At 36.1% G+C, this 72,089-nt stretch overlaps 2 protein-coding genes and 2 long non-coding RNA genes across 24 annotated transcripts; all 4 read left to right on the top strand.

Annotated features, from left to right (window-relative positions):
* Positions 1 to 17,314: 17,314 nt before the first annotated feature.
* LOC130714713 (uncharacterized) lies at positions 17,315 to 22,766 on the top strand. 20 transcript variants are annotated; one of them, XR_009011406.1, is made up of 7 exons: positions 17,327 to 18,722; positions 19,136 to 19,215; positions 19,473 to 19,610; positions 19,887 to 20,161; positions 20,482 to 20,691; positions 20,853 to 21,525; positions 22,379 to 22,766. It is a non-coding gene; the product is annotated as an uncharacterized LOC130714713 (long non-coding RNA). The 20 variants fall into 20 exon arrangements; XR_009011402.1 differs by having other exon boundaries at positions 19,442 to 19,610; XR_009011388.1 differs by having other exon boundaries at positions 17,315 to 17,821; positions 18,529 to 19,610.
* A 14,580-nt stretch (positions 22,767 to 37,346) lies between these two features.
* Positions 37,347 to 47,659, top strand: LOC130714678 (protein HESO1-like). Its single transcript, XM_057564604.1, has 9 exons — positions 37,347 to 37,712; positions 38,858 to 39,046; positions 40,279 to 40,452; positions 41,254 to 41,438; positions 42,045 to 42,140; positions 43,251 to 43,296; positions 45,850 to 45,956; positions 46,575 to 46,673; positions 46,758 to 47,659. Exons 1-9 carry the CDS (start codon positions 37,634 to 37,636, stop codon positions 47,445 to 47,447), a joined length of 1,665 nt encoding a protein of 554 aa, XP_057420587.1. The 5' UTR covers positions 37,347 to 37,633; the 3' UTR covers positions 47,448 to 47,659.
* A 1,135-nt stretch (positions 47,660 to 48,794) lies between these two features.
* Positions 48,795 to 59,441, top strand: LOC130714653 (protein HESO1-like). 2 transcript variants are annotated; one of them, XM_057564578.1, is made up of 12 exons: positions 48,795 to 49,291; positions 49,579 to 49,771; positions 50,153 to 50,340; positions 50,467 to 50,559; positions 50,672 to 50,842; positions 52,002 to 52,175; positions 53,169 to 53,353; positions 53,962 to 54,057; positions 54,954 to 54,999; positions 57,141 to 57,247; positions 58,268 to 58,366; positions 58,451 to 59,441. In XM_057564578.1, the coding sequence occupies exons 3-12, from the start codon at positions 50,313 to 50,315 to the stop codon at positions 59,216 to 59,218; spliced, it is 1,767 nt and encodes a 588-aa protein (XP_057420561.1). In that variant the 5' UTR covers positions 48,795 to 49,291; positions 49,579 to 49,771; positions 50,153 to 50,312; the 3' UTR covers positions 59,219 to 59,441. The 2 variants fall into 2 exon arrangements, with proteins under 2 accessions (XP_057420561.1, XP_057420567.1); XM_057564584.1 differs by having other exon boundaries at positions 49,579 to 50,340.
* Positions 59,442 to 60,596: 1,155 nt separating this feature from the next.
* On the top strand, positions 60,597 to 62,663 carry LOC130732072 (uncharacterized). The gene is made up of 3 exons (XR_009016937.1): positions 60,597 to 61,526; positions 61,692 to 61,777; positions 62,221 to 62,663. It is a non-coding gene; the product is annotated as an uncharacterized LOC130732072 (long non-coding RNA).
* Positions 62,664 to 72,089: the final 9,426 nt, after the last annotated feature.

Here is a 72,089-nt window from a genome sequence, read left to right as displayed (position 1 = left end):
TGATAGCTCTAAGTATAATCAACCTTTTTTTCCAAACAAAAGGGTATAACCTAACTTTTTTTTTTGGTAAAAAAGGTATATATAACCTACCTTGAACAGCTAAGGAGTTACTTTCTTCCATTCATAAGTGGATGGTGCTAGGAGAAAACTGCTTGGCACAAATAATGTGGACCAAAAGCTAAAGGTAAGCTTATATGGACATGTGCTGAACAAATAAAGATAGCCCACGGATCAAACTATCAATAAAAGCAAGTTGACCCATTATACAACCCTTTTTTTATCTGCTCTATTCTTAAAGCCTACTATGATCAACAGCAAAAAATTCTTAAAGCCTATTTTGCCAAAAAGAGCTATAGATGTCTGGATCAGATGAAAAAAATTGGACCCTCGTAAACACCTCTTTACATAAAACAAATCCGTCGTGACTAAAAAGTATTTGGATATTAGTTCCTTAAAAAAAAGGATATTAGTTAAGATTAATTAATACATTAATACAAACTTTTTGGATATTTTTTAGGCTTTAGCATGAATGCAAGCAAATGTTTGGAACAGTCGTGAAAACCAATAGTTTTGTTCACAAATCATTTCCACCTTCACTAAAGAAAAATATAAAGAAAAGAGAGTGAAATGAGATATATGATGATGAGTGATGCAATTACAAAAAAAAAAAGTGAGAAATAGAAAAAAAAAATGAAAACATGTCATTAGAGAATAGTACAAATTTAAGGATAAAAAATCCAATGTGAGACTCTAACTTTGCACTTGAATTCTCAACAATTGGTTAAGTTTGGGTGAGGAGAAGAGTTTATAAGAGATGTGACCCATAAACCTAATGCCTTAAGGTTTTGGGTTAAGATGTAGCGTCGATATCTCTTGGTGTCTTGCTCCTCGGCCCATGGGCTCCCCTGTCTCCCCCAACAAGTGGTATCAGAGCCGATGGTTGGTGTAGCCATGGTTACGGCTCCTTGTGTCGAAAGTCTTCCTAGCGGTGTGGCTAGACAGCGGGTTTCGTTGATGCGGTGAAGCGAACGGCGGTACAAGAGTGGATAAGCTTCCGCTGAGGGGAGCCATGATAATGTGGAGGTGACTCGCACTTGAGGGGGAGATTGTTGAGAATTCAAGTGCGGAGTTGGAGTCCCACATTGGTTAAGTTTGGGTGAGGAGAAGAGTTTATAAGAGATGTGACCCATAAACCTAATGCCTTAAGGTTTTGGGTTAAGATGTGGCGTCGATATCTCTTGATGTCTTGCTCCTCGGCCCATGGGCTCCACTGTCTCCCCCAACACAGGTCCAACTGAGTGACTTGACTGGCTTGGTCCAGGTATTATGCCCATGCTGGTTCTAGAGTAATTCCGGACGGACATGTCCTCTTGAGTAATCTGACCGGCCCAGCAACAATATCATGTCTACTTGGCCCAAGTCTTGGGACGGTCCATCAACTTTGCTCATCATTTCAGACTCTTCTATTTCGTTTGTTGTTTATTATATTTTTAATAATCAAGGTATTGATGTATTAAATACAATAGACATATTCCTCGTGTAACGCACGAGTTAAAAACACTAGCAAATTAAAAAACTGATGAATTTCTTAGCAATCTTCTCACCATCACATGAGTATGGAAGGTGGATTATAAGGACAATTACTACCTGTATTATAGAGAAACCCTTATAAAAAGCATAAAATAATAATGGGTGAGATAAACTAAAATTTAATTACAATAAATTTAGAAAAATTAATTAATTTCACAAATTACTTTAGAATTCACTTAAAATTTAAGTTGCATTTAAAATGAGATTAATTATTTATATAGGTTTATTTAAAAGAGGGTAAAATAGTAGTTAAAATACACTCATTTTTATTTCTTTCACTTTGTCATTCATTCTCTTTTTTCCCCTATCAATCCAAGCAATTTAAAAATCACATGACTTTTCTTATATTTATCCTTTTACATTTTTAAATTCAATCCTGTCCATTCATAGAACGACAATATTTTACATTTTTTATCTCATTTTCACCTCTACATTCAAAAGTAACATAAATATCAACATTATTAATTCACAGTTCTCACTACCAACTTTTAAAATAACGGTATCTATTTAACTCCAATTCCAAGGACTTATAGTAGAGCTATATATAGTTGGGAATAAAATTAAGCAATAATGAAAGTTCTAACACGACATCTATCAAAAACTTGAAAAAAATTAAACAAAACCAATCAAATGAAAAATAAAGAAAGTACATTAATAAGCTTACTTATTTGTACAAGATAGGCAGTGGAGTGGGTGGTCATATATATGGTCGGTCACATATAATGGTTCCAATGCCTTTGGACATTCCATCACAAATATTTCTTCCTTTGATAAAAAGCAGATTAAGAAGGATCACAATCATAACTCATTCTCTCTGCCATTGCTATCTTTAGCCGAAACTCTGAACTGTCGTTTGCTTTGTTGTCCCTACTATAATTGAATCATAGCCTTATCTCCTAGACTTCCACTAATATCATCACTATAATCGGTTTCTTTAAAAAGGTTGATCCTAACCAACCATTTGGTAAGATTATGATCAAACAACATTTGACCTTGGCACTTACCTTACAAGCAAATCACTTATGTGTGTGTGTTTATTATAGAAAGTCTCGTGATCATGCACCATTGTTTGTGTTTGAGCATGTGCCTGCTTTTGACTTTTTTAGCAGAATATTTATTTTGTGAAGGTGTTATAATCGTACCCTGTACATGGCAAATAATAGATCTAAATTTACAGCAATCATCATTAATTACTTCCTACAGTCAGACTTTCGGCTAAATGCAGTTAAATTAAGTTTTGCATTTAGCTATAAATGAAAGTATTTTCTGAAAGTTGAACATTTAAAGATGCTATTGCCCAGGCAATGGTTGGAACCAAAACCAAATTAAGTGGTAAGATCAAGAAATCCTACTAGGAACAAGAAAAAAAAAATTGCTAACTGATGAGGGAAAAAACATAGTCTTTTTTCCATATATTTGGGTTGGTCCTTGAAGCCATGCATGGGCCCATATATGGCTTTGGCACCGACCCATAATCCATGATACCCCTGACTACAATGACAGATCACCATCAATAGACGCTGTGCTCCTTTCCATATTATACGACACGTACAAAAAAATATTCCATTCATTTTGAGGGCTTTCACTTCAAGAAACTTCAAAATTCAAGCACACATCTGCAATAAATAAGGTAATTAACATCAAATCTAGTATTCATAAAATAAGTTTATTCCTATCCTACCTATCAATCAATCTATATATTTATGATGAGAAGAGTTCTAATTCATGTACATTGTTTTTGTGATATGCATTAGGCATCGTCCTAAACCGACTATCACAAGCTACATGTGTCTAAATGCGTTACTACAAAAATATGGTGTGCACGATCATTATTGTAATGCGAATCTTCAGATTTTTTAAAAACTCTATGCACACAGTGTTAATGGAGCAGTCTTGTGAAAACAAAAATGCAAATGATGTTCAAAAAATGGTTGACTTAACAGTGAGTCAATTGACTCAATTCAACGTACGTTAATGATAGAGATATAGATATATAATGATGGGGATATGTCAACGAGGAAGAATTCAAAGAAAATAGCAACTCCTAAGTCCTAATAGAATACACAAATTAATAATATTGTTGGCATGACAATAGTGCGCCGGCCAATGATAGAGAATCACTCCTTCCTCTTCAATTATATTATCACAAACAGTAACGACATCATTACAGGGTAGGGGATATGGTCCCCGTATTTCATATATATGCCCTGAAATTGATCTTCTCATATCAAATTTTTTAATTTGTTGATAGAGACACTCCCATTTTTGCATGCCAGGGAAGTTCTAATTGCATAAAAATGAACACATACATATCAGACCTGGAGATTGATACATATTTATCATATCCTGCTTAATTTCTATGAAATTAATTGTATTTTTTATTTAGTTACGTTATTTGTAATAATGTATGAAAATTTTGAAATTAACTACACCAATTTGTAATACTGATATGTCACAACAGGCATGTCGGCATTGGGTCGATGTTGTTTGCGTGTGTGAAATAAACAAAGCCTATATCAAGTTATCAACATATTTTACACCTTTTTTATATGAGTGACTTTCTCTAGTAGAGTGCTGTTTTTTCTTTTTCTTTTTCGTAACAAAAAGAAAAATTTCAAGTAGAGTGCATTCTAAAGTTGGTATCAAATTGAAGCCTAATTAATTAAATTATCCCTTTATTTATTTAACTTTGTTTATGGGGTGATTTAGATACTGATGATATGAGCTAAAAGTTGTTTACTTGGACGACCGAATATCAATGGACTAATGGAGACAACTTCCTACAGCGGGTAATGTGTCAAGGATTGAGTCAGGCTTAGGCAATCTAAGTCTAAGAACGCGAGTAGCCACATGAGATGCATAGTCTCCATTATACATTTCGGATATTTTGTTGATTAGGTCAAACACACCTAACCCTTAAAACCAAAGCAAGATGTTAGATGGTTATGAGACAATCGCGCATTAGCCTAAGGTTTCTAATATAAATATGAGCAAATCACGTACATTGAGTAATGCACTTTTTAAATTCAATGACTGAGTTCAGAATTGAGTCTTTTTTTAATTCTTACCTTAATTACAAAGTTCACTTAGTGGTAATTTTCAACAGTTTGTTAAACTTACCCTATAAAATGAATTATGATTCTTAGCTAGGTGTGTTTCTTAATTTGTGAATATTAGTCATTTTAAAATCAATTTCTATTTTGTAATATAAATCCAAGATATGAGGAGAAAAGAAAGTGGGCAAAGATTTTTGCGGCTAAGGGATGGATGAAAAGAAAGGATCGAGTAGTACAAATGGTACAAATTAAGCATATCTCCACCGACTTCACCATATATGTCCAGCTTCCCAGCACGCCTGGACATTAATACACCCTCCTCATCAAGTGCATTTGAAAATTGCAAATGACTCATCCTTCTTTTCTTTTTCTTATTCTAATACTATATTCCACGATATCAGATTACAAAAGATTTGGAATACTCAATTCGAACATTCTATTCTTCTACCTTTCCATATGAAATCTTTCAATTACACATGTATATACGAATATTTATCAATACAAATAAATAAATTTCATTAAATTCCTCAACTTTGGATCACTTCATCGATCGATGGTAGCTAAGAGATTATAGCTAATGAAGGGTTAGAGTATATTAATTGAGTAGTACGTAAGAGCTTGATTAAAAAGTTTTTTCCATTCACAAATTAAATCACTTACTTTAAAGATAAAGTGTTAAACTACTATATCAACTCAATGCAAAGTTAATTATCATCTTATAAGAAGTAGTAATGATGAATTCATACACAAAATAAAACATGGTTAAGCCCTACAAGTTATAAAAATGTATTGTACATCACTACAAAAAAAACGCTATTTAGTGGGGGTTATTTAGCGGGGGTTTTGATAACCTCCGTAAATGTGGGTAATTTTTAATAGTTAAGGGGGGTTTTAATAACCCCCGCAATTTTTTTATTCATTAACCCTCTCACTCTCGCACTCTCACTCTCAGAACTCTCACTTCTCAGTCTCGTTCTCGTTCTCGTTCTTGTTCTCGTTCGCCATGGAAGCTCACGATTTCAAGCGATTTCAAGCGATTTGTTCTCGTTTTGAACCTATTGATCTCGTTTTCCACCGATTTCCACCGATTGCAACTTGATTTCCACCGATTTCAACCTCCACAGATTTCAACCACCGCACACCGCCGTAGCAACAGTCTCCTCCACCGTCGGTATGACCTTGTTTTCCACCGATTTGATCTCTTTTTCACCTTTGCTTTTCTTTGCTTCAAAAGCTGACTAACGGTTTCTTCTTCTTCATTCGCAGTTCTCTCTGCCATTTTCTCATGGATCCATCGCTCAGAGACTCAACAACTTCTACTCCGTCGCATGTTGCATTCTCTGGTACCGATTTTTTCTTAATTAACCTATTCAGATTTCTAAATTAGGTTTTCATTAGTTGATTTGGGAAATTGGGTCTGGTTTGCAAGTCAGATTAAGTGGGTAGTTGTTACTGGTTTGAGGAGTTTGTTCCTCTTGGGTTTGTTGATTAAGTGTGCACTTGAACAGGTTTTTGTGTATAGTAGAATTGATCGTTATGCAGATGTGAAACTCCAGATATTCTATATGTAGTTGAGGGATGCTCTTGGAAGGATACTTATGAGATATACAGGATCTGTTTCTCTGATTTCTTGTCATGTCAAGGCGTAGAAGGTTAACAAGGGTCATGCGAGGAGTTAATACGATGTGTTGCAGAACCATTGCCTTCATTTTGTTGTCAAAGAATCAATTAAAAGAACAGGAGGGTGGAAAGTGCTTATCTAGCTATTTTTTTGTACTGTTGATCAATTTAAGGTTGTTGATACTTTGTTTAGAAGTAATTCTCCCTTTGCCCAATTGGATATCCTTTAATTGGCCAAGTGAGGAAGAAGCTTTGACTTATTTCTTTATTGTTATTTTTTTCATGTTGATCCTCTAGGATAGGTAGAGAATTTTGAGGTCTTAGTGATCATAATTATGGCCACATTGGTAATATTTTTTCATGAATGTTTACTATCTCAGTTTGTGACTTGACCGTGACTGCAATTCGAATGTTATATGGTGGATGCTATTGCTGAGAGTGAATTTTTGTTGTTGTGTTGAATGTGTTTTGAATATGATGATGTGCAGAGTTGTATCTTTGGATAGCTTCTTAGATAAAATTCAGATTTGGCGTTGAACAAGTGATTTGAATCATTGATCTTAAGTGTAAAAGCATAAACTAATGTTACATTGTGGTTGCTGAGAGTGAATTTTGTTGTTTTGTTGAATGTGCTTTGAATGTGCTGATGTGCAGAGTTTTATATATTGGTCATTGTTTGTTTGACAGCATTGCTGATGGCTGTTTCTTTATCTTCCTGTGCTTTGAATCATTGGTGCTTTTTATATTTTCTTGCTTTTTATAATCCAACATATCATGATTTTGTTTGAGTAACTTGTCCTTTAATTGTGTTGTTCGCTTCACTATTACATATCATTAAAAGCATATCATGAATGAAAATACATATTGAGATATGCAAGATCAGATAGCAAGGGGAATAAGAGAATATAATGCAACAAAAGTCAAAGAGAAAACAAATGATATTGAATCTTCTAGCTATCTTCTCCTGCCTTGTTGGCTCCAAGGCATCTTAAACTTGTTGATCCTCCCAACCCCCAACACAAATACCCCCAAATGAAAAAAGTTATATTTCATGTCTCTTTCATTCTACATTAATTTCCAGCAGTCATAAGGATTCTTCCAAGACTTTAGAGGAGAGCTCATAGAAATTAATTTCACCCAAGGATCTGAGTCACTCCTATTATTTTAACAGAAATGCATCGCATTCAAGTCTGTGTGTTTAAAGAAAAGTCCTGCTCCTATGTTTGTCTTGTCTCCCTTACTGTTCATCTTAGTGTCCTATATGTTTGTAGCTTTTGGTTTCCCCATTTTACACTGTGAGAATGTAACATGCTGTTTGATTATCTCCTTTTTATGCTGTTTAACAACAATGTATATCTTGGATGAATCAAAATGACAGTTTTTGTATGAGAAGTTTCACTTTCTTCATACAATATAAATCCCACATTTTATATCAGCTATTTTAAGATCCCTGAAGAAATGGCTCAATTCTTTGCTCCTGAATCACATGTATGTGATTTTAAATTCTTAAGCTTTATTTATGATTTTAGTTTGGCATGCTTGTTTGAATGGATTTGCACTGAGAAGTCTGTCAAAATTACAACTAGTAATACATATCAGAAGTCTGTCAAAATTCCCTTTTGTGCATGAAACTAACTTCTTTTCATCTAATGTCCTATCCCTTTCTCCCTCCCTCCCTCCCTCCCTCTCTCTCTCTCTCTCTCTCTCTCTCTCTCTCTCTCTCTCTCTCTCGTGACGCCTTATCTTTTTCTCTACTTCTGTTTTGACACAACAGGGTGGGGTCCAGTCCAGAGCCAATTCTGAATTTCCAAACAACCACTAATTTGCGGTTGTTCAGGATAGTGAGTGACTTTTGGCATTTAAATGCTTCTTTTTTCTCAAAATTAACATTAATCTGCATGTTTAATCAACTTATCTTTCTTCATAATCAATTGTAGAAACTAGAAACATTGTGCTATAAGTAAGTACATTTAAGGAGTTTTTCATTAGTTAGAATAGAAATCAATAACTGATTTTTTGTTGTTGGTTTGTGTCTGAATGGTAACTGTCAGTGATTGGTTCCATCATTTTATTTTGCTGAATTTAAATTAACCCAAAAGATCAATCAAATCATGTAGAGACAGATTAAGCATGTTATGATTTAGATATTGTAGAGGACCAATGGTAACTGTGTATTAAGACTTTAGCTAATGAGTGGAACAATCAAGTCTTTGTTGCCTGAGGACCTGGAAAACCTTAGAAGGGACTGTGACATATTTCAGAAGGACCAATATCAAAGGTTAAGAAACTGAAGCTGGTTTATGTAAGCTTGTTGTTCTTGTGAATTAGCAGCAAAATTGAAAATGAGATGTATGCTCACACAGCCTCATATGCCTAGGAACACAACATATTTATGCAGGTTAAGTATAAGCAGTTAAGCATGAACTTTTGTAAAACTTGTTAGAGTGTCTTGTTGTCTTATATGTAATGCTAATTAGTGTATTTCTTTTTATCACTCTTCTTATAAGTATTTTTATCATCTACTAAATATTTGAATTTATTATTTCAGGTAAATGATATTGAAAGTACATCTGACATACATTCGGATGAAAGCGGATCATACAATGCTAGAAACATGTAGTGCTATTTTATTTAGTGTTTTGTATTTTGGATATTGCAACTTAAGTTTCTCACTATGGATGTTTGTTTGGATTTGAATCTTTAAACTATATCACATTACATTAGTTATTTGCAATAGAGCTTTATTAATTCATATTATGTGCATTTAAATATTCAATAACTGTGTATTCAACAATTAAATGAGGTTAAAAATGTTCCTAGAATAACCTCTAGTAGCCAAGGAAGGTTTAAGGGAGGTTTAAAACTATAAATAATCTCTTGCAACTAAGGGAGGTTGAAAACCCCCGTTAAAAAAAAGCTTGCGGATAAGGGAGGTTTAAAACCCCCGCTAAATCCATATGCAGGTACCAGGGTTTGCTAAAAAATCCCGCTAATAATTTGTGGGGAGTGTAACTTCGGGATTTTTCAAAACCCCCGCTAAGTAACTCGCGGGGGTTGAAAACCCCCGCTAAATGCAAAAAAAAACCCCACTAAATAGCGTTTTTTTTGTAGTGCATCTGTACACGATGGAAATAGCTAGAAGAGAAAATTAAAGTTTTAGTTTTGGATAAATGACTCAAGCCATTCCTAATTCTGTAATGAGTTACTTCAAGGTAGCAATTGGAATTTGCAACAAAATTGAGATTTTTGTGGCCAACTTTTGGTAGCTAGGGACAAAAACAAAATAAGAGGAAGAAGATTTATTGGATTAGCTGAAAATCTTTATCCAAACCAAAAGTAAAGGGGTTCGGGCTTTAGGGATATGGAGGATTTTAATCAAGCTTTGTTAGCAAAACAAGTGTGGCGGCTGATGTTTGTTGAGAATTATATTCCTTATTGTTCAGAGTTTGGAAGGCCAAATATTTCCAAGACAATCTTTACTAGAGGCGGGAGTTGGCTATCAACTGAGTTATGCGTGGAAGAGTGTCAGGGAGGAAGTTAAGGGATTAGGAAGCTAAGGGATTAGGAAGCTATAGACATCTAGCACGACGCATGGCTCCCATGTATGGGAAATGGTTTGGTTGTTACTCCATATACCCCAGATTTTTTTCTATCCTCCACGCTTTTATGGGCATTAATGATGATTATTAGCCGTCACAAAATTCACAATATAGACTTACTTCACCTATTACATTAAAATTGGTGACTAAAATAATTTGATTTTTTTTTTATAAAAGAATATAGTCAAAAAAAATAGCTATATAGTAAGAAAAAAATAGTTATACCACCGAATGTACAGGGCTTGACTACTCCCTTCAAATATTATTGAATAATGACGTAGGCAGGGTTTACTTAAATCACTATACTTCTATATAAATATATTATTAATATTTAAGATAAGTGAGTTAAAAATTTCATATTATATTTATTTATTTATAGATAATCCTATTAATTCATTAGGTAGAGTTAAATTACCTCCTCGGGTAATTTACGCTATCCATTTTTCCAGGTTTTATACTGGGCTTCCTGGAGAAATTGTAGATTTGATTCATGGGCGTGATTATTGTTTGCTTAATGTGAAGGTGCTTGATTGTATGGTTTGGAACTCAGATTCGTCTGAGATTTATTCCGCTACTTTTGGTTACCGCTGGCTGCTCCAGGCGAGACACGACGAGTTGCACCTTCCTCCCAATGCTGATTGGGGTTGGATTTGGCGGCTTAAGGGGCCTTTTAAGATTCTCTTTCTTATCTGGTTGGGGTGTCATAACGCGTTGCCTGTGTATCACCTCCGTTTCCATCGGCAAATGGCAGCTTCGCCAGTGTGTTCGCGCTGTAACCTGTATCCGGAGACAGTGCTGCATTGCCTCCGTGATTGTTGGTTTGCGTTTGCTCGTAGAATCTGGTTCAGGATTGGGCTCTCTCCTCGGCATGCTTCCTTCAGCGTGGTGGAGACTTGGGATTGGTTTAGGCATGTGCTCCGTGAAGAGCCGGACACGGCCATGGCTACCATTTGGGCGCTCTGGACAGCGAGGAATAGAGCTTTGTTTGATCAGTCTATTGTTCCTGATGATCAGCTTGTGCGTGCCATCCTTGATCATAAAGCGTTGATGTTGCAAGCTTGGACGTCAACGCCGCGTGTTTCCTATCCTAGATTGGTGTCTTGGACACCGTCGGGGCCTTCGGAGATTGCTATTAACTGTGATGGTAGCTCCCTTGGTGATCCGGTGCGCTCTGGCTTTGGGGGTTGCCTGTGTGATCCTAGCGGGACTTGGCTTTCAGGCTTCCTGGGCTTTTGAGGTCAAGAACCAGTACAACATATGGAGTTACTGGCCATGTTTCATGGGCTCACGCTTGCTTGGTCCTTGGGGCATCGCTGAGTCGTGTGTTTTTCTGACTCCTTGTTGGCTGTTTCTTTGGTGCGTTCTCCGCCTTCTCATCACCATGTGTATGCAGTTCTGATTGGCATCATTGTTGAGTTGCTGAAGCGTGATTGGGTCTCGCGGGTTGAGCATGTTTTGCGTGAGGGCAATTCGTGTGTTGATTTTTTGGCGAAAGCGGGTGCGCGCCAGGACTCGAACGTCACTCTACTCCAGGACCCCCTCCCTGGGATGGATGAGCTGCTGCTGCTAGATGCCATAGGCCATGTGGTGATTAGGCCGGAGGGGTTTTTGCTTTCTGTTCTGTTTTCTTTGTTTCTTTGTTCTGTAGCATCAAAAAAAAATTTACCTCCTCGGGTAATTTACGCTATCCATTTTTAAAATATGAAAGGAATCCTATTTTGATTTTGAAAAGGAGTCCTAACGTGATGATTGACCATATCGGATGAAAAGATATTCTACGGAGAAAAATCAGCATTACCAAACGATAAAGTAAAAATTGTATTCTTAGTTGAAATATGGACAGAGGAATGGCCGGACACCCGGACTTATGTAATGTACATGTTGAGTACGAGCAAGAAAATGACAATATTTGACTACGACCCTGACTTTGAACTTTCAAGTGTCGTACTCGTACATTAGTGCTGTAATTTTTTAGTGGGATGGTGATGGAGTGTTAATTATTGAAAATTAAATTGTTAATGCTACTAGCTAGTATCTAGTGGTATTACTTTTATTATGTACGTAGAACTTGGTCATACAAGCATGGCTCATATTACTATTATAGTATCAAAATAATGTTTGATAAATATGTGGTCTCAAATCACGTTTATATATACGAGCTATTAAAATTGAAGTGGAGATTATAAAAAGGAATTTAACTAGTGTAGTGTATTTACACATAAGTCTAATTATATTTGTCTATTTTCCGTTTTAAGTATGTTTTAATTTTATTTTAATTTTCATGTGTGCTAATTAAATTGTAATTAAATAATAGAAAAACTATATGAATAAGAAACTTTATACTATATCACTTACATAATAAGTTAAGTTAGATTAAACTAGTTCATTTCAAAAAAAAAGATTAAACTAGTTTGTTAAATTGCTGGCATTGAATAATAAATTAAACTATATTTTTATTTTAAACATTATATAGTTTAATCATACTACGCTAATTACAAAGTTAACTAGTTGAGAAAATTTTACTATTTTTTAGTCTTAAAATTTCCCAATTTTATTTTTTATTCTAATAAATATTAATTATAATTTCAAAACACTATCATATAGGTAATCCTGTCACTATCATATAGTATTCATCTCTAATGGATGATAAATAAAGCATGTGTATTCTTTTTTATCTCTCAAAAATTTCATAAAGTGGACTTCCTATGGACCCCCAATGACCAATCCTCGCATGAATTATGAGGGATCCAATAAGTCCAAGGGTAAGAAGGGGTAGGGAAAATGCCCCGAGCCAATGTTCGAGTACTAGGCGCCACGACGCTGAAGTAACTCATGTCATACTCCCAGGAAAAGCTCGAACGACCTTCAACAAAAAGGGCACCTGTACCCGAAACCGACACAAGTGGGTAGGTAGAGAATACCTAGAGGCGCGAGACAACTCTCTCTAAGGAAATCGGCAAAAAAGCCACGTAACTTCGGGAGAAGGGGTGCTTCCTCACAAAGGGGGTCGCAATGACCAGGCCCAGGCGACTGTTTACCAAAAACACAGGTCTCCGCAAAGTCGTAAGACTATGTATGGGGGCTGACGCCTGCCCAGTGCCGGAAGGTCAAGGAAGTTAGTGACCTGATGACAGGGGAGCCGGCGCCCGAAGCCCCGGTGAACGGCGGTCGTAACTATAATGGCCCTAAGGTACGATCGAACTACCAAATAAAAAAGGAATGAGCTGAAAATAAAAAAACTAAATGTTAAATTTTACTTTCTATTGAAAAAGCTAATTAGTTAGTTCTTGTGAAACAAATTCATAGAAATTCCGTCAAGTAAAATAGAAGAATTATAAATTTCCAATCATACATGATTGAGTTGTGAAAACTTCTGGATAGATATCCTACATCTGAACATAATTCTTTATGTTTAAAGAATCTCTTTCTAGTTACTCTAGAACAATTAGGAAATTCTCTAGAAAAAATATGAAGTTTTGCTTTTGGCGGCAACATGATATGGGGTGGTGGTTCTGCTTATGGGGTCAAATCTATACGTCCTAAGAAGAAATATTTGAATCACATCGATCTCATAAGTATCATACCAAATCTCATCAATTGATCATTTACCCACTATTACCATTATCCTCTTGTCTGGTTATGAGTGAGCTTTGTTTCAATAATGCTATTAAAGTAAATCACTAAATCCTACCAAAGTGAAAAGAGATAATGCTGCACTGCCATGTTGAAAAAGAGAAAGTGAAAGTGTCAAAATGATGAAGTGCAAGCATAATCAATAACCAGGACTAATTCACCATTGGTAATGATAAAATTAATATGGCACTTTTAATAATTGAAAAGCGCAAAAGATGGAAAGGTATATATTATAGTAAGATACTTAGATTAGATGTAGATTGTGTTAATATAGGATCCTAGCATGTCACACACCACAAGCACTTTGTTTCTTATTCAGGAGTTCATTCGTAATCGTGTGGTAAGCTTTTGAATTCATCAAACGAGCCATAAGTGAAAAAGTGTGTAATAGTACAAAATGAAATTCTATTGGTTATAGCCAATTATGACTGTTATTTAAATGGGTAGGGTAGTGATCCACTTAAGAGTAACTTTTAGACTTTTAGTTACTTTACTTAATAAATATATTAGGGAAAGTAATAATGTTGGTTTGGTTGTTTTCGACATTTTTTATTTTTATCAAATGATAGCTCATGTGATAATAGTTAATGAACATATAAGTTGAGGAGAGAGATGTCCAAGAATCAATCCAGAAAAGTTATAGTTTATCTTTCCGATGTAAAATAAAAAACATCCAAATTCAATTTGGAAAACTAAAAGAGATGAATTTTTAAGTAGCGTTTGGTAGACAGGTGGGAAGAGAACGGAACAGGACATATGGGTTCCGTTCTGTGTTTGTCATGTTTCTAAGGTGGAACAGAACATGACAAAAGACTCCAGAACGGAATATTTTGGTTCCCTGAAAAATGGTGGAACGGAAGGAAATGTAACATAACACTCTTTTAAAACTTTTACACGGTCAACAATACTCCTAATTTATATTTGAAATCTTTTGTATCTAACCAATTTAAAATCACTTCTAAAAGTGAAAAACACTTATTATATTTATAGACAAAGTTAAATGAAATTCTGCTTTTTTTTAATCACTTACTAAAATCAATTAGTTTTTAACAATGACAAACGAGTTAATTAGAGTGTGTTTGACTCAACTTATTATAGAAAAATCACTTTTTTTAATCAAATCAGTTTATGTTTGTTTCATCCTTAAAGCGAAAACAAATTGCTTGAAAAAGCTACTTTAGCTCATCATAAAAACTATTATGATAGATGAGAGGAGATAAAAACAAGTGATTTTAATCAGAATAGTCAAACATGAATCAACTTATGCTTTTCTCAAAATCTCTAAAAATTAATTTTTTATATAGAGTTCAAAATCATTATTTTTTAATCTAAATAAACGCACTTAAAATAGCTTAAAGAAATAATCAAATTTCTACTTTTTTCAAAAGCATACTGAAGCAACTTAATTAGATAATATATAAGTGATTATTTTAAAGAAATAAGTCATTATTTAATGAAATAAGCAATAACAAACGATTTCAATGTATAATGTTCAATTGAGTTCAATTTTTTATCCTCAATAAAATAATAAACATGTAGGGTTATATATGTAATTAAAATAAAAGTTATGTTTTAATGACTTGAAGTTATCAAACACAACACACATAACAATATTGTCTTGTTCCATTCTGTTCTATCTCGTTCCGTTCTGTTATGTCCTATTTTGTTCCGTCACCAAATACTATCTTAGTTTCAAGCAAAACTTGGGTAGTCGAAACCTCCATTTGATCATCCTAACAATTGTAAAAGAAGCTCATTTAAAACTAACTTCTTCAACTTTCTTTTTCAGTATAGGGAAAAATAATGAAAATATAAGATATGTGATGTATAATACGCTATAAGCTCTTTGTTCTTCTGTTTTGTTTCCTGTACTGTTTCTGTATTTGTTTCTTGTTCTCTTTTCCTCATTAATAAAATCTTCTGTTTTCCAAAAAAATAAATAGAAATAAGTTGATTTGAGATTTAGCAGCAGTTGTAATGTCGTTAAATACCTTTTTGGTGGTTGCTCCGGCCAGCACCACAAAATCGGCAATGTTCGTAGAAATTGTTGTCCAAAAGAAATCACAGTTTTAAAGTTGGACCAGATCAGTTGATCATTCCATTTGAAGAAAGAAAATCAATAAATTTCATAATTAATGAATATTGATTAAAGACTGGTCGAACCGAATCAAAATTGATGCCATTGAGCTAGCCAACCGGATTGAACCGGTCACATTTTAAAGAATTCCCGAAAAAAAATTCTCCCAACGTACAACTACAATCCAAAACGTTTTTATTTTAAATTTAATAATAGAGCAAATTACACTCAACTACCCTAAATTTTACTCATATTCATGTTTATTCTTCTATAAAATTTATACTTCACCCCAACTCTTTCAACCCTTGGACAAAATATTAGAATATGTCACAAGATATCTAGCTAAAACGGTTTCATGAATAACATGGACAAATTTTGTGATAATGCAAATTTCGTCACTAATTTAGAAATTGACAATAAAGAGGTCAATACTAGTGACAAAATTGTAATTCCATCTATGAAATCTGTCGCTAAATTTAAAATATTAGTTACAAATTTCATATATTACTGACAAATTTTACAAATAGAAAAAAATTGTCACTAAAAGATGCAAATTTAAATTAGTGACGATATTTGAGACGAAAACGTTCCTCTGCAAAATGAGTAGGGTGAAGTGAAAATTTTAGAGATAAAATTTAGTGCCATATGGTAAAGTTGAAGGTAGTGGGAGTGTAATTTCCTTTTACTGGTAAGATACCTTATTTGTCTAGTATAAAGATAGATTACCCACATACATGAATTGTCAGTGTTTGCTTTATCGAACAAAGCATTGTTTTTTTAGGGAGTTGAGCTACATGAAACAGATTCTCGGAAGTCCATTGTGAGTTTCGGGAGTATCCCATTCATAGATCCAAGATCGGCTTTTATCACTAAGATATGATCCCATGTGATGAACGAGAAGGAAGTTCAGGCCATCAGAGAGCGGGAGCCTCCTACCGACGGTATCTGAGTGACGGCCATTCCGTCGGTTTGGAATGACTATCAGTGGTTCATCAAGGGATCCTCTGCAACGGGGTCAAGTACCAGTAGTGACATTGTCGGTAAAACTCAAATCAGTGCTCCTTTTGAGATCGCTCTGCTTCCTCTTTTGTCGCGTTCTTGGTTGGGAGGTTCCCCTCATTCTCCTTCTTTGTCTGGTTTTGTTCTTGGGGGTATACATTGCACACGGAGGTTCCTGCAGGAGGTTAGAACAGTTGATTACAAAGTGGATGATTCGGACTTTCAATTCATAGATGTGGATCTCGGACCTATGAATGGGGTTCGCTCCCATAAATATAACCCTCCCCCGCCTCACGTTCATAAAATATGTGCTACAATAGTTTATGTCAAATTAAAATTGAGTTTGATTTAAATTTTTTATGTTAATAAATTATAAATATATATTTAATTATTATCAAACTCAACCTTAATTCAACCACATTTGTAATTTTAAAAAAAAAACAATCACAGTTGAATGAAATAAGAACAATTATTTGCTCACCCCTCAAAATGAGGTGAAAAGAGATGAAAGAAGAGAGAGAGAGGAAGAAAAGAAAAAGTAAGAAAGAAAAAGTATAAGATTTGATAAATGATAAGAGAAGAGAGATAGAAATAAAAATAGATGGAAATTAAGGGATCGTGTATAAAAAATAAGGGGTGTATATAGTATATACTATATATCATTGTTGATGAAATCTATAACTAACTCAAGCTAGAGGGTTTTGGGTACTGTTCATCAGAAGAAACCCGCAAGAGCCGGGTCAAGGGTCGGGTCTTGGAGCGGTTTTTCCGGTGCCTATTCAGAAGACCCATTACTGCAAACAATCTTCTGCAATCTTCTCTTGTAGATTTTGAAGTACAAGTACAATCTTCTGGAATCTTTCCTGTACCGCAATTTCCCTCTATCTCATTTTGGTTTTCTCTAAATTGTTCATCATCTCTGCTATAAAAACTGAAACTCGTGATCAGTCATTGGCACCGCTTGATAGTTCAACTACTCCATCTGGTAGTCTTTTTCAATTACTTATATTTTGTTGAGGTCTGGGTCTGATGGCTTCGTTGGGTGGCAGTTTGAATTCCGCCGCCACCAGCTACGCCTCCATACTCGCCGACGTGGAGAAGCTCCAGACCCTCTTTTCTGACCCCAAGGTGTTCGACTATTTCTCCAACCCAATCGTCCGCGTCGAAGACAAAGCAGGTGCAGAAGCTCACTGGTCCAAGAATGTGAGGATTAAGACCCAGCTTGACCCGAGTTTAGTGGCTGTGAGGTATGGGAATTCTGGGTCTAAGTGATTGACATGAGTGTCAAGAAGCATTTAGAGGAAATTGCAGCTCAGCTTGAAGTGGCTGATATCTCACTGGTTGTATGAGCTTGCTCTGTTTTCTCTCTTGCATCCTTATATACTATTTTTTTGGGGTTAAAGTATATGTATGAATATGAATCCTCAACTGTGTAGTGCAACCTTCTTATAGTGCCTTATGTGATTCTTAATTTTGAAAAAGTGGGTTTTTTCTGTTCTATATTATATTTGGAAACTCTTCTATAATTCTAGATTTAATATCAATTTTGAGGAGAAGCTTATATGAGTAGCTTCTGTGTATTAAGAATTGAATCAGGAGAAAGAGAAATAGTAGCTGATTGTTCATTTCAATTATTTGTCACTACTTGATTCTTCATTGCAACAGGATGGAAAATCATGGATTATATATTGTGGTTCACATGTACACTACAACTGGTATATGTAGGAGTGTGATTTCTCTAACGTGATTTTCATCTTAGAAGAGAAAAAATAGGCACTAAGACTTTGATTGTTGATTGGCCTAAATATTTTGAGATTTAGCTATGTGATGAATCAACAAACCAGTTGTATTATATAAGCCCACATGGTTTTAAGGATCATGCGTGCATTATGCAGAAGTAAAACATGATACCTTAATCGTGCACTGAATACCTTATTTTTCATCAAACTTGCAGGAGTTGTGGGTTATCTTGGTTTGAATTTGTTTGTGAAGAAGATCTACAGAAACATCAAGTGTGACTAAGGCAAATGTTCGAGTCAAGTCGAAACCAGAGCAATTTCATATGATGGTTACGGGAGAAAATAAATTGTTAGAGGAAGCCTCTGGTCATATGTGGAGGACCAAACCAGCCTCTTTCAGCATTAAAAGGTTCAAATGGCAACTCAATGCCTTCTCTGTTGCTTTCCATCTTGAATTCAATCTTTTATTACTTTTTCAAGGGATCTAGCTCAGTATTAATTTTGTTCCTATTGGACTTTGAGTTTCTCTCTCACCCATCATAGCTGTGCTCTCACTTCCCAAATAAAAAGTCATGCTTTTTCCTGCCATGAACTTCATTCCCCTCTTTTTTTTTCTGATCAATTATGCTAATTAGCAAAACAAACTCTTTTTCTTCATCCATTTATGTACAGCTTCGAAAGTAGTTTCTTATTTAGTGATTTAGGCCATTTTTTAAGACCTACCACCAGGTGATATTTGAGATGTTGTTTGACTTTGTGTGTGTGCTCTATGATCTTTATTCTTTAATATGGGGGTTGTGGTCTTCTATTTCCCTCTTCTAGAAATTTCTCCACAGCATCTCAAATTGTCAGGATCGGGTCGAACTATCCAGAACCAACTCAAAGACCTGCCAAATAGAGAGGTAAGGACATTACATCTGCAATCTACTCCTGCATATTTTGAAGTACAAGTGCAATCTTCTCCAATCCTCTCCTTTACCGCAATTTCCCCTCTATCTCATGTTGATTTTCTCTAAATTCTTCATTATGTCTGCTATAAAAACCCAAACTGTGATCTGTCATTGGCACCGCTTGATAGATCGACTACTCCATCTGATATTCATCTTCAATTACTTACATTTTTTTGAGGTCTGGGTCAAATGGCTTTGTTGGGTGGCAGTTTGAATTCTGTTGCTAGCCTTTGTCATGGAAGAGACACATGGAGGATTAGGGTCTGTGTTCTTAGGATGTGGGAGATGAGCCCAATTGTTGAGCCAGAAAAGCCCTTTGCAGTCCAGCTGGTCCTGATGATGCTGAGGTTTGTTCTAATCATTTTTCTTATTCACTCTCTATGACGTGTGGTTATCTCAAAGGTGTTTACAGATTATCGAAATGTGAATGCTTTGATGAAGAAATAAGGTTATTCAAAAATTGTGTTGTAGTATGAGAGTTACAATCTTAAGTTGGCAGATGTGATAAGCTGAATGCCCTTTATGAAAATAATTCATCCCTCCATTCGTGGAATGGTACAATCCCTGTCTTAATTCTATGACTTAGAATTTTAAGAATGACCCTGTTTTTAATTCTATGACAGAGAATAGGATGATTCTAATCAAGGAAAAGAGTCTGGAGGAGAACAGGATCATAAAAGTGATGTTGGAAACCGATTTGCGGATCGGTGTGTATCTGAAGTTGTTATTATAGCAATGGGGTTCTACTTCTTTTAGCATAGACCCATGAGCTGATTTTGCTTTGTCTCCTGCATCCTGTTTTGTGGTTGAGCTTTGTTTTGCTGGTTTTAACTGGAGCAGGATTGGTATTTTACTATGATAGAGAAAAGAAACGACAAATTGAAGGTAGATTACTATGGTGAGTTGAGCATTTTGTGATTATGCATGTGGAAGTTACCTGGAGTCAGGTTGTTTTTTTTTGGATTCTAGGTCAGGCATGGTTTGCTTATATTATGATATGTTTATTTTTAAGGGATTCTAACACATTTGATTTTATAAAACATTAGCAGGATGAAGTTAGGATGTAGGATATATCATGCCACATCTTTGTTTCTTAGGAGTAATATGAAAACAAATCAGATCAATCATCAAATAGCTCCATTTCCTGTTGCGTTTGATTCTGATTATGAGTATCATGGATATTTTCTTCATTTACTTATTAGAGTTTTATTGCTGTAGACATACATAATGCTTTGAAGGCAGTGAAGCATGGACCTTATGCGGGAAAAGCTGCAATTGGGGTCCATTTCACCTTACCAACCATCATGAGAAGCACGTTACTGAAAAGGACTTCTTGGGGAAGTGGACAGTGATGCATTGGATTTACTCACTGCCCAAATATCTGCCCTGATGAACTACAGAAGTTAGCAGATGCAGTTGATAAAATAAGTAAGCTTTTATTGGTGATTTTCTTTGTGTATCAAACTGAGTTTATACATTTCAGAGCAAGATATTATCTATTTGTCTTAGTTGTTTGCTGTACTCATAGTTGCATCCTTATACTAATCAGTTATATTTACGTTAACTTTATACTCAATACTTTAATGTAGTACCTATATTTTCTTGCAAGGAGGGAGTGGTGTGTGGGAGTTGATTGGCGGAGGCTGTGTTCGCTGAGATGATTGATGCAGGTTGTAATCCTAATGCAGTACTTTAAATAGTTTTATACTTGATGACCAGGTTCAATTTCTTTATCTATGGAAGTTATTTTCATACTTAATTTTCACTAATGTATGATGCTAAGGGTAGCAATCCAGTGAGTTTTTATTTAGGTAGGCTAATAACTTAGTCATGAGTGGCCTCTTACTCCAACTTGATCTTCTGGTATGAATCTTTGATGTCGCTAAATCTTTTGTGAACTGCTTTGGTTTCTACTTGATACATTATTTTTGTATTACTGCCTTAAATCATAAATGCTAAAATTCCCTTTTGCAAGTAATAGGGAGTTAACTTTCATCATGCTATTTTTAGGATGAACCAAGAAAGATGAGCATATATCTTGAAGAGGCGGCGATAGATACTCTTATTTAATGCCTGAGAAACACAGATTTCCCTGCTACACAATTAGCAGCTGCAGAGACAATAATGTCACTGCAAAGGAGGTTCAGCTTCTCTGGAAAACCTCTTATCAGAGAAATCCTTCTTAAACAAGCAGACACAGACAAAAGTTCCAGAAGTTTTGTACCTCTGGATCAGATGAGCCCAGAGATTTAAATTACTCCAGTAAAGTTCTTTTGAAACTCTATATTTTGAGTTTTAATTTTCTGCTTCCGGAACATGATTTCTCATTGCTTCTTTTCAGTTAGGAATCCTGATTTTTTAAAATATAGCTCTAGATTCTTACACTTATTATTTATCTGAAATCAACCAGAAGAAGAGAAGGCAACTAATGATTTAAGCACTGCATACTAAGCATTCTTAGGGGTTCTTTCTCATACAATTGCACTGTCACAACTATTTAATGAATTTCATTCTATGCTATCATAGTCATGCCAAATAGTACCTTGGCTTATATGAATTTTTGTACATTGTACTTATCCAAAGTATAATCTAATAAACTTCTTTTTGTACTTTTATAGCAAGGTTAGCTTTCAAGTTTCAAATGTCTGATAATGGTTCCTATCACAAGATTGAGTTACCAACATTCTAAATTAATTATTCATCAAAAGTGATCATATATATGACATGAAAAAAATGTTAAATTACAAACTCTTGGATTTTGTAAGAAATTGTGCTAGGATTAAGTACAAAACCAAATTGTGTCTGTGATCTATTTCTTCTTCTGTTTAGATTTGTTATTTTTGTGTGCTGAATCAATTTGTGTTAATAATTGTCATGCAAAAACACCCTTTGTTTTAGTGACCGCTAATTTACTTTTGTTCTTTTTTATTAGAATCTATATACCTACACTGTGATGTGCAAAAATCCACTTTTAATTTGTTGAACCCATCTATTTATGGTTCATGGTGTGCGAAAAATATGCTTTATGCTTATCAGAGTGTTGTTTGTAAATTTTAAATACTGGTTGTCTCTCTCTTTATGAGACTAATAAATCTGGTGATTAAATCTTTTGCAGGAATTGAAGGAGAAGTAGAAATTAGCATTAGCAAGAAGTAGCATGTTGAATTGAAGGAGATGGAACTAGCATCACAAGAAGGAATTGAAGGAGAATTAGAAATTAGCATCAGCAAGAAGTAGCATATGGAATTGAAGGAGATGGAAGTAGCATGACAAGAAGAAATTGAGCAGTTTTCATTTGAGGGAGAGAATGAAAAAAATGAAGAAATGTGAGCCAAGTATATATTTGTACTCATTTATCTTTGTGTAAAAAACACAATTAATTGATCATTTTTCCCCCTTATTTTGTATTAAAATCCCAATATCTGTACTTGGAGCTTTTTTTTTCCAGCTCCCACAAACGGTTGATTGATTTTAAATAAAAATGCATGCTTCATGAAATCTTACTCACAGCTTATATGAACATTATTTTTTATTTTTTTGAACTAATTAATATGAACATTATTGTGACAATCTTATATGTAATGAATGTCTGAATTTGACTCTTCTTTTGATAAGTATATATACATGCTATTGATACCCCTTAACTAAACTTGCCTTGCCTTCTTGGGTTTTTGAGATTTAGCCATTTTGTCGTGTAAATGTGTTTAAGTACTCATGTGATCTTCCACTATTAAATGTGGGCTTATTAATCTTACTAGATCCTATTACTGCCTATTACACCCACCATAATGGATTCATGAACAATAAATTCCCCTTTACAATATAACCACAAATTAAATTATTGATTAATTGTATTACAACTAACATGTATATTATTGTTTAAATGTATAAATAAATTTAATTTTGTGCTACATTTGATACAATTTTTTTATGATGGAAAGATTTAACCTCTGGTCGCACGGGTTAAGTATTTTTTTTTTAATTTTTTGTAGCATATTCCTGTTAGTGTAACTCACCATCTCCAGCACTGTCCTCAATCAGTAAACATGATATTGTCGGATGGGAATACAAAGGAATGGACAATCAAATGGGCCACAGACAGGCCTCGCAGATGCTTTTGGTGAAGGCTGGTATCAAATCTGCAGGGCGCAGAGATTTAGCGCTGAGGATGAATTGCTCTTTTTTATAATGTCAGATAACACTACCTTTAAAGTTGAATTCCATCGAACCTAAATCATGGTGTGCTCAGGTGTTCCATGCTGAAGTCGTGCAATTTATTTCCAGTTCGTGTACTCAGTTTTGATCAACTAGAGCTGGTTTTGCATCTTCTTCGGACCTCTGTGCCCAAATTTAAATTAATTAAATCTAATTTTAAATTATATTTCTATAGTATTAATTAAATATTTTTTAGTTGGAGCATTGAATTAATTTTAAATTTAAATAATATAAATATATGTGGTATGGTGGGATCCGAGTAATAATAAAATAAGGAATCATGGTTAGATTAAATTAATCGTAATTTTTTCAACGAAATTAATGATTTAGACACCTTGCCTCCCTTCCTATTGATGCAGAATCCTTCCACATGCTATTACATCTGAACTGTATATGCTTTTATTTCATGAATACAATTGTATTATTTTCATTATTCAGTAACCCCAATATGAATTTAATTGGTTGATGATTTTCTTTTGTAAGAATTTCATGGACCTACCTACGCAGTTTACAGAATCGAATGCAGATGTTCTACAAAGTGAAATGGCGGTTTTATTTGACCCAGTTGGGAATGTTTTCCATTGCTTGGTTACAAGTTGTGGAACAAGAGTTCAGTTTGAGGAAGTATTTGATAGAATCTGCCACAAACACAACTTGGAAGGAGCATCTATAATTCACCTCCTCCATATTCATGATAATCATTATGACAGACGAATATTTGGTGATGATGAGATGGAGATAAATTATGTTGACCCTAATCATGGAGAGCATGTTGGTCGTGACCTCATATGGACAACAGATCTAACGCGTGAACTTTTCAGCGGTGATAAACGATTGGTATGTTCTTCATTCTTCCATCTTAATCCCAGAATTGTTTTAACCTTCAGTATTGTTAATTTTAATTTTCCCTTAACAGCATATCCCAACTGGAGTACTAGAAGATCATTTTGCACACCGCCCTACCTTGATTAACATGGTGTTGCCAAACGACGATGTTACTGAGTGGTTTTTGAATCAGGACGAAACGAGCTACCCTAAATGCATGATAGACATCGGGTGGTATGAGTATTGCAGGGCAAGCAGGTTCAATTTCACCGATCAATTGAGATTTTTCAAGTTGCAAGCGCTTGATACTTTTCAAGTTGTAGTTGTTCGAAACCCTTGAGTGTGTGGTGGTTTAATAGTTTCAATTGAAGTATGTAATAACTTTGATTCTATGTTTCTTAGCGTATTGTATGTTTCTTAGCGTATTGTACGTGTTGATGTTTCCTGTTTGTGTACTTAGTTTTAACATTGTGAAAAAATAATTAATGTGAATATATGAGTAGTTGAGATCTTATAAATGGTAATAAAATAATGAACCGTTGTTAGATTAAATTAATCGTAATTGTTTCAATGAAATTAATGATTTAGCGCCCGTGCATCGCACGAGTATAATCACTAGTAATGAACTAGTGCATTTACTGGTTGAATCATAGACCCGGTTTTTAAAACACTCATTTTTGTCATGTTTTATTTTCCCTTCCGTGTTTTCTCTAGTTTTTGACAAGACAAAGGATAGTATAAGCATGATACGGATCCAGCCGCCCAAAAGTAGCACCGTGGCACCCGTACTTAGGGGTGTACAAGGGATGGGTTGGGACGGGTTTTGGTTAACCCTAATCCGGCCCTAAATATTGATCGGGTCAATTCATAGACCCTAACCCGTCCCTAGACCCGAAGCAACCCGACATTATGCGGGTCCAATTTAGGACGGGTCTATGTAGGACGGGACCGGGTTGGCCCGATGGACAATAAGTTTAAGACTATTTGATACTAATTGTAGATAATAACATACTAAAAGAGTTATAAGTTAGAACTATTTTTTAGGAGAAATAACTTGAAAGAATCCAATTCTTTCATAATCTATTGCACTTGAGAGGCTTACATTTTGTTTGATCATTTCTTCACTTGTTTCACATATGCATAATACACACACATGATTTTCTCTTGTTAGAGCATGAAAGTGTCAATAGTTTGACCAACTTTTATTTAATTCATAAGGTAAATGTTAAACATTTTAATTTCATCTACATGGTAAGATAAATTTGAGCACCATGTATCACATTTTAATCATTATAACAAATTAAAATTTTATAAAATATATATGTGGGACGGGCCGGGTGACCCGAGTGTCAACCCGAACCCGACCCTACCCGAAGTCGGGTAACTCAAAGATCAACCCGAACCCGGTCTCTTTTAATGATCGGGCCGGGTTCAACCCGGCCCTAAAAGCTTGAGCCGGGTTGGCGGGTGGGGCCGGGTCTTGTACACCCCTACCCGTACTAGTGAAGTCACTGCCATGACAACAACTCTACTCTCTCTGGTCTACAGGAAAGCAACCAGACTCCACCATTTCCCAATTTTATTAAGAGTTATAATTATTCATATTTTAATTTCTCTTACAATTTAATTTTACTCTATTATTTATCTTTCTACCATTTTATCAAATTATTTATTATATCTCTCATTTCTTTTTCGTATGTTCTTATATCTCTTTAAGAGTATAAAGTGAAGAATTAACATTAGTTGACACAACTGACTTCAGATTCCGAATTTGACTTTCATTTTCCATAGGTTGAGGGTTCGAATCCTTCTGGGATCACTAAAATCTCAATTGGTGAACAACTCTCCTCGGGGAGATCCTCTAGCACTCCTATCCAAGAGTAGACCTATGTTGGCCTCCCAACATGTCATTAGAATCTTACCTTATAGTCTGAAGGTGCTTTCTCAACATGAAAAAAAAAAAAAATTATGGGGTGAATGAATTAAAACTTCATTGATCATGATTCAAAGTGTGTGTCCCCATCAGCAAGTCACTCACTTGATTACAAAGAGTTATTCTGTTACCTTTCCTTATTGATTGTTGCCTCTTTCTTTCTTTCTTTCTTTCTTACCCACCCTCCCCACTCTGAGGCCACACGTAGGTCCCCACTCCCAACTTGTCCACCCCCACTACTCTCCTTGATTCTGTATCACCATTACCACACCACACACGCTCACAACTTAATCATTTCTTTTCCTTTTAAATCTTCCCCAAAACAAAAACTCAAAATAAAATAGCCACAAATTTGTAATTACTACCTCACACAGTACCCACCACCTGTTTCATACAAGTACAACTCCTCACTCACTATCGCTATATATAACAACCCCCGCTCCCTCTGCTTCTTCATCACTCCAACGAACTCTCTCATTCTCTAAATAGATCCAAGTTTATTCCGCTGTGCATGTTGTAAACACTGTTCAGAACTTTCAACTCAAGCGCAATTATGCAGGAAGACAACAAGAAGATGAAGGTGAAGAAGGGTTGGCTCGCTGTTCAAGTAGGTTTAGAAGACGACCAATTCGAACAAGAACAAGACTATGGTGGTGGTTCTTCGAATTCTCAGAGATTTGTGATTCCTATCTCTTACCTTTACCACCCTCTCTTCAAGCGTCTTCTAGACAAAGCTCGCGAGGTTTACGGCTACCACACCGACGGTCCTCTCAAGCTCCCGTGCTCCGTCGATGATTTCCTTCACCTCCGGTGGCGAATTGAGAAAGAGTCCGGTCAGAATCATCATCATAACCATTACAACAACCACCTTCATCGTCTTCCTCACGCTCTGCACTTCAAGTCTTGTTGATGATTGATTCTGATTTTCCTTTTTTTTTGTCTGTGTTTTTAGTTAGGTGTCTGGTTTTTTTAATATCCAGAAAAAAGGAAAAATATTATATGAGCATACTCTGTTTGGAGAAACAAATCTCATATCAAGCAGAAAAACGTGTCTGATGGTTTTGTGGTTTGATTTGCTTGGACACGGCACAGAGGAGAGAATATTGAAGTATATAATATGATTTTCAACTTTTCTTTTCTTTACTCCCCTTGTTTTAGGGTAGATTAATCATATTATCCAGCTAGAAAATGAAAGAGTTATTTATATCTGCATGTTTGGATACAAAATGAAAAATTATGGTGAGCTGGGATCACTATAAACAGAAGCAACTTTTTATAGTTTTTAAGGTTATTCATTGTGATTTTTTCTTCACTGTATATCCAGATATGCACCGGAGCAAGATTAGACTAGATATAATGTTCATTTCTACTGTGCTAATATTCCAAAATTTCTCTCCCTTCAAGGTGCGATTTGTATTTGCATATGAATGTGTTGTCCCCACTTCTTTCTTCTTAGAATCAATCTAAATTACAAAAATTTATGTAGAGAAGTGTTCAAAACAAGAATTTAGTGATTTATTGCCCTGACAAGGAAAACAGCAGTAGTGAGAGCCAACGCATCCACCGATGAATTACAGGTGGAGCAACAAGCAGCGCTGGCTTCCATTTTTGGAACATTCACAACTATTTACTGCTAAATCGGATCACACCTGTGTTAGTTGTTTCCTCTTTCCCTCCCACTTTGAACTATTCCTCTCTCCCTTCCAAAAAGTTGATGTTTTAGCCTTTGGTATATATGAAATCACAATATATTGTAAACTAGAATGTTGTAGTTAGTGTAAGTGTGTGTTTGGAAAACTCAATTAGGATTCACGTTTGGCCCCGATCCACATTTTCAGAAGCAAGAAATAGTTGTTTTTGAATTTATGGATCCACGTTTGGTCTCTCCAGATTTGAAACCAAACACACACTAACTTAAACAAACTACTATATTCTAGTTTGCGATAGTCGTGTGCGTTTAGGTTTTCGTTAAACTCAACGTGGATCTACATTAAAGCTACGTGTTAAAGTTCTACTTTTCCGAGTAAATTTTAGTTTCTCCGTTATTGCATTGAGATATACCTGAAATCACGCTTGCGTTGACTCTAATATCAAACCAAACATACCATTAACTCGCACAAACTAATTTTTGGTAGTAATTCATTCTAGTTTGCATTAGCTAAATAACTGACTTTCGCAAATTTAGTATATGATAACTTATTTAAGTTACATTTATAAAGTTCTGCATTCTAGTTTGTGATATGTACAAAATCACAACATACCACAAATTGGAATGTAGTAATATAATGTAACTTAATTAAACTAACTTATTTTAGTTTGCAGCAGTCATTTATTCACCTCCGATCCATGTATATGAACGAATGAAGTGAATCTTTGAAAAAGGGAAGAAAGATTATTGAGAATCCCTCACTGGAGCGAATGTTGGGACTTCCAACGGTGGAAAATCCAGGTACGTGAAAGTTTGAGGAGAGGGTTGAAGGGATGGTGCCACTGCCATGGTGGTGTATAGGGCTGTCCAAAACATTTTGGGCTGACCGAAACCGACCAGCCCGTTGCCAAAAAATGGCTTCCGGGCGGTTTTTGGCGGTTTTTCGGGTTTTCAGGTGGCCTGGTTCGAGTCCAGGCGGTCTAATCCGGTCGGTTCCGGTTTGGGCTTCATCCCGACCGAACCGACCGAACAACGATAACAAAAAAATAACAGCCCAACCCCAGCCCAATATCAATATGTTTCTGAGAGAGAGTTATAAAAAAAAAAAAAACTCACTTAACTCTAACCCAGCCCAACCTATGTCTTCACCCAACCTTTAACCCTAGCACCAACCCTCGAACCGGCCACTCACCCTTATCACCCTCAACAACCAAACCCTAGCACCCACCCAAGCACTAGTAGCCGCCACCTCTTCTCTCCTCTCTCCCTGTCCAACGCACATCCACCACTCCCTCTCATCTCCTCTCACAAATCCGACGCACATCCACCATTCCTTCTCTACCTCTTTGCGATCATCGTGTTCCGCCACGCCGCACCACCACCTCCTTCTCTTCCTCTCTGATCGTGTTCCACCCTGCCACACCACCACCTCCTTCTCCTTCTCTAACGTTGTGCGCCGTCACCACTACCCGTGGAGATCCAGCGCCGCAACCCTTCCTTCTCTGAGGTCCAGCGCTGCCACCACATGAAGATGCGCCGCCGCAACCCGAGTCCGTCCCACCCTCGTGATGTTGACACCAACAGCCGCCGCACCACCGCCTTAGGTTCCTCGTCATGAAGATGCAACCTTTCAGATCTGGTCTTCCATTTTTTTTTTATAATTTTCTTTTGTAATGGGCTGACAGTGTAATCTTTAATCTTTATTTTTTCTGAAATTTGAATGTTGAATCTTGATCTTCATCTTCATTTTATTTTTCTGAATGTTGAACCCGCTCAACCCACCCGTTGAAACCACTAACCGTCGAACCCGAACCCGAACCCGAACAGCCCGTGGCAACTGGATGGTCGGCGGCGGACCAGGTGGTTGGGTGATTTTCACCCGACACAAACCGTGTTTTCGGCCCGGATCCGACCGAACTCATCCGGTGGACACCCTGGTTTATAGTGAGGGGTATTTTTGAAATTTAAAAAGGTGAAATGATGTTGTTAGGTGGGGGAATGAGCTATTTAATTGGTTTTTCCTTTTTTTGTCACAATAATTTCATTCAAAGATGGGCCAACCCACGACACAAACTGATGCAACTAGTTGAATGCCAACATTTATTCGGCCCAATTACTTCATGTGGCATTATGGATTGCACACCTAATGACTAGTGTCCAGTTGTAGATTTGTTTGATGAAACCTTGAATCCAAAAACAAAAGAACCTCGAATCCCACTGAGCATTAGTGCAGTGCAGCGAATGATCATCTTAAATGCAAAATAAAAAAGATGGTACTCTCGTGGTTTATTTCATGAGCTGCTGCAAGATCGGTGGTGCCGTGGTGATGTGTTTAAGAATGGTGGAGTATAAGGTGCAATAGAGGATGGGTCTTGCACCGGTGTCATATATGTGAGAACCAATGAGATTAAAGGGTGTTGTCTAAGGTGCAATAGCAAGTAGGTCATGCACAGGTGTCATACATGGTTAGGCCAATAGGATCTCACCACCTGTCAAGGTGGAAAACTGATTACCGATTGGTTTGGTTAATGGATTTTTCAAATAAAATTAAAATGGAATATGGTTATGACACTAAAGCCCTTATGTGTAGTCTCATGGATTTCTCTCTCAACCTTCTTCAACCTCTTCACTAACGAACCGCCGCCATCTCCGGCAAACCACCACAGCGACGACCGCAGGGTTCCAGCATGGTGGTCACCTCTAGAAGGAGCACTTTCTCCCATCTGGTTAAACATCATAGAAAAAAATTTGGCATGATTGCAGGCAAACAACCCATCAAATAATTTATGTTCTTGATCTTTCTGAAAATTTAGAGCATGTGGGTATGGCTTCTAAGGTCGCACCCAAACCCAAGTCGTTTTCTTTTTCAACCTCGCTCCATGGTCGTTTCTGCAAAGGCTTGAACGCGATGGGAGATTCTGTGGCGGTGGTGCGGTGCTCAGTTTTGGTTGCCAGTGCTTGGGGCGGGCCTGTGACGGCGCAACTTCGAGGCACGGTGGATTACAGATCTGGTTAGGGAAGGAGATCAGAAGTCTGAGAGTTAATAGTATAGGGTTGGGGTTTTTGTTTGTGGTTGTTTCTGCGTAATAATGTGTTAAAATTGAGGATTTCAAAGGAAGAAGAAGGAAGAAAAACAAATATGGTTCCAATTTTGCGCTTGAAGAACCAGATCTTGTGGTTGTGGAAGCTCCGGCGAGAGATTCAGCACCGCGACGTCTCCGTTATGTAAATCTCTCCCGTCTAGTAATTTTGATTAATTCATCTTTGTTTCATTTTATATAGGTTTAAGATCTAATTTTAGTTTCTTTTTCATGTGTGTTTTTTAATTTGTAGATCATTACATTTAGAGGTGAAGAGGTAATTAGAGGATGAGAAAGAGAAGGAAATGAAAAACCAGATGCAGAGGTTCGCCGGCGGCCAATGGGTTGCAAGACTTGAGAATATGGTTACAGTATGGGGATAGTAGAGAGAAAATAAAAGAAAATAAAGGATATTTTTGTAATCTCATTTTTTTATTTTTTTAATCAACAGGTCATCTTACCTATTATTGTGGGTAATTTATGCTCTTGCATGGTGCAAGACCTAAGGAGCACTTGCACCTTAACAGCGTATCTGTCAAGAGGGGAAATTGGAAACCGACTCTTTCTATTAACTGAAAGTTTAAATATATTTAAAATATAATATGTAAATGACACTTGCACCCCTACTATTCTCTTTTTTTTTACGGTCACCATTCTCTTTCAGTACTTAAAGAAAGCAACCTTCTGCAACCTTCTTCACTGGGCATTACCATTTACAGATCTGAAAAAAGAACGCACCATTCACTTGTTGCTCCAATTTCAATATGAAATCTCAGATTAATGTTTTGCAACCATGTTAACATCCAAAACTTGAACAAGTAACTTGTATTTAGGCCAATTCAAATTACCGCAAGCAGCAATATTGTTTTTTTTTTTGAAACTAACAAGCAGCAATTGATTGCTAATAAACTTCAACAAACACATCACAAAGTTAGATCAACACCCAACTCAAATAGATTTCCCCCCTTTCCCTCCCAGATCAACACGCGCATCACACAAGATAAGATGATGAAACCCTAAATAAATTCCCCTTTTTTCCTTCCAGATCCACCACCAGCAATTTTGTCTTTCCCCTTTTATCAACTCCACCATCGCCGCAGAGACACATGAGGACGACGCCGAACGCGAATCATTCCAGGAGATTCACATAACGTTGTTCGTCTTCACGGCTTAGGGAAGAACGGGAAAAGCAAACCCATCATTGCGCGGCTCCAGGTCTAGACGGACTGCCAGCTCTTTTCTATCAGAGATTCTGGTCAGTAATAGGAGATGATGTGGCTCAGTTTTGCTTGGAGATTCTCAGTGGTGCGAGATCACCAGGTACAATTAACCAGACTTTGCTTGTTTTAATTCCTAAGGTGAAAAAGTCTGTGCATGCAAACCAATTTAGACCAATTAGTTTATGTTGTGTGATTTTTAAAATTATTACAAAAACAATTGCAAATCGGTTAAAATTGATTTTGCCTGATATCATATGTCATTCGCAAAGTGCGTTTGTACCTGGTAGATTGATTACAGACAACGCTTTAATTGCTTTCGAATGTTTTCATTATATGAAGAAGAAAATAAATGGCCGGAATGGCATAATGGCTTTGATGGTAAGTACATAACTTTAATGGTAAGTCACGTTTAAGAGTTATGACATTCAGTTTACGTAATAAAAACAAATTTCATGTACTCTTGGTTTTGACTTCATTAAAGGAATTTATTTCGCAACTATTTTGAGAAAGTTTAAATTGAAAAATGGAAGCAATATTAGATACGACTTCACATTTTATTTTACACCTATGGCTATGATATTATATACAAAACTTACACCAGAATAAAGTAAAATTTTCACCAGGCACCCATGCCCTATATAGAAATGATTGGAAAGAGCCTGTATAGACAGTTTTTTTTGGTTAAAAGCGAAAATATTAAAGTAACTAGTGTTTCTTATTAGAATTTTAAAAGACATAATATATTATATAAATTATCAATTTTTTAGATTAATCTTCTAGCTAGCTTCATTCTTTCTGAAAAATAATGAACCATAACCTTAAACGTCATAAATGAAACAATGAGAAATTTTATAATACTTTGATATCAGGTATTTCGTTTGATAATTCATATTACGGTAGGAAATTTTTTTTTTTTAGAGAAGAAACAAAGAATGAAGAACAAACTTGTACGATATATAAATATATATAAGTCATAAGAAAAAACTAACTGTTATAAGTAAGCACAATATTTTTCTCTCAAATCTCAGTAGTATATAATATATGTGTACTAATTTATTTTTTAGGGACCTAAGAGAAGAGGGGCCTAAGGGCTAAGGCCATAGACATCCCAGAGATTGGATTTCAGCAACATTGTATGAAACATACACTTTAACGGTATTTATTAACCTTCACAAACATTTTTGCAAATTAAAAATCCTTGTTCAAAATTAAAAGGTGTTTGTTTGTTCTCTTGGTTTTAAAAGTAGTTAGTTGTAGTTGCTGGCTTGAATATATCGGCTGCTTGTGCTATTGTTCAGGAAGGGGTCGTCAGAGGTAGGTGCCCTACATTGAAGGCTCCTCGCCCTCGAGGGCGACCTAGGAAAGTGAAGAGCCTGGCGGTAGTTGCAGAGGTTGCCATTCCTTCTTCCGAGTCAGCGGAGGATGCTCCAGCATATCTGAATAACCAACTGTTCTTGTCGAGCAGGAGAGGCCCAAGGTTCCTCCGGGGGTTTTGACGAGGGCGAGAGCGGCCTTGCGTATTGGGAAACGATTCAGATTGTCTTATGATTGTTCTGATGAGGAAGATCTCGAAAGCATAGCGGATAATATTAGAGCTCGCAGGCTTAGTCGGGAATAGTTGGTTGGTCTCTTTCGACTTTTATTTTGGGCTGGTTTTTGCTTGGGTCTACTTGGATCAGCTTTTTGAGGTTATTTTTCCGCTTAGGGGCTGTTTATAGTGCTTTTACTTTGATGGTTAGCTTTTTGTTTCACTAATCATCCTACCCCTTTTGTATTCATTTGAGATTTGCTCTCTATCTTTTGATATATATATATAATTTGCCTTTTGCTGTCAAATATATATATATATATATATATATATATATATATATATATATTGTACCCACCCATGTTGAGAGTGTTATTTCTCAACTTTATCTATATTTATATATCTTTTAACTTTCAAAAAAAAAAAAAGAACTAGTTGTTGGAAGAGCAGCCGAAGGTAAGAAACTAACCGTTAGTACAAAGCAAAACGACTAAATACGAATTATCGTGTACTTAGACAAGGCGTGTGGACAAATTCAGAGGTAGTGATAATAGTAAGAGTGATTTCTCTACCATTAAACCAGCCGAATCAAGAAATTAATACTCTCTCCGTTCCAGAAAGTTTGTAGTTTAAGGTTGTGACACAAAGAGTAAGAAAACAATTATTGATAGTATAATTTGACTAGATTGCCCTTATTTAATTTTATTAGTTTGATGTGCAACTATTAAATTATACTTAGATAGAAAAAAATTTAATCAATAGAGAATAGTTGTGGTTGGTTAATATGAAATTAAGGTGTTAAGTGAGAGAAAATGTATTAAATGAGGGTATAGGTTGAAAAAATTAGCAAAAAATGCATTGACTTTATAAAATAACAAACATTTTGGAATATTGAAAAAAGGTCCAAAACAACAAACTTTCTAGAACGAAGAGAGTATCAGTTTAGAATAATCTAATAAGGCAATTAGGAGAATTAAAATAATATAACACCCCCACGACTTATGACGATTAGCAAGAAACATGACGCAGGGCCGTGGAGAAGGTTATACACAATAGGCAAGTGCCTAAGGCCCCCAAATATATTTAGTATGTGTATAAGATATATATAGGCCCCAAAAATATTTAGTATGTGTATAAGATATATTGTTGAGAATTGAGAAAGGTAAAACAACGAAAAATTAGGTAACATTAATTACAACATGGGTAATGCAATGTGAGAACATAGAAGTGTAACATGAAAAATGCAACTTTGATAGTTATTAGTAGTATTATTTTGTATTAACAAATTTACATTTTCTAGAAAAACTAATAAATAAAATATTTGTTGTTTCTACATTTCCAAAACTCAAAAAATTAAATTGTGTTACTCATAACAGTTAGTTTTTTTTATGATTATATATATATATATATATATAGTATTGCATAAGTTTACTCTTCCCTCACTGTTTCTTTTCTAAAAAAATAATTTTTATTTTATTTTTTCTACGTTGAAGTGAATTATCTAATGAGATATTTGATACTAAAGTATTGTAAAATCGCTCATTGATTCATTAATTGTGTTTCATGTTCTTTTGTTCATATTTTTTTATTTATTTTGCAGTATAAAACTATGATAAATGATTTTGCAACTCAAAAACTGGAAGATTAATATGAAAAATTGTAACTTCCATGATATGTTAGGTCTCTTTAAAATTCTTCTCAAACAAATCACTTTAACATTTTCGCCTTAGGCCCCAAAATCTCTATACACGGCCCTAACATGACGTGAGTTAGTAGTTGGACATGACAAAACACATTTTTTATAGGTATTTTACCCCTTTAGTTGCTTATAAAAAAAAAACCCCTTTAGTTTAAAAGAAAAGATGAGGTGAAAATGTTGATTGAAGTTGGGTCGAAAAAAAACTTTTCTCCTCCATGGTCACAGAAAGCATGAGGATGAGAGGAATTTTTTTACTAAAATACCCTTGGTTTTTACAATTTAGAATAATATAACAAATAATACTTTTCCTTTCCCTTCCTCTTCGATAAACAACCTAAAAATCACCTATTTTTTCACGGAAAAAATTATTATGGACCACTTTTCGGTGGTGCAAAGTTGCACCACTCACCTTTTAATATGGTAGCAGGTTTTATTCTATTTTCATTTTTTTCAAAATTAAAATATTTATTATATTCAAGTAAATTAATTACCCATAATCTTCTCCCCTTCTCTCTCTCTCTCTCTCTCTCTCTCACTCAAAGCTTCAACCTTTCCAATTAGAGAGCACCATCGTCTCTCACCCTGTCATCATCTTCAACATCTCACCATCTCAACCTCTCATCATCCCCCGCAAGTCCGCAACCACCACTGCCCCCACTTCCACCTCTCAATTAACACTCACCACCATCGCAACCCACCCCACCCTCACCCAGAACCCATCACAACCCACCCCACCTGCAACCCATATTGAAACCCCAGCCACCACCCCCAACCACACAACACCATCACCCCAACCACAAACAAACCCATTTTTTTTTAAATCAAACCCAGAAAGTTGCAAGCTTGGAGGAGATCTGGAGAGGAAATGAAACCTAAAAAGTTGCAAACTTTTTAAAATCTAACCCAACCCAACATGAATTAACCAGCTTGGATGAGATCCTGAGAGGAAATCACCGCAACCACCACTGCCCCCACCCCCACCGCCCAAGCCACAACCCCCTCTGGTGAACAACCACCACTGCCCCCACCTCGACCGCACAAACGCAACCCCCACTGTGACCTCCACAACCATCATCATCAGAGCAAGAGAAGAAAGGGGATGCAGAGGAAGGGGTTTCATCAATTTTTCTGCAAAGTTTTCTTCTTTTTGCGATTTTGTGGTGTGGGTGTCGAAAAAGAATCGATTTTGCTGCTCCTGAGAACAAGATCTGGTTTTTTCTCTACAACTCAGATCTGGTTCTTCATTCCCTTGGTCTGAGTTCAGGTGAATGAGGAGAGAGATGAGATAAGGGCCAAATGGTGAGATGGGGGTTTCTGATGTCTGTTGGTGATGGGTTGGAGGGCCATTGAGAAACCCACCACACACGACGAAGATGGTTGTGTGGTGGTCGGAGAGGAGGTTGGGGGAGGGAGATTAGTTACAATGGCTGGGTAAAAGGTAGAAGATGAAGAGGTTATGAAGAATTATGTTTTAATTAACTTAATTAAAATTATCACAAATTAATTGTTGTGATTAATAAATATGTATATATTTTTATTTATTTTTTAAATCGGATAACTACAATAGCAGGTCAAAAAGTGGGTGGTGCAACTATAAACCACAAAAAAGTGATCCATAGTTAACGCGCCCATTTTTTACTATCTTTTCTTTTCATTGAAGATGTAAAAAGTATATATAAAGCAAAAACCTAGTGTTCTTTCTATTACCGGTAATTTTCTACTTCCACGCCATGCACCACATACATGACGTTTTCACTTTTCACCGTAGCCTTTACCACATTTACCATATTCCTTTATGGTCAAAACCAACCATTAATTTCCTTTTGCCATGTCTGATTAATTTCCTTTTATGAAAGCCAAGATACAATAATTATAAGATTTTATTTATTACCATAAAAAGAGATACAATAATTAAGATCTTACCTCAGCCGTTAGATTGCCCAAAATCGCACAGAATCCAAACAGTACAATCTCTCTCTCTCTCTCTACTGTAAGACACAGTCGTCACCTTCTCTCTCTCTCTCTCTCTCCTCTGCTCTGCGCACCGCTTCATCTCCCGCCGGTTACTGTTCCATCACCACCACAGATCCGATTACACACACTACTACCCTTTCAGATTCCTCTCTGTTCATCTCAATTTCACAAACAACCCTCTATCAATTTTCTTCTTCACCCCTGTTTTTCTTAGGTTACAGTCATTTCCCCCATTTCAAGCTGAAGCAATGAACTCCACTCAGCAACTTCAGCACAAAATGAAGTCCACAGAGCAAGCTCAGCTAGCAGTGGACTCGACCAAGCAAGGTGACCAAATTTCTCTTGCACGTTTCATTTTCATTTTCGATCGTATGATTCTTATCTTTCAAATTTCAGTAAGTTCTGATTATTTGAGCAAGCGATTGATTCTGATTTATAAATTTTGCATGTTTAATTGTTTATGGTGTGGTGTAATCGTGTAAGGCGTGTTTGACTTCAAAAAACTACACTGATTGAGTGTGTTTGAATTTCATTTAAACGAAAAACAAGAATTTTTTGATGTTGTTGTATAGTCATTGAGATTGAGGAATGGGAAGGGTGGTGAATGGTGATACTGATTTGTGTGGGTTGACGGAACAGAATGGAATTAATTAATTGAAATGTATTTCGGGTGGTAGTAATTATATATCATTCTTTCATTTTAAGTGGTTTCGACTTTCGAGCTTTGAGAGAAAGATGGTTGATAGGATACACATAGGTTTGGGAACTTCATATAGTGGTGGTATGAGTTAAGCTTCTGGGTAGGTCTGTGAGGACTCTGCTTACCTGAGCACTTGCTCTGAGTCCTGTAATAAGAAGAAGAGGGTGGATAAGATGGTTTGAACCACAACAATCTGGTTTTTAACTGTGTTAGTCAGGATGGGATGGATTTGCATGATATGATTGTTTCATCATGAGGGGGGCATGGAGATCTCTTCGCACACCGCATTGGACTAAAAAAGAAGACCACAAAGATATGGACACCACACTTATCTGTACCCAAAATCTTGCGGCGTTGGGTTTTTGTGTCTTATCTCTTATATAATCTTCAACTTGCTCATTCTTAGACAATGCGATACTCCAAACTCGCACTTGATTTCTCAAAATGAGCTTGGCCATATTTCACTGATACAATATGGAAAGCAAAGTTGTAGGCTTGTAGCCTTTTTCGGTTCTCCTCTCTGAATTCTATAATGTTATGTTTCCTTTTACTTTTGGTTGAAAAATTTGAACTATCATTAGGTATTAGTTATGTCTTTCTCTGACACCCCCCCTTCCTACCAATTTTAGAGAGAAATAAAAATGTTACCTTTCTAGGAATGTTGCACTCTCCTAACTTATTTATATATTTATTATTCGTGTTAAAAATGTATGGGCAAACACTCTACATTAAAATCTGAATTAGGGATTTAATTATTTCTCCACAATGGCAGACCTTCTAAAGATGGCAGAGAAGCTCGAGTCAGAGATATTAGCAAAGATCAAGTTCATTCCAACGCATGTTATTGGTTTAGATGGACTCCTTTGTGACACCTATGCCAGAATGTGTCCAAAACCAATTGATTATTTCAACAGGAGAGATTTGGTTCGCATATTCAATTTGATGACAAAGGAAATATATGGTAATCTTTTGTTCCATGCTACGTTAGAAATTTCACTTTGTAATTTTGCATTCATAAAAATAAGAGAAGTCAGCAGCATTTATTCCCATGTGATTGGATCTAATGGCACTAATTATTTAATATTCCTTTTTTTTATGTACTAATTCCATCACTAGTTGTAGAGTTGAACATGGTTTTCCCCAATGCTATTAAGGATGTATGGAAATTTATGGCGCCATGCTGAACATCTGCTGTGACAATATGGCGGATGGCATTCTGACCTACGGCAGAAGTATGGCAGCTGTAACACATGCACATAAAGTATACTGAAAACATTTCAGAATTGAATCAGAATATGTTCAACAAATGAGAAATAAGTAAAAAATAGTTAAAGGGAAAGAAACAAAACTTGAAAGCTGAGGATAAAAGAAGGCAGAATAACAGAAAAAATAAAACAGAATTGGAGAGAATAGAATAACAGAATAGAGCACAAGAAAGAGAACTGCAGTGAATATGAAGGGCTGTTTAGGGTTTGGTAGCTGAAGGGATAAATGCTTCATGTGTTAGGTTTCATGGTCATGGATTGTATCTTTTTCCTCCCCGTTTCAAATGCTGCCATTTCCATCAGAACTGGCTCATGCGTCATGTGAAAATCAGCTTCCATGGCCCATCATTCAAAATCCACCATGCATGGCCTTCATATGGTGTGTTGTAAAAAAATTAGGCCATTGCGTTGCCATGCCTACAATTTGGAACCATTGTTTTCCCCCATTTAGTCTTTTGACCATAGAAACAACAATAAGAAAAAAGTTATAGTTCTTTGGGTCATCTGAGGGACCGTCAAACCAAACTGCCATTCTTTTTTTTTTATCACTTTGACGGATTTGGCCTCATTTTTTTGCTTTCTGCTTTCATATTGGAAGGAACATGTCTTTTATTAGAGGAACATCTTTTCCATTGGAATTAACATTTAGCAATGTTCGAGAATTGTGTCATTAATGTTTCTTGCCCATTGGTTATTTCACTTGCAACTTATTATTACCTGAAACTGATTATTTAAATATGACTTCACCATAAGGAAGAAGAAAGAGAAAAACACCATGTTTTAAATTACCTTTTAGACCTTGTTTTATTCTATTATCTCATATTCTTTCTTCTGTTATTGGTCCCTTTATTTTAGCTGTAGTTCATATCGTAGCTTATTCCCTCTTTAAACAATGCTTTCCTTTGATTGTTTGTTATTTTTCTTTCAGGCAATGGTTATAACACCCCTGTTGTGGAAGGATATGGATCATTTGTGATGGATATGTTCACCGACGAAAGCGATCTTGATCTGTCTATCAATTTCCATGATCCTAGTGAATTTTCCCGAACTAAGAAGATTAAAACGCTTCAAAGATTCAAAAATAAATTACACTCACTTGAACGTAAGCTTACCATACTATCAATTTTTGTTGTCAGCTTTTGTTCAGGGGGAGTTTTGCAACACACATATGTTAATATTCTGTCTATCAACTCTTATATGCTTTACTATTTGGGAGTTAATAAAGAGTTCACAAAATAAGTTTGTCCTATGTGATGCATGATATGGAGAAAGGGGATATATAGGATTCTCCTTAACACACACACACACACACACACACACACATATAAATCCCTGAGGTCCTATTTATATAATGTATTAAATTGTTCCAGAGAAAAACCATCAGCTTCTCTAAGATTTCAAAATAGCAAGATTTAGATGATTTATATATAGATATGAGATTGAGTTGACAACTACTTATATGGTTACCACTTACCACAAATTTGGGCAGAATTAATTTGCACTTTGACATGACTTGAAGCCCTAAATTATCAAATTTAATTTGCTGAGTGCTTCAATTTATTTTCTGGATAGTAATCTCTCTATTCCTATAAACTGCATGATCTGATTCCATGTTTTGTCGGTACATGATTTAAATGCGGGAAATAGATCATCATTTATGATGTTCAACTGAGAATATTTCTGCTGACGGAACTGCTATGGATCAACTTAGTTTAAATCAGTACTCAAGACTTGTAACTTTAAACATAAACTTTTTCTGTTCTCTTTATTATGATCTATTTGAAAATAATTCCGACATACTAGGTTTTTTAATTTTCTTTATAAGTTGATATGTTATGAATCTACGCTTTGATGATGAGATGATCATATTGGAAATATAACACCGGTGGTTTTTGTGTTGCAGGACTAGAGCATGTTACTGGTATACAGGCTATCCTGGTTGCCACAGTACCAATTGTAAAAGTTATTGATAAGGGAACAGGTATCGAGTGTGATTTGTCAGTCAATAATTGGGATGGCATTATAAAATCCAAGATTATCCATGCAATTTCTGCCATAGATGAAAGATTTCGAAAGCTATGTTTCCTGGTAATTAGCGACATTTTCGTTGTTTTTATGTTATGTTAATAGCTTTTAGCATCAGATGTATGTTATGTTTTAGTATTCAAGTGTGTGTTGCTTGCTACTGCTTGTATTGCCATGTTTTTGAGTTAATATTTCCATTTAAAACGAGAAAAAAAAGCAGATGAAAAGTTGCTATTGATGTTGAAATAATGATAAATCATCCATCCTTGAGGTAAATATTTGATTTTGAGGTTAATGAATTGACTATAACTAGCCATGTTTATGGCCATCTGCATTTGGAATGAAAATATTTTGTTATTTCTGGTCTGAAGTTTCTGGAGGGTGTGCTGTAGGAGAATATACAAGACTAGCCAAATGTAAGGCTTAATTAATTGTTTCACCAAATTTCTCAGAAAGCTGCCATAATTGGAACTTCATTGGATTTCATTTTGGTAAAATCTGAGTTTTTCCATGTCTTCTTTTTCCAGTGGTCTCACTTGTAGTGCACTGTGTGCTAGATTTCCTTTTTGTGTTGAGTCGGGCAAACCTACTATCTAGAATACATGATTTTACGAATTGATTACTCTTAAAAAGTGGTGTTCATGCTAATATAATTTTTGCCTATTGTAGATGAAATCCTGGGCGAAAGCACATGATATCAACAGTTCCAAAGACGGGACTCTGAATTCTTTATCTATTGTATTGTTTGTTGCTTTTCATTTGCAGGTATTCAACATTTTAAATATTTTATTGAAGCTCATATCATTTTTTGGAAGCATGACATTTTATAGTAGAGTTTGAATTGAACTTAGTTGGATATCAGTGGGCCTTGCATGATAATCAATCCAGCCCCTCATTTTTCTTTTATTTTTTAAAGGAGACATTTGTAATAAGCTTAAAGCTAAGTAAGTTTTAGCTTGATTGAGAGTGTTAGATTATAAAAGGATATAATATTTTGATCACAATCATATGTTAAATTATCTTAGATTTAAGGTAACTTAGCTTATTCTTTAGAATTCGTTTCTTTATTTGATTAGGATTTGGAGTCTTAATTAATTTCCCTATTTTATTAGAATTAGGAGTCTACAATTAGTGTCAATAAGGGTTAGTACTTTGTCTTTTATAAGTTTCCATCCAAAATATTATATTGTTATTCTTTGTATTAATTTTTCCTCTTTCTATATATTGACTGAACCCTATAAATTTCTAAGAATTTGGGTTAGGTCTGACTCTATCCGGTAAGCTAGCTCAAGGGTGAAGATACTCTATCCTTTATAAGGAATTATTTATCCATATCACTAGTCAATGTGAGACCTTTCAACATACTCCCCTCACGCCAGGACTGGACATCTGGAGCGTGAAGTTTGCAGGACAAACATTAGTGGGTGGCCTATTTTTAGGTGGCCCTATAAACAGTTCATTGATAGACTTTCATGCCATCTTAGAATTTAGGTTAGGTCTAACTCTACCTCAAAAGCTAACTCATTGGTGAGAATTGCTCTACCATGCATATTTTAGCCATGTCTCTAGTCAATGTACGATTGTAACACACCCTCACTTAGAATTCCCCAAGAGCTAGTTCAAGGATGAGGATTTTTCTTTTATAAAAGAAATATTTATAATTTTATAAATAATTTTAGAAAGCAGATATACCTTTCTAACTGCGATATATGAAGCAGCTTTTGAGAAAATTATTTCAACATTAATTTGTCGCTTGTGGCTTTTGATGTTAAAATGGCTATATTATTCCCAAATAATACCTTGGAGATGCTTGGTTTCTATAATTTTCTGTTTTTCATATAAATCTAATACTTCGTTTTCCTTTTTTTTACACAGACATGCAATCCTCCTATATTACCTCCATTCTCTATTCTACTTAAAGGTAAAGTTTCCGATAGCAATACAGAAGATTTCGAATCGTTTTTGAGTTGAATCTTATTGTAGTTCATAATTTTGGTTAAACAGTCTATGTGATTGGAGACATTTAAGCAAAGAATATTTGAGATAAATTGTGTTAATTATATACCTAAATCACATATTTCTACTAATAATCTTGGTCCAATGCTAATCTAGTACAATTAGTACAAATTCGCACTAACTGAAGTATTATCACCATGGACTTTTAAGAGACTAAGTTCCTCTTAAGCTGCATTGGAGTATAGAGCTTAGGATACACTCGTGTCTACCTTATTGCTCCCAGGTTTCTGTTAATTAGTTAGTGACGGCTGAAATTTACTCAGTTATTCTGTTTTAGGTGTTAGGAGCTCTACTAAACATTGAACTTCAATATATTCTTGTATCTAGACTCTTCTATTATCAACAATTCAGTTTCCACTCTTTTGAACTCACTGGGTTTCCAGAATCTCTTCATGGTAAAGCTTAGTTCCTGGAGTCTCCATGTGCACCACGGTCACCGGTTAGAATGACACCAATCTCAGCCACTTTGACATTGTTAGAAATCCTTAGTTAGAACTACACAACACCACAAAACCTTAGGCTTAAGGCAATGGGTGTGTGTGTTCTTTATTATATATGCACTTGTGCACTTGCTAATCTTGGCAATGTGGGACTTCTTTGAGTTACCACTTCATTATCTCTATTACTCCCCCTCAATTGGGACTCCATTTTTTTTTTGCCTGTGCCTTGCACTCCAGCGGGAACATCAGTGGCCGTCGGACTTGTGCTCCTTCGTCTGAGTCTGCCTTTCGACTTTCTTTGTCTGGGCTAGTACTCTAGCGGGAGCATCGGAGTTCCTTGGACTTGTGCTCCTTCGTCTGAGTCTGAGGCCTTGGCTTGCGCAAATGGGACTGCCATTTTTGCTTCTTTTTTTTTTTCGGATTTTTTTTACTTTTTTTTTTCGTTTTTTTTTTTTTTGGAAGCGGAAGTCATGGCTTGGATCAGACCAGCTCTGATACCATGTTAGAAATCCTTAGTTAGAACTACACAACACCACAAAACCTTAGGCTTAAGGCAATGGGTGTGTGTGTTCTTTATTATATATGCACTTGTGCACTTGCTAATCTTGGCAATGTGGGACTTCTTTGAGTTACCACTTCATTATCTCTATTAAATCACTATCAATTTCAGTGAATGCTCCTTTTTCGTATTTTGCACTCTATTTTTTGCTCTCTATTTCAGAGAAGTTTGACGATAAGACCTTCCTATTATGAAAGCAGCTGATCGAAATAATCATCTGTTAGGACCCAATTGCAAGGTATGGGGCTTGAGTCCCACATTGGATTGGAAGTTTGAGTTTCTAGTGTGGGGTTTATAAGGTATTGGGCTATCCAACTAAAACAGCTAGCTTTTGTGATATGGTTCTCCTAAGGTTCTTATGAATTGATATCATAGTCTTTCACCATATGTCTCAGTTGCAAACAAGCAGCACGGGTGGTGATGCCGAGATTTATTGTTTACTCAGGACTAGGGTTAGTGCACAGCCAGGTTGCGCGGGTGCCAGGGATGAGAAGCATGGTTGGGTGTTAGGACCTAATTGTATCTTTTCTGAATGCATTTGAAGATCCCTCTCAAATTCTGATCTGAATCTATTATAGACATAGTGTTAGTTTACTCTGTCCTGCGTGTATATTAGTCTGAGAACTGATTCAGTTATGATTAGTTGTACCAGGTTGTAGTTGTTGTATTCTGTTTTAGTTACAGTGGCACTTACTCATGTGACTGAAACCACTGTTAGAAATACATTTGTACTTATATCATTTCTGATCAATGAGCACAGCACACTTCTTTCTCCTATATCAATTCTTGATTAGAATCCAACGGGATCGTTATCCATGATTATGTTCTCTAGGAGCAACAGGGTGCACTTTTTCTCTTCTCTTCTACTTCTTTCCATCCCACTTATTTCTCCCCGACTTCATCCTGCATGTACACAATGTTAAGGGGTTTCTTTTATCTATTTTACTCATAGGTTAGTCAGGTTTAGGCTTCTCTGATTGTGTGTTTTTTATGTAACATGAACATGTTAATTGATCACTTACCAAGTCACTGCCATGCTTTGATATATGACTATGTTATGCACAATTGTAAACAAAATGTAGAACTGTGATGAATAATTGTAACAACTATGCAAGATATGCACACGACCATGCGTGAAATCACTGGCAATTTTGGGTCTGTCGATTACTCCTAACTCCTAATACTGAAAACGTATTTTAAAAGAAAATGTGTAGTGAAGTTTTCACAACGGAAAAGGAGTTATAGTAGCAACAAGTATGATAGTTCTTCTTGCAAAAATACTTATTGACTCGTAGACATGCTGCCATCTTCCATGGGCTTTACTATGAATTGCCAATATATTGTTTTAGCAAGGAAAGGAAATGACCAGATTGATGAAATTTTTATTATCACTTCATTGGTTTCCAGGATTGACTTTTGCACTTCACATTGATTTTTGTGTTTGAATTGTATGTTCCAGATGGAGCAGATCTTGTGTCTGTGACTAAGAATGTTGAAACTTATTTCAACTACGGGAAACAGAATGAAGAGTCATTGACTAAGCTTTTTATTACTCTTCTTGTCAAGGTAATTTCTATGTTTTTCTGTCCATTTAGAATTATGCTTTATTAATACGTGTCTTGTTTAGTAACATAATAGTTAGTGCATGTTTGTAGTAAAGTTGAGTCCAATGGAAAGGGACGTTCAATGAGATGGAAGGAACCTCTTGCTTCTACGTTTTGGATTATGTTTAAGTTTTTCTGGAAGCATACTGTTACTAAAATGCAGTCTTTTTAAGCCTGCAAGTTGTGTTAATTTTATTCTTGTTAGAAGATGTGGCCATTTGTGGCTGCTATCTAGTTACAAGTACAACATTCCTTATTTACCCCCCCCCCCCCCCCTTCTGTTATTGAACCCATCATATTTAGGTATTTTTATGATTTTGGTCTTCTGTTTGGACTGAGAAACAATTGAACTGTAAAAGTTTATTCTGCAATCTGCACGCATTCAGAATATTCTCCAGATCTTCTCTTTCCCTCCTCTTCCATGTGTATTTATAATCCCCACATTGTCAATGATAATAAATATGATAATCTCAGCTGATGATCAAATTAATCCTATGTTAACTGTTTTGTTTTTTTAAGTCATATAGTATGAATTATAGTGTATTTCAATTTTATTGAAAGATGATCATTTGGTGTGCAGCTAGCATCCGTTGAAAGCCTTTGGCAGCAAGGAATTTGTGCAAGCGTATATGAAGGGTCGTGGATTCTTAAAACTTGGAATCGTCCTTACTCAATGAGGGTAACTAAATTCATTTCCACAACTCATTTTTTCATAACAATACATATGATATTTACGATATATTGGTGATATTTTGTTGAACAGATTGAGGATTTCATGGATCGGTCCCAAAATGTTGCTAGAGCGGTTGGAGCAGCAAAGGCAGAGATCATTTACAGATGCATACATAAATCTCTTAGCTACCTGTCCCAGTTTCTAAATGACCAGATCCAAGGAATTGAATTGATGGATCTTTTGTTTGGAACACATACAGTTTCTACTCCTGGAGCTGGAGGTACTAGTAACATCAATGGAAATAACCTTCCGTCTCCAGAAAATCTTTGTCCACAGAAAAAGCCCCGCTTAATGGAAGGTATAGTAGAAAACCTAGCTAAGAGACATAGTCAAGGAAATATTTTGGCTCAATATTTGCAAGGAAAAGAATTCCAGGGCATGGGTTTGATGCAGCAATCTCTTGGTAAAGTTGCACATAATGCACATGCTTCTTTCCCTCCCTCAGTTTCCTATCAACCTCCTCTTCCTGCTCCTAGGTCAAATATTGAGGTGCATCATGGTCCAGGGGTAGTTCCTTCTCCTTTCACCTTACAACCAAATGCTTCTGGCGGTTCTTTTATTCCTTCTGTACAATCTGGTATTGTTTCATTTCAAAGTTTCCGGGGTGGTGTTGAGTCATTACATCAAGAAGCACTAGCTCCAAATCCTTGGGGTGGATCATTCCCACCATCCTCATTAGGGCCAAAATCTCCAATGAAGAGGCCATACCACCGCATATGACAGTAGTCATTTGGATCTAACTGGGGTTGTTTTGTACATGTATTTGTCTTGTAAAATTAAGATACATTTAGTCATTTACAGATAGTTTACAAATAGAACAATTCTTTTGTAATTCACATTTGGTCCAACATGAACTTTTGGTGGGTGAGCCCAATTGGACCTAATTTTATTATCAGTTCAAATTATTAAATCTTGAATTATCATTCTCGGAATTGACTTTGTTGCTTTTATGTGAAATCATTTTTATTGTTCAATTATGTAAGGTAATATATATTTTAAGTTGTCGTAGTAACAATCATGTATGATGTGGTTATTACCTAATCAATCAAAACCAATGAACAAATAGGGAGTTTCTTCACTTGCTTCTCTCACTCCCTAAGTTTAATTTCCTATCAACCTTGTCTTGTTGTTCCCAGTAATGCAGTACAAATATTAACTTGCATCATGGTCCTTCTCCTTTCACCTTACAGCCAATAGCTTCAGGCAATTCTTTTATTCCTTCCATTCAATCTGGTATTGTTTCATTGGGGATCCTTGGAGTGGGGTCGAGTCATGGCATCAAGAAGCAGTGGCTCCAAATCCTTGTAGTGGACCATTCCCGCCTTTCTCAAAGAGAGCCATATTTCTCATGGAAAGAAGCAACATTCTTGGTTCTAGCCTCTTTGTAAAGCTTGGTTTTTGTGTTTGTGAGTTTAATTTAGATTGTTTGAAAGTGGAGGGAAAGAGATAGTGAAACTAATTGTCAGAAGAAACTCAGACTTCAAAACATGGTTACAAACTATAAATTTCACTACACATTTTAACAATTATAATTTTCTTAACAGTAGTTACCAAGTTAAAAATTCAAAACATGGTTACAAACTTATTATTTATAGAAAATTCAAACTCTGAACTTTTTTTTCCAACAATAGTATTGACTCAAAAAAAAGACTGTTTTCATAAAATAAGGTACAGAGAGTAAAGACTACACCTAAAATACCTAACACATTAAATGTCCAACTATAGTAAGCTTTCATGTGACATCTTGAAATATATGAGAACCTCATGTTAACTTACTCTACAGGTGCCTGCCCATATATTTCAAGAGGTGTAATGTAATAAGCACTTATATCAATAATTGCTTAATTAAGCTGTTTACCAAAACACACCATAAATAATCAGATATGCTGAATCTCACACAATGCACCATGGAATCATCAGGAGAAGATGTGTAATATGATAAACACTTATGACAATAAACACTTAATCAAACTGTTACCCAAATGCAGCCTAATTAAGCAGGTGGATCTTACCTAATGAAAATGTCTAGGTCCCACTGAAAGATCTCCCACAATGAAAATGGCTAGTTCCCCAATGCACCATGGAATTTTGGGGAGGGAATAGTAATAACACCAATGAGCATGTCCATTGTGGTCATTTGCTGCCCTTCAGCAGTGATTGCCAATTTGCCATTTTCTTCTCATCAGGCTCTGTGCTTGTCTTTCATCAAATTCACAATCCAATTCCAATTTCCAAACCTTGCAGAAGAAGGTTCTGCATCAGATTCAGATAACCCTCAATCCAATTCAAAACCTATGAATTTGAAAATCACAGTGCTAATTAAGGTAGTGGTGGTTGTAGCAATTCAGGTGGCTCACCCTCTATGCTATATGCTGCAAAGGGAAACAGTAGCGGCGGTGATGGCGGTGGCAAAAGTATCAGCGTTAGGGTTTCTGAGACGATCTTTCTCTTCTCAGCCGCCGCAGCTTGGATTCTCAATGGAGGCCCGCCGTTTGCCACCGCCTTCCACAACCACTCACCTCAAGCAGCCATTGCTTGCGGCGGTGCTCACACCTTCTGAACAGGTTCACCTCTTCAATCATCAAACTCATTATTTTCCCCTTTTTTGCAAAATTAGGTTGAGAAACAAACACAAAAATCCATAATTGATTCACTTTCTGCTTCATTGCAATGCTGATGAATGATTAAGGCTTCAGAATGCTGAATCTTTAGCAATGCTTGGTAATATTGAGTGTACATAATTTTTCTTCAGTGAGAATTTGAATTAACAGCAATTGAGGAAAATGAGATAAAATGATTGAAGAACAAAGCAAATGCTAACTAATTGAATTGACTAACTGTTTTTCTTTAGGCTACTGGATGGCTATAATGTGACAGTGTATGAAATTGGTGATGAGTATGATGACTGTTTGAAGACTCGCGGAGTAGGGGGTCACGAATTGTCCTCCTTCCATAGACAATGTATGCGTTTCCGCTGCTGGTGTCAATGATTTTGGACAGCTTGGTATATCAGAGAGTATCACTATCAAATCAATTACTCAGTGGTATGGTTTCTTCACATTCTTAATCTTACCTGCATTTTTGTTGAGTGAACGTATCGTGGTCGGAATATATCGTTCTTTTGTCCATTCTTACTGCGGGTGCTCCGTTCCCATGGAGGAGAATCGAATCGCTAATCTAATGGTTAAGGGATAAGACGAGCAAACACCACGTCATACCTTGTGGTTATATTATTATTTTTATTCATTGGAAAAGCGTCATTTTTCTTATTTGAGATGTATAAACCCGACGTGCTTTCTATAAGACGAGGTAATTACTGGAAAATTTTGCTTCCTCGCCGTGCACCACATAGATGAGATTTTTACCCTAGCCTTTACCATGGGCATGTCTACCAACCATTTTCCTTTTTGATTTTTCTTTGAAAGGCTAAGAAAGGAGAAGATTTTACCTCAACCGTCAGATAGCCCAGGCATAGAATTCAAACAACATCCTCAGCCGTCAGATAGCCCAGGATCGCTGAGAATCCAAACAGTATTATAACTGGTTATTTGCAATTACACAGTAGTCACCTCTGTGTCTCTCTCTATGTCTCTGCATGCTGCTTCTTCTCCCGGTAATTGATCTCTCACCAGAGATCCAATTCGCACCCTTTCAGATTCATCTATTGATCTCAATTTCAGAAACGACTGTCTCTCAGTCGCATTGATTCATTGTTTTTCCTGCCTTTCTTATGTTATAGATTACCAGTCCTTTCCCGGTTCGATGCTGAAACAACAGGTAACAGTGGAGTTTGCAAAGCAAGTTCTGCAAGCAGTGGTGTCGACTAAGCAAGGTGAGCAAATTCTCTTCACATTTCATTTTCGTTTTCAGGTCGTAAGAGCCATGAAGCATGTCTCTGTATTCTTATCTGTGTTGATATGAGTGTTGCATCATGAGTGTGGCAGAGAAGCTTGAGTCAGAGATATTAAGAAAGATCAAGTTCACTCAAACATGCGTTAGTGAATTAGATGGACTCCTTTGTGACACCTATGTCAGAATGTGTCCAAAAGAAATTGATTCTTTCAACAGGATCACTTTGCTTCGCATCTTCAATTTGGTTGCGGAGGAATTATATGGTAATCTTCTGTTCAATGCTACCATAGAAATTTTACTTTGAAATTTTGCATTTATTAAAATATGAGAAGTCAGCAGCATATATTCCCATGTGATTGGATCTAATGGCACTAAGTATTTTATATTTCTTTAAAATTTTGATGTACTAATTCCGTCACTAGTGTGTAGTGTTGAATATTGTTTTCCCCTACTGTTACTAATGATGATGTGGCTTATGGCAACTATAATAAAAATAGAACGCATGCACAAAAGTATACTGAAAACTCTTTGAATAAGAATATGTTCAACAAAGAAGAAGAAATAAGTAGAAAACAGTTAAGGGAAAGAAATAAAAGTTGAAAGCAGAGGATAAAAGAAGGCAGAACAACAGAAATTTTTTAACAGATTTGAAGAGAATAGAATGACAGAATAGAGAACAATAGAGAGAACTGCAGTGAATATGAGGGGCTGCGTAGGATTTGGTAGCTGAGGGATAATTGCTTCATGTGTTAGGTTTCATGGTCATGGTTAATATCTTCTTTTTTGTTTCAAATGCTGCCATTTCCATTATAACTGGCTTGTGCACCATGTGAAAATCAGTTGCCATAGATTGTCATTCAAAATCCACCTGCCATGTCCTTCATATGGTGTATTTTCAAAATTCCGCCATTACGTTGCCAACTCGCCATGGCCACAAGTTGGCAGCACTGTTTCCCCACAGTCTTTGGCAATAGAAACAACAATAAGAAAATCATAGTAGTTCTTTGGGTCATGTAAGGGACCAATAAGAAAAACCAAACTGCCATGATTTTTTTACCATTTTGACTGATCTGGCCTCATTTTTATGCTTTTTGCTTTCATATTAGAAGCAACAATGTTAGAGCATCATGCCATTATTGTTTCGTGCACATTGGTTATTTCTTAAGTTACTGATTAATACCTGAAACCGATTATTTTAATATAATTATACCATATCATTCTCTTTCTCCAAAAAAAAGAGAGAAAGAGAGAACCACCATGTTTTATAATTAAATGACCTTTTTGACCTTGTTTTATTCCTCTGGTGCATTATCTCATTTATTCTTCTGTGGTTGGTCTCTTTATTTTAGTTGTAGTCAATATCATAGCTTATTCTCTCTTTAAACAATGCTTTCGTTTGATCGTTTGTTAACTTCCTTTCAGGCAATAGTCATGACATCCCTGTTGTGGAAGGCCATGGATCATTTGTGATGGATATGTTCACCAACGTAAGCGATCTTGATTTGTCTATCAATTTCCATGCTAAGCGTGAAAATTCCCTACATGAGAAGATAAAAGCGCTTCTGAGGTTCAGAGATAAATTAGACTCACTTGAACGTAAGCTTAGCATACTATCAATTTTTGTTGTCAGCTTTTGTTAAGGGGGAAGTTTTGCAAGACACACTAGTTAACTCATTTTAATATTCTGTCTATCAAATCTTTATATGCTTTAATATTTGGGAGTTAATCAGAGTTTACAAGTATAAATAAAATAAGTTTGTCCTATGTGAGGCATGATATGGAGTATCTTTATTCAGGAATTTATTCTTACAGATTTATATTATTTGAGTTTGTCCCATAAGTGATTGTCATAAGTTCTTTTTCACCAATCATCATTATTTTTTGTCTCTGCACTAATCTAAGCCCATGTGGACAATAAACCATGTGGCATGTATTGAAGACTGAACTATAATTGTGGCAAGGAGTCAAGGACACTGGCCTGGTAATTTAAAATGTTTAGATAAATATAGGGTTCTCAATATATACATATATCCTAGAGATCCTATTTATATAGTGGATTAAATTGATCAAAAGTAAAACCATCAACTTCTCTTAGATTTCAAGATAGCTGATGTATATATAGATATGACATTGATCTGAATACTATCTATATCGTTACCAAAAATTTGGGCAGAATAAATTTGCACTTTGACATGACTTGAAGCCCTAAATTATTAAATTTAATGTGCTTACCACTGCAATTTATTTTCTTTATAGTAATCTCTGTATTTCTATAAACTGTATGATCTGGTTTCATGTTTTTCTGGTACATGATTTAAATGCGGGAAGTAAATCATATTTACGATATTTAACTGAGAATATTTCTGCTGACAGAATAGTTATGGACCAACTTAGTTTTTATCAGTACACAAGACTTTTAACTTCAAAAATAAACTTTTTCTATTCTCTTTATTATGATCTCTTTGGAAATAATTCTGACATATTGGATTTTATTTATTTTCTTATAAGAAGCTGATCTGTAATGAATCTACACTTCGATGATGAGATGATCTTATAGGAAATATAACACTGGTGGTTTTTGTGTTACAGGAGAAGGGAGTGTTACCTGTGTACAGTCTACCGTGGTTGCCGAAGTCCCAATTATAAAATTTACTGAGAGGGTAACGGGTATCGAGTGTAATTTATCAGTCAATAATTGGGATGGCATTAAAAAATCCAAGATTATCTATGCAATTTCTGCCATAGATGAAAGATTTCGAAAGCTATGTTTCCTGGTAATTAGTGACACTTTTGTTGTTTTGATGTTATGTTAGTAATAACTTTTAGCATCATATGTATGTTATGTTTTAGTATTCAAGCTTGTGTTGCTTGCTACTGAATATAGATGCATGTATTTGAGTTAATATTTCCATTTAATAAGGACAAAAGAACAGATGAAAAGCTGCTATTGATGTTGAATTTATGATAAATCATCACATCTTTGAGGTAAATATAGGATTGTTTTAGGTTAATGAATTGACTCTGACTAGCTATGTGTATGAGCCATCTGCATTTGGAATGAAAATATTTTGTTATTTATGGTCTGAAGTTTCTGGAGGGTGTGCTGTAGAAAAATATAGAAGACAAGCCAAATGTTAGGCATAATTAATTGTTTCACTAGATATTTCAGAAAGCTACCATAGTCGGAACTTCATTGGATTTCATTTCAGTAAAATCTGTGTTTTTTCATGGTTTTTTTCCAATGCACTTGCACTGTGCACTGTGCACTAGATTTCCTTTTTTGTGTTGAGCGGGGCCAACCTACTATCCAGAATACATGATATCACGAACTGATTACTTTTAAAAAGTGACTTTCATGCTAATAAATTTCTGCCTATTGCAGATGAAATCCTGGGCTAAAGCACATTATATCTACAGTTCCAAAGACGGGATTCTGAATTTTTTATCCATTATATTGTTTGTTGCTTTTCATTTGCAGGTATTCAACATTTTAAATATTTGATTGAAGCACAAATTATTTTTTGAAGCATGGCATTTTATAGTAGATTTTGAATTGAATTTGGCTGGATACTCAATGGGCTTTGCAAGATAATTAGTCAGGCCCCTCATTTTTCTTTTATTTCTTTAAAGAGCACATTTGTAATAAGCTTAAAGCTAAGTAAGCTTTAGCTTGAGGGAGAATGTTAGATCATAAAAGGATATCTTTAAGATTTTGTCATATCTTATAATATCTCATAATATCTTAATCATGTCTTAGAATAATTTAAGGTAACTGTACCTCAAAACCTAGATAAATGGTGTAGATTACACTACCATTTATAAGAACTTATTTAGCAGTCATATCACTAGTCTTAATGTGGGTCTTTTCAAGAAATTTCATCAAAAAGCATATTTATAATTTTATGAAAAGTCTTAGAAAGCAGCTATACCTTTATATAAGCGATATATGGAGCATCTTTTGAGCAAATTATTTCAACATCAATCTGTTGCTTTGGCTTTTGATGTTATAATAGCTACATTATTCCCAAATATTACCATAGAGATGCTTGGTGTCTTTAAATTTCTGCTTTTCACTACCATTTATAAGAACTTATTTAGTAGTCATATCACTAGTCTTAATGTGGGTCCTTTCAAGAAATTTCATCAAAAAGCATATTTATAATTTTATGAAAAGTCTTAGAAAGCAGCTATACCTTTATATAAGCGATATATGGAGCATCTTTTGAGCAAATTATTTCAACATCAATCTGTTGCTTTGGCTTTTGATGTTATAATAGCTACATTATTCCCAAATATTACCTTAGAGATGCTTGGTGTCTTTAAATTTCTGCTTTTCATATAAGTCTGATAGTTGTTTTCCTTCTTTTTATACAGACATGCAATCCTCCTATATTACCTCCATTCTCTATTCTACTTAAAGGTAAAGTTTCTGTCTTTCTGATAGCATTACAGGAGATTTTGAATTGTTTTTTAGTTGAATCATAGTGTTTCATTATTTCTGGAACAGTCTATATGATTGGAGAAATTGAAGCAAAGAATATTTGAGATGAATTGTGTTAAAATATATACCTGAATCACATATTTCTACTAATAATCTTGGTACAATTTGTAAAAGTTTACAGTAACCAAAGTATTATCACCATGAACTTTTAAGAGACTAAGAATCCTAATATTCTAACAATTGCTCTTAAGCTGTATTGGTGTATAGAGTTTTTTTTGTTTTGTTGGTTTAAACCATAAGTGTCCTCCCCCGAGGCAATCTATTTGAGCCGGGTAGGACCTCCTTTGGAGTATAGAGCTTAGGATACCCTCTTGTCCACCTGATTGCTCCTAGGTTTCTGTTAGTTAGTTTAGTTAGTTAGCACCGGCTGAAATTTAGCCTGTAGGTGCTCTACTAAACCTTGTACTTCTAGATATTCTTGTATCTATACTCTTCTATCATCAACAGTTCAGTTTTCATTCTCTTGAACTCACTAAGTTTTCAGAATCTCTTAAAGGTCAAGCTTAGTTCTCGGAGTCTCCATGTCCACCATTGTCCCCGGTTAGAGTGATACCAATCTCTGCCATCGCTATCAATCCAGTGAATGCTCTTTTCTCGTGTTTGCACTCAAATTCAGAGAAATCTGACGACAAGAGCTTCCTATTATGGAAGCAGCCAATCGAAATAATCATCTGCTAGGACCCAATTGCAAGGTTTGGGGCTCGGGTCCCACATTGGAAGTATGAGATTCTAGTGTGGGGTTTGTAAGGTATTGGCTATCCAACTACAATGGCTAGCTTTTGTGGTATCGTTCTCCTAAGGTTCTTATCAATTGGTATTAGAGTCTTCCACCATGTCTCTCAGTTGCAAACGAGCGGCACAAGTAGTGACGCTGACATTCAGTGTTCGCCTTAGACTAATCAAAGGGGTTAGTGCACCGCCAGCCTCTGTGGGTGCCAAGGCTGCGAAGCATGGTTGGATTGTAGGACCCAATTGCAAGGTATGATACTTGAGTCTCACATTTGAAGTATGGGATTCTAGTGTAGGGTTTATAATGTCTTGGCCGCCCCAACTACAACGACTAGCTTTTGTGGTATGGTTCTCCCAAGGTTCTCATCATTATCACTGGTCACTGATTTCACCTTTTCCAAATGAGAGTGAAGATCCCCCGGAATTCTGATCTGAATCTGTTATAGTGTTAGTTTACTTTGTCCTGCATGTATATTAGTCTTAGAACTGATTTGATTATGATTAGTCGTATCAGGTTGTTGTCTTATTCGGTTCCAGTAAGCTGCAGTGGCAATTACCCATGTGACTGTAACCACAGTTAGAAATACATTTGTACTTATATCATTTCTGATCAATGAGCACAATACACTTCTTGTCCTTTATCAATTCTTGATTAAAATCCGACCAGGCCGTTAGTTATGAGTGTGTACTCTAGGAGCAACTGGATGCACTTTTTCTTGTCTTTTCCTTCTTTCCATCCCACTTATTTCTCCACCACTTTTTCGTGCATCTGAACATGTGGGTAAGGAATTTCTTTTATTTATTTTACTCATGTTAGTTGGGCTTATGCTTCTCTGATTGTGTTTTTATATGTAACATCAACATGCTAATTGATCGCTTATGAAGTCACTACCACACTTTGATATACGACTATGTTATGCTGTGTAACAATAAATGAAATTGGAAACAGAATCTAGAACTTACATGAATAATTGTAACAACTATGCTAGATGTGGACACGATCTGACTTGAAGTCACTGGCCGTTTTGGGTCTGTTGTTTGCTCATAAGACTGGAAGCGTAGTTTAAAAGAAACTGTGTATTGAATTGTAATTTTAACAAAGGAAAAGGAGACATAGTAGCAACAAGTATGATGATGCTTCTCGCAAAAATACTTATTGACTCGTAGACATACTGCCACCTTGCATGGGCTTTATATGAAGTGCCAATATATTGTTTGTAGCAAGGAAAGAAAATTACTAGAGTTATGAGGTTTTTATTATCACGTCATTAGTTTTCAGGATTGACTTTTGCACTTCACATTGACTTTTGTGTTTGAATTGTATGATCCAGATGGAGCGGATGTTATGTCTGTGACTAAGATTGTTGAAACTTATCGCAACTACGGGAAACAGAACAAAGAGTCATTGGCTAAGCTTTTTATTACTCTTCTTGTCAAGGTAATTTGTATGCTTTTCTGTCCATTTAGAGTTATGCTTTATTAATACATGTCTTCTTTAGTAAGACAATAGTTAGTTCATGTTTGTAGTAAAGTTGAGTCCAATGGATATGAACGTTCAATGTATTAGAATTAGGGAGGCCTAACTCAACCCAAAAGCTAGCTCAATAGTTGAGGGTTGCTCTACCCTTTATAAACACTTGTTTGACTATATCTCTAGTCAATGTGAGACTTCTAACACAATGAGACAGAAGGAAGCTCTTGCTTCTAAATTTTGGACAATCTTTTAGTTTTGCTGGAAGTATTCTGTTGCTAAAATGCAGTCTTTTTGAGCCTGCAAGTTGTGTTAGTTTTGTTTTTGTTAGAAAAGCTAACTACAAGATGTGTATTTTTGTGGTTTTGGGCTTCTGTTTGGACTAAGCAAGGACTAAGCAACAGTTGAGTTTTAAAATTGTATTCTGCATACACTCAGTCCTTTTCCATTTGTCTTTATAATCTCAACACTGTCAATCGTGTGATAATCTGATAGAAATAGACCTTTGATTATAATATAAAGGTTTATCAAAGGAAGAATAGGAAGTGAGGTATTGTGGGCCTGTGAGCTCAGAGTTAGTTAGGAGGCTGTTAGTGAGAGTCATTGTAGTTAGAGTCAATTTGTTAGAGGGGGAATCTGTTTGTTTTTCTTATATTAGTGGGAAGAGTAGTTAGAAGATCCATTCTTGAATTGGATCATATTGGGAGACACTAGCCTCCCAAGTCTCGAAAGCTAGAGTTGTATTCTACATTTCATTCTTTCATTAATAGAAGTATATTCAGTTTCTTCTCTGTTTCTCTGTGTTCATTCTCTGGTCTGATCTACCTTTTCCGACCTAAATCTGATCTAGTTTCTATCATAATCTCAGCTGATGATCAAATTTATTCAAGTTAGAGTTTTGGTTTTCTAAGTCATATAGTAGGAGTTATATAATATATTTCAATTTCATTGAAAGATTATCATTTGGTTATTTCATTCCTAGTGCAGCTAGCATCTGTTGAAAGTCTTTGGGAGCAAGGAATTTGTGCAAGTGTATATGAAGGATCGTGGATTTTAAAATATTGGAATCATCATTACTCAATGAGGGTAACTAAATTCATTTCCACCGCTCATTTTTTAATAATAATACATATGGTGTTTACGTTGTATTGGTGATATTTTGTTGAACAGGTTGAGGATTTCATGGATCGGTCCCAAAATGTTTCTAGAGCGGTTGGAACTGCCAAGGTAGAGACCATCTACAGATGCATACATAAATCTATCAGCTACCTGTCCCAGTTTCTAAATAACCAGATCCAAGGAATTCAATTGGTGGATTTTTTGTTTGGGACACATACTGTTGCTAGTCTTGGAGTTGGAGGTACTAGTTACATCAGTGGAAATCACCTTCGTTCTCGAGAAAATCTTCATCAGTGGCGTTTGATGCTGCAATATCTTAAAAAAGTTGCACAAAATGCACGTGCTTCTTTCCCTCCCTCATGGCAAAGCTCTCAGGGTGGTGTTCAGTCATTGAATCAAGAAGCAGTGGCTCCAAATCCTTGGGGGAGATCATTCCCTCAAAGGAAGAGGCCAGACAAACCACCCTCCTCAACAGGGCCACTACCTCCAAGAGAGAAGCCATGCCAGCAACCGCAACCTTCCTCAACAGGGGCACTACCTCCAAGAGCGATCCCATACCAGCCACCTGTGCATAATGGTCTAGGGGCAGTTCCTTCTCCTTTCACCTCACAACCCATAGTTTCTGGTGGTCTTGTTTCATCACAAAGCTCTCGGGGTGGTGTTCAGTCATTGAATCAAGAAGCAGTGGCTCCAATACCTCGGGGCAGATCATTCCCTCAAAGGAAGAGGCCAGACCACCCACCTCCCTCAGAAGGGCCACTGCCTCCAAAGAAGAGGCCAGACCACCGCATAATGCATGATGGCTCTAGTCATAAATAAAAAAATTGGCCAGTGATTGAAAAGCCATGTTACTACCAAACGTCTGAGGTGGCAACTGGTTCTATTATTAGTTCAAATTATTAAATCTTGAATTATCATTTTTTAGTTGACTTGATTGCTTTTGAGTTCGTTATTACTGTTCACATATTTTAGGTCAAATATATTTTTGGTTTGTGTTGAACGCTCATTTAAGACGTGGTTATTATATAAAACAGTTCTTCAATGTTTGCAGTCGTTTCAAATATGGTCATCGACTCATCGACATTTTTTTATGTGGTAGCTTCACTTTTTAATTACAAATAATGAAGTACTAGCATGAAATTAAACATGAATCATCAATATCAATATATATTAGAAAAGAAGAACTCCTATAAGACTGATTTAGTGACGTGTCATTCTCAGTGACGTGTCATTCTTACGTTAATTTTCATAAAAAAAAATTCACGTGTCATTCTCAGGTTAATTCTCATAAAAAAAACGTTTTTAAATTTTAGATTTGATTAGGATTTAGATTTTTTATTTCTTGATTTTAACTTAATATATTTTTGATTTATTTTTATAGTATTAATTAATTTTTATTAAATTTTCGGATTTTTAATTAATTCAGGATTTTATGAGTTTTTATTGTGATTATCTAGATTTTTGTAGTTTTTATCTATTTTTATTTATTACCTTTTAAATTTTAGATTTGATTATGATTTAGGTTGTTTATTTCTTGATTTAATTTTAATTTATCTCATTATTTATTTAGTTTTAATTTCAGGAAATATTTTATTTTAATTTAGAGTATTTGCCCTAATTATCTAAAATTAACCTAGATTAAATAAAAAACCAAAAAATTCAATAAAAATACCATAAAAATTAATTAATAAAAACTATAAAAAATTCACCAAATCACAATAAAAACTCATAAAATTATGAATTAAATAAAAATCCGAAAATTAAATAAAATTACCATAAAATTTAATTCATACTCTAAAAATAAACTTTTTCTTCACCAAAAATTTATTTCCATAACAAATCTAGAAACCGATTTTTCAAATGTAATTTTAAACCTAAGAAACTTTTTCATAAAATTTTAAAATATTTGCCCTAATTGTCTATGATTTACCTAGATTAAATGAAAAACTAAAAATTCAATTAAAATACTATAAAAATTAATTAATAAAAACTACCAAATCATAATAAAAACTCATAAAATCCTTAATTAAATAAAAATCTGAAAATTCAATAAAAATAACAAAAAATTTATTTAATGCTTTAAAAAAATAAACTTTTTCTTCACCTAAAATTTATTTCCATAACAAAACCTGAAACCGATTTTTAAACAAATAAACATACAAAATCAAGATTGTGTTCTTCTTTGAACTTTGGCATTTTTAGGGTATGGTGTTTAGTTTTCTGTTTGTCATATATGATTTTTTTTTTCATTTTCTTCTTGGACCTATTTGCAAAGCTTTTCCCCTGTGTTTGTTTTTGCTTGATGTGTTTTTTTGTGTGTTGATTAGGGGAGCTTTTGAACTTTCAGATATTTGTGAAAGATGTATGGAAGGAGTACACGGGTGACCATTGAATGACATGAAGGGTCAGTATAAATTCATGATTAAGCATGTGCAGTTATGGAATGTGCTGACTTACAATTTTTTATCGACAAGGTTTTCATTACATACATTCTATTTATTGAAGCATGAGCCAATATTCTATTCTATTCCCCTATAGTCATTCAGATTAGGACTAACTTTCTATCAATCTTTGTTTTGCATAGCATCACTTTGACTATTGAATACGGGGCAAACTTTGTGACACATTAGATTAATATTATATGATTGACATAAATAGACAATCAAATGGGTGGGAACCCATTAAAGATGCCTTTTTAGAGATGATTTTGTCTATCTACCATGAAATATCTTTAGGTTTTTCTAAAAGCATATTAGTACAGTTTAGAACATGTGGATGATACTAAATATTTTTATAAAGCTCATCATGTACCAACCTATTTTTTTTCTTGGAGTGATTGGCACTATATTGGCTAATATAAGCAGAGATATGTTTCTGGACTAATAGCTTTTCAATTAGGATTGGAATTAAGTTTGTGTGAAAAGTTGAAGTTACATGCTTTTTGAGTTTATGTTTCTAGATTGGCTAATAAATCAACAATTTTTTTGGCCGAAAAAGGAATTTGAAATGAAGAAGGGAGCAACGAGCTAAGAAGAAGCAAGTGGAGTTTAAGAGGTTTCTCAACTTTCTGCTAAGCTTAAGGAGAAACATACCAAAGAGCTAGTTGTATAAGGCTATATCTGCAATGGTATTATACATTCCCACTTCCATCTCTCCCCATCATGTGAAAATTATAATGTTATTGTTGTTTCCAAATATTGTTGATTTTAAATTCAAATTTAATTACATTAGCTTCTGACTTTGACTCTCTCACTCTGGAAACTCATTCGATTTGATTTCAAACATCATAAAGATGAGAGCTCTTCCACTTGATTTTCTAATGATGATAGCAATGTCTTGCATGCTTCCACCTGCTGAATCTGCGCTACTCTTCAAGAGGTAATTTTAGCTTTTCCCCTAACTTTCTAATGGACTTACATTTTTTATTTTAGTTCTTACAAGATTTCTTTCCCATTATTATTATGATTAGTCCAATGATTTATTGTATTGCAGTATCTGACTGTGTCGTTATAAGGGTTATGGTAGTCTAAACCTAGATTTTTTGTTTTAACCCCTTCATTATAACGTTTGCACCCTTCGCTGCAATAAATGAGATTGTTAACATAAAATAGACTAAACAAGTCAAAGTTGTAAAGAAACATGTTTTAAAAGTTAACTAATGCTGTTACTAATTTTTGCTTAATATTCTATATTTTTTTACTCAGCTTATAATATTTTTTACTTGAATTTCGAATGAAGACTCTCATCAAGGGAATAAATCTTGAGATTTAAACAAAGATATCTAAGGAAATGATTTTCATGGATTTTATTGTTATATGTAGGCTTTGTGTACTACCAAATGAGATACATCTCTATTGATGATTGTAAGTGAATTTTCTTGGAAGATTGAGATTCTTCAAGTGGGGAAGGTGCAGTAACATGTGAAGCTTAATCTCCAATAGATTGTTAGCACATAACCTTAAAGATTAATCATTTTTGGTTACTTATTAATTATAGAGCATTTACTACTCATTGTATAGGCTGGTGAATGTGTTGTTTTTGTACTCACACTGATGGATTTGATAACATAACGATGCTAGAAAACAAGAGTCATGGACATACACACATATTTATTGGTTATAGAAAATGAAGTTTGGTGATGTAGGTCATACTCTACTAATAAAAAAATCCGCCAAGATTGTGATTTGGAGATCTAAGCCAATTCAATGGATGCGTTGTTGTTTAATATGTTGGCAATTCCTTATATCTAAGATTTGTGATGTTGTCTTCATATTCACGAAGAATATGAAACGAGTTCCTGTTGATATGGATCATGCTTAGAAGAGAAGTCTTTATGTCCATTTTGCTTAAGATTTACGACTCTTCTATTTCATCTGTTGTTTAATATATTTTTAATAATCAAAGTATCAATTGATGTATCAAATATGATAGACATATTTCCCGTGCAACGCGCGGATAAAAAAACACTAGTATTAGATATAGGGATCGGATATTCAGTTTTCTGATGAATCAAAAAAAGAGATCGGATATTCAACAAAAAAAAGTTACATTCACCAAAAAAAAATATAAGAATAAAGTAAATCATCACACTTTAGAGAAGCCATGGAGACAACTCCATCAATGATTCTATCACTTTAAAGTCATCACAAGTATGTGTGTTTGCAATTATACATCATGGTCGTTTTCTAATTTAATCTCTAAATTTCATAATAATCTAGATAAATCTCATGATCGGGCAGGACATTTGCTTAAGGGTGACCAAAGCACAAAGCCAAAAGATGCAATGCTTCTCGTTGTGATGGGCAATGGGTTTCATTTCGTGGACAATTATTCTCTCTCTTAAAGCATTTTAAAAATAACTAGTGTTATTTATCCGTGCATTGTGCATTGCACGGGGAATATATCAATTATATTTGATACATCAATTAATATTGATTGTTAAAAATATAATAAACAACAAATAAAATAGAAGAGTCTGAAATGATGAGCAAAGTGAAAAAAAGTCTTAAATTGAAAATTTTGTTGCATAGATTAAAATTCGTATCCCTGTATGATAGCTCAAGTGGTAGAAGCTGTGGGGCATATGAGTTGGGTCGGGGGAGGTCTAGAGATCGATTCCTAAATGGCGCACCCTCTAATTTAATTTCTCTCTAATTTATAGCTCATCTCGTCCTAGTACTAAGTAACTACTATTATAACATCTAACTAACCTCTGTGTGTCCATGGTAGCTCTGTGAACCCTCAGCACTATATCAGCTCCATTTTCCTGTAATTAACATTAAATAAAAATAAGAAAAATTAAGAAAAAAAATAAGAAATAAACAACCTAAATCTCAATCAAATCTAAAATTTAAAAAGGTTCTAATTAAAGATAGATAAAACTACCAAAATCTAGCAATTCACAATAAAAACTCATAAAAACATTAATTAAATAAAAATCCAAAAATTTAATGAAAATACTATAAAGTTTAATTAATACTCTCAAAATAAATCAAAAATAAATAAAAGACCCAAGATAAAATCAAGAAATAAATAACCTAAATGCTAATGAAATCTAAAATTTAAAAAGGTACTGATTAAAGATAGATAAAAACTAGCAAAATCTAGCAAATCACAATAAAACTCATAAAATCCTGAATTAAATAAAAATCCGAAAATTCAATAAAATACCATAAAAATTATTTAATAATCTAAAAATAAATAATAAATAAAATAAAAGACCCACGGATAAAATCAAGAAATAAAAAATCTAAATCATAATCAAATCTAAAATTTAAAAATGTGCTAATTTTCATGGTTTTTTTTAAATGTACATATATGCTTTATTTTTAATATTTTTAATATCAAATGAGAATTAATCTGTGAGTGACACCTCATCAAATTGGCATGATATGAGAGTGACACCTCATCAAATTGGCCTGAGAATTAATTTAGGAGTGAGCCTGATGGAAGTTCTTCTTTTCTAATATATATATTGATATTGATATTGATTTATATCTTAACTTATAAATCCAATAAGATTTCTCCAAATACAAACAACTACTTAAACAAACATAAAACTCCAAGTTAGAAAAAAGGAAATACAATCGAGTTTCTCTATGTGGAAATGTACTAAAGAATAAACCTGAAAGAAAAAAAAATCAATTTGCTTTTTTTGATTGCCTCGACAATTTGACCACACATCTTCCAAAATAGGGTGATGTAGAAAGGTAAAAAGCAAAAGCTAGAAACATTAATTATACTAAAGTTTCTTGTATGAGTAGAAAGAAATGAAAAACGAGAGGGACTAATAGTTAGTCTATACACAAAAATTAAAAGGATTGGCAATTTTGGAGATTAGCATGACAATACATCGTCACCCATTGATTCTACCACTGATGATAATTACAAGAAATCAGCGACTAATTTATATTATACAAAAGGAGGCAATTTTCCCTCACAACATTTTCATATATTGGACAGATAATATGCTATAGTTGTTCTCACACTAGTATATTGCCCCTATCAAACACCATGCGCCATTTGCTCCCTCCGTTCCGGATCTTTTGTTGTTTAAAGTTATGCACATTGTTTAAAAGTGCAATCATTGAAATATTTGTTTACCTAAACACCCTTATTTAATGTTGGGTTAGAGTGAAGAGAAAGACTTATAATTATTGGTTAAGAAACTTGTTATGATTTTGATAGTTAAAAATAAAAGGTGATATGTGAGAGATATAATATTAAATGAGAGTATACATGAAATAAGTTGAGAAAAAAGCATTAGATTTGTAAAACAACAAAAGTTTTGAAATTCAATGCATAGGCTGACTAAAAGTTTTGGAGTATACATTATCACGATCATCAACTTTTATTGGTATTAGTGCATTTCCAAACTTTTAGTGAGCATATGCATTGAATTTGTCTTATGTGAAAATTTTCTCATATTAAAATTGTGTTCACATGTATGTATTACATAGGTATATGTGAGACATTTTAAATGTTATGGAGAGAGATAAACACAAAATATCAACATGAGTAAACATAAGAGAATTTTCACATGAGATAATCATAACTCGATGTTATCATGTTTCATGAAAACCTAACATAGTAACTAATTGGTTAGCTGAAAACCTGAGATGTATGTGGAGTATTGTCTCCATGAGGGTCTACAAGTCATGAGTCTTATTTTACTGGTGGCCATGTTACAACTTAGAGTGGAGTTGATTTAATATGAATAATGTTCTTTTAAAACTCTTATCTCACTCACGTCAAGTGAGAGGTAAGAAGAGAAGAAAAAGAGATATACTAGGTATTTTAAAATTTAGACAATGTAATGGTTAAAACCGGTGAATCGGTCGAGTTTTGTTGTACAAACAAGTCACCACATGGTCAAAGTGGAAGATAGATGAAAATCAAACATTGACCATGTTGTAAATGTGGCAAAACATTAACCACCAAGCAAGCCATATTTTGCAAAATTCAATACAGGCAATAAAATTTTAGTAGTTTTTTCAATTAATTTTGCAAACTATTCTTTTCATAATAAACTAAAATTTGTAGGGTTAAAAACTATACCCGTCCCTGAACTTTGAGCGAGTTTTGAAAACCGTCCCTCGCCGGAAAATTATCTGAAAATCATCCTCAGACTTTTGAAAACAATATCAACCCGTCCCTCCGGCCACAATAGCTCCGGCAACCACCTTATGTGGCATTCCACATCAATTTTTTTATTAAAATTTAAAAAATTCCTAATTACCCAACACTAAATCTAAACCTTAATCCCTAAACATAAATCCTTAAATCTACACAAAATCAAAATACCAAAATTTGATCCCCTTTTCCCCAATATACACTAACATAATCAACATAAAATAATCATCTGCAATACCCCAAAACCAGAACTTCTTCTCTACCTCTTCATATGCAAGACCCATTGCCCCCAACACCCAGAAATCGCCCCCCAACCTCTTCTTCTGCAATACCCACTGCCACCAACACCCAGAGATTGCCCCCCACTACTGAAACAACCCCAACCCACACTGCCCCCACCTAGAAAACCAACCATAAACCATCATCCAAACCAGAAACAACATCCTCATCATCTTCTTTAGCATTCTTATCACCATCTCATCAACATCTACCCAAAATTGGGGGAAGGGGCCATGAAGAAGAATGAGATTTTTGGGTTTCTAAAGGAGGAGGGATCGGGTTTTTGGGCTTCAAACGCTCGAATCGACTATGTATTCGAGGTGGGGGTTGTGTTGAAGAGAGAAGTTGCTCGCCTCTGATTTACGTTGATGGAAGAAAACAACTTCTGACCTTGATTTTGATCCGTTCCTCCTCTTAGGTGGTGATGGTGAATTTCTGGCCACTGTGGTAGTCCTTGAACAGAAGATCTGCAACCAAAAAAAAATAGAAGATCTTGGTGGGTGGCAGATTTGCGATGGGGGTGAGGTTGGTGGGTGGAGGATGGTGGGTGAAGGAGATGAAGTGAGAAGCGTGAAAATTGTTTCTGGAAGAAGATGAAGTGTTTTTTTTTTTTTGAAAGAGAAGATTTGTTGTTAATTAGTTTTAATTTGGTTTAAAAAAATAGTTTTAAATTTGTTTGATTGAAATTTATATAATTTAATTAGGATAATTTAAATCAAAATAAAAAAATTCCAACTAGATTCATTTATTGATGTGGCAGTGCCACATAGGATCATAGGCTCCACGTAAGCACTCTGGCCGGAGCTATGGTGGCCGGAGGGAGGGTTGATTTTGTTTTTAAAAGTCTGAGGACGGTTCTCAGATAATTTTCCGGCGAGGGACGGTTTTCAAAACTCGCTCAAAGTTCAGGGACGGTTATAGTTTTTAACCCAAATTTGTATTATTATTTTCATGTTGATTATTTCCTTTAAAAAAGTAACATGTTCTTCTTATCTAATTAACTTTTACTAGTTATTTACTTATAAATTCCAAAATGATAATAATTTTAAGGGGTTGTATAAATGACCCTTTGTAAAAATTGGGTTAAATCATCCTTGATGAGGTGTCTCAATAATGTTGTAACATGTGTCTTTATAAATTCCAACTCATTTAGCTTTTCTTTTTATTTTACATTTTTTTTTTGTCAAAAGGCGGGCTTCAGCCCAAAACTAACCAATGAAACCCCTAGGGAACAAAGTCCCGCACATGTCATAAAAGAGATGACTAGAACACTCTGTTGGTGGGTGATCCAAGATCTTTAGTTCCTCAGTTCCTAGCTGGCCCATATGGGATCCGCTACTTGGTTTCCTTCCCGTCAGGAATGCGAGATCTTGACTCTCCAATCCTTAGCAAGGAGCTCCTTAATCAAGCTGATGATAGCAGCACATGAATGTTGCCACTGCTATTTTGGAGTCACCCTCAACCCAAAGGGGGCCCATTTTCCGCTCCCATGCGAGCTCCAGTGCTATGAAGATTGCCTATAATTCAGCCATAAGAATTGAGGTTTTCCCCAGATTCTTATTGAAACCCAGGATCCAGCGCCCCAAGTTGTCCCGGAAAACTCCTCCACACGCAACATTTTGGCATGCGTTGATCAAGGAGCCATCTACGTTGCTCTTGGTCCACCCTTCCTCAGGGGGGTGCCATTTAATTTGTGGAAGCGGACTCGTGCATGAGAGATTTCGTCCCCGCTCGGGTCCCTCCGCTAGTATCATGTCTTACGAAGCCCTTGCCTTGGCTCTATTGAGGACTCCCATATTGGAGAAGGTTGTACCATTGAAGATCCAGTCATTCCTCGCAAGCCAAATGGTGTGAATAACATAATGGAAGAGGAAATCCCATTGGATATCTTGAACCAAGTGGTTTTCAAGGTTTAAGTTCCATTGGAACCATCCTTTCAAGTCACCAGAGAAGAACTGAGTGTGAAGATGAGGGGATAGGAGGTGAAGCCTGATAGGTTTTATCCCGACACAGTCTCGTAGGATGTGGAGCTCTACTTCGCAACTGTCAGAGCAGAGGGGGCAGAGGTCAGACGCTATGTGATGATGCCTTCTACGATGCTCATTAGTCTTCAGGCCTCGCTTCAGGACCAGCCAAAGGAAGCATTGGATTTTGTGAGGACCTGGCCATCGCTAGATAAGCTTCCAGGATCTCTCGTCAGGAGCGCTACCCGCATGGTGGAGATCGTAGGCAGACTTTGTTGTGAAGAGGCAATCGGGCTCTGCAGCCCATGCGATGAAATCCCTACCCAGATTCACCTTCGGTGGAAGGCACCCGGTGATCTTAGAGGCCAGGTTTCGGGGCAGAAGGGACTGTAAAGAGGCACGAATCCATCTCCCCTCATGGTCTAGGAACGAGCAAACCGGGAGCTCGAGTTGATCAATTGGGATCGGGGTAACCACCTCCTCAGCAAGGATTCTGCCAGAAGGTAACCATGGATCCAACATAATTTTTCCACCGAGCCATCTCTGATATTCCACTTACAGCCCTGAATAAATCTGTCCCAAACCTGACAGATTCCAGCCCAGGAATTCGAGTGATTTCTACTTTTGTGGATGATTGGGAGCACGTCCTGACCACAGTTGTATTTGGCGCGCAAGATTTGAACCCATAGAGCATTAGGCTTCGTGATAGGGCCCCAAGCAAGCTTCATAATTAGGGCTTGATTGAAAGCGTACATGTTCTTGATTCCCATTCCCCCCTCCAACTTGGGTTTACAGATTTTGTCCCACGAAACTGAATGGTAACCCTGGCAACCCTCTGCATCCCCCCACACGAAGCGTCTCTGTAGTCTCTCCAATTCCAAGCATACTCCCTCGGGAAGGAGTGGGGTTTTCATGGTATAGGCGGGTAGCGCTGCGACCACCGCCTTTACCAGGGTGGTTCTCCCCGCGAAGGAAAGACAATTCGCTCTCCAAGCACTCAAGCGTTGCTGGAACTTCTCAATGAGGTGGTGGTAGGTCGCCTTCGTCACTCTTTTATGCACCAGGGGCACCCCTAGGTATTTACCCAAGTCAGAGGTCAAGGGAAAACCTGATTGTTGGTGCATGGCTCTAGCTTGTGATGTGGGGTATTCTTGGAGACAAATAACCTTGTTTTTTCCCTGCTGACCCTTTGACCAGAAGCATTGCAAAAAAAGCTAAGGAAATCCAACATGACATTCATCTGCTCTATAGAGGAGTCCCCGAACAACAGGAGGTCATCAGCGAAGAACAAATGAGAGATCTAAGGCCCCGTCTTGGACAGCTTGATCGGCTTCCAAACTTTCGCCTCCACTTTAGCCTGGATCAGGTGCGACAGTCTTTCAATGCATAACACGAAAAGATAAGGGGACAAGGGGTCCCCTTGTCTAATGCCTCGTGAAGGTGTGAACAACTCCGTCTTTTCTCCATTAAAAAGAACATGGAAAGAACATAAAGATACACAATTTAGGATTAGGGAGCAAAAGCCATCAGTCAATCCCAAATCTGTGAGGGTGCTGCCAAGGAAATCCTAAGAGAGGCGATCATAAGCCTTCTCTAGGTCTACCTTAACTGCCATGAACCCTCTCTTGCCCCTCATGGTGCGCATTGTATGAAAGTTTTCCTGAGCAATTATTATATTGTCCGAGCTATGGCGGCCCGGGATGAAACTGCATTGGAAAGGAGCAATGAGGCTACTGAGGTGGTTTTTGAGCCTGTTAGCTATGATCTTGGTGATGATTTTGTAGCTAACGTTGCACATGCTTATAGGCCGGAAGTTCTTCATGGATTGTGGGTTGTCCGTTTTGGGGATGAGCACTAGAAGTGTTTGATTTATGGATTTGACCTTGTGGGGATTTGCCCAAATATCCTGGACGGTGGCACAAAGGGAGGGGCCAATCGTGTCCCACTGACTCTGGTAGAAAACCAGATGAAGCCCATAAACTCCAGGGGCTTTGAAAGGTCCCATCTGGAAGACAGCTTCCTTAATTTCAGCTGTGGAGCAAGGCTCTTGCATCTTGATGAGGTGCTCACGTGGGAGGGAGGGGAAAGCCGCGGACACCAGGAAAGGGGTCCCCTGTCCTTCAGCCGTATAGAGCTTCATGAAGAAATCTCTCGCCATGTCTCTCAGTTCCCCACGGTCTATGATAAGGTCTCCACCATCATTAATAAGCGCTTCAATTTTGTTCCTCTTCCGTCTCACCACAGCCACCGTATGGTAGAAACGGGTGTTACGGTCCCCGAATTTAAACCAATTGCACCGAGATTTCTGAAACCAAAATAATTCTTCCTGTGCCATAATTTCATGATACTTTTTCCATAGTTGCTTCTGGAGGTCCTCCAGAGCCCTGTTATGCCCTCTTGAGAGACTCCGGTCAATCCTTTCTAAGCGGGCCATAATTCGCTTTTTCTTGTGAAAAATATTCCCAAAGTGGGACGAATTCCACTTTGTTACCTTGTGCTGGAAATCGTTAACGGCCACATTCCAGCTTGGAGAGTCAACCCAGGCTTCTTGTACAATCTCCTCAAAGGACGGGTCCGCTAGCCAACCCGCGAAGAAGCGAAACGGTTTATTGGTTCTGGAAGGGATAAGTCCAGTGTTGTGCTGGAGCAGCAGGGGCCTATGGTCGGACTTAAGGCAGGGCAAGTGGAGGATGGAGGCCTCAGGAAACCTTCTTCTCCAGGAATCGTTGCAGAGGCCCCTATTTAGGCGCTGCTTCACCCCTCTGGCCTCCCAAGTATAAGTTGGTCCCTTGAAACCTAAGTCCAGAAGACCGCAATTACTAATGCATTTCGAGAAGTCCTCCATAGATCTTCAGTTTGGAGGTGCTCCCCCTTGTTTCTCGGATGGTGAGGTGTAGGCATTAAAATCGCCCATTAGAAGCCATGGGTCATGAGTGTAGGATGCTAAAGAGCACAGGTTGTCCCATAGAGTCTTCCTCTCGAGCATTTTGGGGCTGCCATAAATGCAAGTGAAAAACCAGGAATCAGCGCCGTCTTTGGGAGACACCTGCAGATGGATGAGCTGGCGCGCTTTAAGCTAACACTCACCCGAAAGGTTAGGTCTTCCTAGAGGACCCAGATTCCACCCGAGAACCCTTCTGCATGCACAAAGTCGTAACAGGGGAAACCTAGCTTCTCCATCACTTTGTTTGCTTTCTGGCCACTGATTCTAGTTTCAACAACCACCAGAATATCCACATGATGTCTGGCTTTAAGGTCTCTAATCAGGAAGGGGAAAATTCTGTCACCTGCCCCACAGACGTTCCATGTTAGGATGTTTAACATAAATAACCCAGATGAGAGGGGGGGTAACTAACCCAGGAAGCCAATTATTGCTTGGGGAATTCCCCATGGTCTCCGAGCGGAGCACCCATAGCTAGCAAGCGATCACACTCCATGCTATCAAGAATCGGAAAATCCGAAAGTTCCTGTGAGGGGAAATGGGGGACCAGAGGTGGCCCTTCATTGCCGGTGTGGTCTGGCGGGCGACGATTATGAACTACAAAACCCTCCGAGGCACCCCGCTCCGTTTCCAAAATTAGGGAAAGAGGAGGAGATGGGGGAGGAGTTCCTGTGTGAGGAAGAGGGAGAGATTTAAGGGGCTGAGTGGTTTGGAAAGGTTCTTATGAGGAGACCTCCCCATTCCCTTGGGTGGGTTTGTCTGGCTGGGAGGCCCAACTAAGCGGGTTAGGCTTCAGAGGGTCTTTTGGGGCTGGCCTGTTGGGTTGCTTTGAGTGCTGGCCCAGGTTTGGGTGGTCTGGGTTAATGCGTTCCAC

The sequence above is a fragment of the Lotus japonicus genome, chromosome 1, assembly GCF_012489685.1.
Source record: "Lotus japonicus ecotype B-129 chromosome 1, LjGifu_v1.2".
Classification (NCBI taxonomy): domain Eukaryota; kingdom Viridiplantae; phylum Streptophyta; class Magnoliopsida; order Fabales; family Fabaceae; genus Lotus; species Lotus japonicus.
Note: the sequence above shows the minus strand (reverse complement) of the source record. Positions and strands in the feature narration are given on the sequence as shown.

Coding starts and splice junctions, on each gene's coding strand:
- LOC130714653 (XM_057564578.1), top strand. CDS start 50,313: ATGTCTCTGCATGCTGCTTCTTCTCCCG. Junction 50,341..50,466: donor GCATGCTGCTTCTTCTCCCG/GTAATTGATCTC, acceptor CTTATGTTATAG/ATTACCAGTCCTTTCCCGGT. Junction 55,000..57,140: donor ATTCTCTATTCTACTTAAAG/GTAAAGTTTCTG, acceptor TGTATGATCCAG/ATGGAGCGGATGTTATGTCT.
- LOC130714678 (XM_057564604.1), top strand. CDS start 37,634: ATGAACTCCACTCAGCAACTTCAGCACAAAATGAAGTCCACAGAGCAA. Junction 39,047..40,278: donor GATGACAAAGGAAATATATG/GTAATCTTTTGT, acceptor TTTTTCTTTCAG/GCAATGGTTATAACACCCCT. Junction 40,453..41,253: donor TAAATTACACTCACTTGAAC/GTAAGCTTACCA, acceptor TTTGTGTTGCAG/GACTAGAGCATGTTACTGGT.